This window comes from Muntiacus reevesi, chromosome 10 (assembly GCF_963930625.1).
Source record: "Muntiacus reevesi chromosome 10, mMunRee1.1, whole genome shotgun sequence".
NCBI lineage: Eukaryota > Metazoa > Chordata > Mammalia > Artiodactyla > Cervidae > Muntiacus > Muntiacus reevesi.
Window position 1 is genome coordinate 48,966,246 of NC_089258.1, and position 70,867 is coordinate 49,037,112.

General features: G+C 47.0%; 3 protein-coding genes and 1 pseudogene across 3 annotated transcripts; 1 reads left to right on the plus strand and 3 right to left on the minus strand.

The window, feature by feature from the left end:
* Positions 1-2,377: 2,377 nt before the first annotated feature.
* On the minus strand, positions 2,378-19,274 carry XKR5 (XK related 5). The gene is made up of 7 exons (XM_065946517.1): positions 19,217-19,274; positions 16,590-16,773; positions 10,925-11,109; positions 9,438-9,647; positions 8,617-8,786; positions 5,240-5,351; positions 2,378-3,423 (listed from the first exon to the last, which is right to left on the minus strand). Exons 1-7 carry the CDS (start codon positions 19,272-19,274, stop codon positions 2,378-2,380), a joined length of 1,965 nt encoding a protein of 654 aa, XP_065802589.1.
* Positions 19,275-24,029: 4,755 nt separating this feature from the next.
* LOC136176351 (zinc finger protein 596-like) lies at positions 24,030-27,040 on the minus strand. The gene is made up of 4 exons (XM_065946518.1): positions 27,029-27,040; positions 26,779-26,905; positions 25,991-26,083; positions 24,030-24,880 (listed from the first exon to the last, which is right to left on the minus strand). The coding sequence occupies exons 1-4, from the start codon at positions 27,038-27,040 to the stop codon at positions 24,030-24,032; spliced, it is 1,083 nt and encodes a 360-aa protein (XP_065802590.1).
* Positions 27,041-37,915: 10,875 nt separating this feature from the next.
* On the plus strand, positions 37,916-38,116 carry LOC136176352 (small EDRK-rich factor 2-like; annotated as a pseudogene).
* A 37-nt stretch (positions 38,117-38,153) lies between these two features.
* LOC136176353 (zinc finger protein 705A-like) lies at positions 38,154-47,412 on the minus strand. The gene is made up of 6 exons (XM_065946519.1): positions 47,401-47,412; positions 47,151-47,277; positions 46,348-46,443; positions 44,840-45,274; positions 44,584-44,773; positions 38,154-38,313 (listed from the first exon to the last, which is right to left on the minus strand). Exons 1-6 carry the CDS (start codon positions 47,410-47,412, stop codon positions 38,154-38,156), a joined length of 1,020 nt encoding a protein of 339 aa, XP_065802591.1.
* Positions 47,413-70,867: the final 23,455 nt, after the last annotated feature.

Here is a 70,867-nt window from a genome sequence, read left to right on the forward strand (position 1 = left end):
GAGGACCCTCCTGGGCTGGTGCAACCCCCTCCTCCTGCAAGCTAGGGTGCTCTGGTTCCCGGGACTCCAACTAGAATGCTGCACACCACCCCCTTATCAGACGGTCGGCCCCCCTGTGAACGTGACAGAGACCACCTGTGCTCCAGAAGAGCGGGGGCCTCAGCGATAAAGGCAGGCATGTGCAACCGCTTTCACCAAAACCCACTCCCCAAACGGTTATTCAGAGGCTTTGCTTATGACAGGCACAATCTCTAGTCCTTCAGAAAAATCTAGAATTTAATTCCACTCAAGGGTGTTCACTGCTTGCTGTAAGCTGTCCGCCAGCCAGACCTCACCAGGCAAACAGCTGAATAAAACAGCCTGTCGCAAGGAGCGGACGGCCATCAGAGAAACATTCATGGAGACCAAGCCTGAGTTCCTCAGCTTCTGGCGAGCCCACTTTCCCTCCTTTGGTGGGACGTGCAGGCAGTCGGTAGCAGGCGATACTGCAAGTCCTTGCGTTGCTTCCTACACAGCTTCAAGAGAGAAGGGAGTGAGGTAGGCTTAAAAGAAACAAGAAAAGCAGGTGGGACAGCAGATCCGAGATAAACGCCCTCAAGCAAATATCCAGGGGCAGCCCATACTTTCAAGTTTCTGGGTGACGGCCACTCACTGAAGCAGGAACATCAACAGAATATATCCAATACGTGAGACTTAGACTAACAAACAGTCGTGCTGCGACCACAGATATTCCCAGGGAGCAGACAGCAGCGTCCTGAATCTGGGAGCTCATCAGATGCTCCCAGCTGGGCCACGGGTTCTGTCATTCACAGGGTCTCACAAGTTATCAGCTTCAGAGAGGCCACCTGGAGACGGTGATAGAGAAAAAGCAACGTCACTGCATGTCCCGCAGGATCCACCCAAAGGGGCAATGGCTGGCCCGGTTTTCAAGCGCGGCGTCCTTCCCAGTCGGGTCTAGCCTCTGCAGGTGAGCGTGACGGAGGGGCCAGGTCACAGAACTGCACCCGAACCGGAGCAGCACCAGCTCCCCGAGGTCCTTCCAAATCCCTGCACCGCGACCCCAGCCTCGGTGCCTCAGACTCGTCCTCATTCCCCGTCACCATGAGGAGTCTGGAACCTGCCGGCTCAAGCTCAGCTGGCTCCCGGAGGTCCTCCCCTGAGGACACGTGCAGTGCCATCTCCAAACGTCACACTCGGGCTCTGCACGTCCCGCCCACGGAGATCCAGACGAGGAGGATCTCCCTCCAGTAACCGCTTTCTCAAGGTCACACAGAGCATCCAGTACTTGCTGAGCCTTCGATGTGGAGGGGAAAGGCCAGAGGTCCCGGTGGAGCCACTGATGCTGTTCTCCGCATCCTCCCGACAGATTCTCTTTGACCAAACTCTGCTCAGGCTCCCCCGAACTTTCCAGCCACGTCCTCTTCCGTGTTCCTCTCTGCATTGTCCCGTTTTAGCACAAATCCTGCTGAGTCAACTTAACCAGAAGCCCACACCCTCAATATCCGATCACCTTCCATACCCAATCGGGCTCCTCATTCACCAGATCCTCCGGCCCAGGGAGGATATCTGACCTCCCTGGCCTGCCTTCAGCACGCATCCCGTTACACTGGTTTAGCCAGAAGCCCCCTAAGCCCAATGTTTCCTCTTTACAATTTTCCACCCATGAAGCCCCACCTGCTGCTCGGCTGTAAACCCCACTTGTCCACACTGACTTCAGAGTTGAGCCAGTTTTACACGGAGGCCTCTTCCCCTATGACAACAGCTCCTGAATAAAATCTGCTTTCACCACTTCAACTCTGTCCAGCTCTGGTTTTTCTCTGACTCTCCGTCTACAGGACAGAGGCCTGAGGTGTCCTGAGGTTTACAAGGGATTTCATAAAATAATGCAGCTAAAATACATTTAAAAGAAGAGTGATTAATAACCACTTAAGTGTTATTAACAGAAGAATAAAATAGGACCCTGGGTTTTACCCTTGAGTTTACTGGGGAAGCCACAGGAAGGATCATAGAGTTTGCCAGGGGCTTCCCTGATGGCTCGGGGTAAGGAATCTGCCTGCAATGTAGGAGAGTCAGGTTGGATCTCTGGGTCAGGGAAGATCCCCTGGAGGAGGGAATGGCAACCCAGAATCAGGCGATTGTGAAGGAAGCTTTATCTTGCCTCCCTCTCCGCGTTAGAGGACTCCTATGCGAATGTGTGGCCTGTGGTCCTTGCAGGGGACCTTAGAAACCATGTAATCCGGTTCCCTCGTTTTCCGGCTGAGCGGACAGACGTTCAGAGGGGCTGTGAGTCAGGGGTGGCGGTGTCGGAACTCCCCCCGCAGTGACCAGCGTGGGTCACCCACTGGCCATGCCCAGCGGAGGAAACCCGCCTCGGCCGTCAGCCTCGCCCTGCGGCCGCAGTCCCCGGGGGCGTGCACTTGGGGGTGGACGTGAGGCAGGGCGCATCCGCGGGCCTCGGGCCCACCTCGGGCAGCAGCCTCTGGGTACCAGCCGCGACGGGGCGACGTGGGGATTCCCGCTGCCCCCGCAGCCCCGAGCCGCCCCGGGCCCGGCCTCCGGGCTGCCAGCGTCCTCCGGGGCCCAAGATGGGACTGATGTTGGCCACGCTGAGGGGAAAGCGCTCGGGGGTTGGCTGGGCCGGGCTGCCCGACCCCAGCCCCCTCCGGGAGAGGGGCGTCGGCTCCCCGGGAGAGGGGAGCACCCCTTCGGCGGTGGCGCTGAAATACAGCGTGGAGCCGGCCTGCCCGCCCCCGCCCCCCGGGGGCCCCCCTGCACCCCTCGCCCCCGGGGTGGCCCCGGCTCCCTCCTCCGAGCCGCCCTCCCGGCCTGGAGCTGATAGCTGCTGGGCTGGAGCTGGGTCAGGACTCTCGCTGGCAAAAGACAGGTAACTTGAGGTCTCATCAGCATCTGCCTTGGGGACCGCTGGAAACCCAGAGCCTTCCTCTGAGGTTAGAGGGTCCTCGGGTGATGAAGGGGGCTCCTGCAGCGGGGGTGGGGGCGTCCTCTGCCTGCTGTGGTATTGGCTCAACCCCCACTCAGGGGAGGAAAAGCGGGCCAGGCCGTCTTCTCCAAAGACTGCATTGATCTTTGACACGTTCCCCGTCTTCAGAGCCAGCTTCACCAGCAGCCAGTGGTGGTGGCTGAGGAAAGAGGCCTCCCCGGCTGTCTGGCTTTCCAGCCCAGCCTCTGGGGGCGCCCACTCTGGGCTGGGGGGCTTCCCCAAGCTTGGGAGCTCATCGCTTTCCTCTGGGCAGGTCCCCAGGCTGTCCGGTCCCTCCCCGGCTGGGCCTGGGGCTTGTGGAGAAGAGTCTTCTTCTGCTTTATCACCCTCTGTGGAGCCACAGGACGTGTGTACACAGCCCTGCCAGATGCCTGTGGATTTCGGATGCAGCAGGCTATAGTAAACGACCAGCGAGACAGTGCCTGCAAAACAAGAGGGGAAAAAAAAAACACAAGGTGACATTCTTTGAAGTCCTGCATCCTCCCTGTGGTTTGCAGAATTCCGGCTTCTCCAGTTTTGAATAGAGTAATATCATTTGGGATCCAAAACAGGACTCTTGTTGGAGCATCACAAGTGGATATTTGGGGGAATTAATGTATGTTCCAGCTCGGACAGGGCTTCCCAGGTGGCGCTAGCAGTAAAGGATCCGCCTGCCAATGCAGGAGCTGCAAGAGACGCAGGTTTGATCTTTGGGTTGGGAAGATCCCCTGGAGAAGGAAATGGCAACCCGCTATAGTATTCTTGCCTGGAGAATCCCATGGACAGAGGAGCCTGGTGGGCTAAAGTCCACAGCGTCGCAAAAGAGTCAGACACAACTGAGTGACTGAACGAGCATCCATACACGTACATACACACATACACAGTTCCGATAAGCTGCAAATGTTCCTACACTTAAAAAATGTAAGAACATAAAATCCTAGAGATTTTATGACTTCTTCCTTGAAGGAGGCTCCAACTGAGTCCTCTAGGTGTACGTGTGCATGTGTGTGAGACAGAGAGAGTGGTTTGGTGGAAAAGATAATCTCACTTTCAGAAAACCAGGTCAAATACTCAGAACACAACCATCCACATACTGATTGATGGATTCCAAAGTGAAGGGAGAGAGAGATAAGGAATCATTTCAAAAACAAGACCCAAGCAGAGGTTAAACATACCCATCAAAACCCCCATATCAAGGAATTTCCACGAGCAGCAACAAAACTTCCTTTGTGCACAAACATCTGAACCACATTGTTGTCAGCTTCATTTATTTTGATCAGAAGTGTTGACTGCGGCAATAATTTATTTAGCAGAGCATTCCAGTAATCCTCCCACGTTATTTCCAGTTTCCTGTTGTACTGGACCAAGTGCCGGGTTTCAGGGAGCTCGTAATAAACAGCATGAAGCCTGACATGGGGGTGGGGGGCATGGTGTGAGCTTCGGCAGGACCAGGAAACGCAGCAAGGGTGCAGCCAGAAGGAGCCTAGCAAACGTCCCCTCGCCTGCTCTCAGCATCCCTGGGGGAATGGAGTCAGAACTCCTAATGGAGGGTGACCCAGTGTTGTTTCTGCAGGGGGCATGTGCTCAGGCCATTTCCACCCAGTGTCCTGAGTTCTCTGATCAGCGGCCAGGAGGTATTGTCCCCCTTCTCCTATGAGGAGCCCCCCGAGACCAAGAAAGGGGAGCTGACCCCGTCCACAACCCATCCTGCCAGTTTCAGGGCTGTGTGTGTTCAGTGAAGACAGACTTCCCTCGAAAGCCTGCTGTTTAACTGGTTTCTTGGTGGCAGCCCCAGACTGGCATGCAGTAGGCACTCAATAAATGTTTATCCAGGCAGCTCAAGATGGAAGCCGGAGCTGCCGCGTTAAAGCCTGGGCTCCACCTCCCCACTGAAGACTCTAGTCCAGTGCGCTGGACAGTCAGGGGTTCTGCTGCCCCTGGAAGCTGGGGGCAAGGGCCAGCCGGCCTGGCTCTGCCTGAGCCCCTCCAGCCTCACCAGCAGGCCACCCCTGGGGTGGCCCCTGCTCTGCTTGCGGCTCTGGGTACGGCCGAGCGAAGGAGACAAAGGCTGATCCAGGCCCTCACGCCCGGGGGTGGGGGGGCGGCCTGGCCACCCTCAGCACAGGGCCCGGCCCTGGTCTCCACCCAGCCTCTTCCGAGCCCTGATTCCTACCCCTGGGGTGAGCTGACCGCAAAGAAGCAAGTTGCAGGAGGTGGGGTGGGGGACAGAGGGGCAGCGAAGGCGACCTTGGGGCTCACCGATCAGAAATCCAGACAAGACGCCTGCGACAGCCCCCAGGCTGGTCCACGAGGCTCCCTGGAGAAAGTCCGTCGCCAGCAGCACGAGGATGATATTTTCGAGCAGCATCACCTGTGAGAACAGGAGCGTCAGCACGCCCAGGCTGGGCATGCAGCCTGGGCACGCTCCCGCCCGTGATCTCCTGCGGCCCCCTTCAGGGCTGGGGGCCCCCACTGCTGACCGGGCCGAGGGAGCCTCTCCCGCTAAGGGCCCTCCTGTTCTCACTGCAGCTCGCTAAGTGTCTGCAGAGGCAGAAACGCACAGGAAACGGAAGGGCACAGCTCACAAGGCTGCAGGGGTCCCTTTGGTGAGTTGGGTGGGGCTGAGAGGGACTTCTATTTGCTACTTCATCTGTTGCACAGTCTCGTGTTAACTGTATACACATGTTAGTTTTACCATGCGATAATTAAAAGTGTCTGCAGAGCTCACAGTGACACTGGATTCCAGCAAGAGTCACAAACTTTCATAACAATTTTAGAATTTTTTTCCCCCAAATAATTTGCCCAAGACACCCATCTCCTCCCGTCCCTGGACACTGGAGCTCATGGTCTTTCGGGCCTGAACTGAATGATCGTCAGCTTCCTGGTTCTCCAGCTTGCGGAGGGCAGACTGTGGGACTTGGTGGCGCTGTAATTGCATGAGAGAATCCCTGTAACAAATCTTTTATGTGTCTAGACACATCTTACTGGTTCTGTTTCTAGTGGATACATTTGTCAGGGCCCTCCAGAGAAAGAGAACCAACAGGATGTGAATGCAACCACTTTCTACTGACAAAGATGCTCTTCTTGACCAAACCTGACTCAGACGGGCTCCTCTGAGTGCTCTTCTTGGCCTATAAAAACTATCTGAAGCAGAAATGACTGAAGCCAACACTCATAGTATTTCCTAATAGCTCAAGCCTGCATCCCTAGCGTGGTGACCCAGCCCCAAAGAAGTTCCTGCCTGAGAAAGCTTGGTGCTGCCTGGAGAACTTACTGTTTATTCCAGAATAAACCTGGTCATAAGGCAGAGAGATCCCTCCACGTAGAAGAGCTACTTTAGAAAGCCTGCAATTATACATAGTTTCTTTGCTTGACATTTTCTGAAATGTCAGTCTTTTACCACCCAAAGCTGTCTTCTCCAGGACCTGAGAACCAGCCCTCTGAAACGCAAACATCCCAGGAGACGACTTTTCCAGCTCTGCGTGTGTGTGTGTTGCTCAGTCGTGTCCAACTCTTTGCAACCCCATGGACTATAGCCTGCCAGGCTCCTCTGTCCATGGGATTTTCCAGGGAAGAATACTGGAGTGGGTTGCCAGTTCCTTCTCCAGGGGAGCTTCCCGACCCAAGGATTGAACCCGGTTGTCCCACGCTGCAGGCAAATTCTTTACCATCTGAGTCACCAGGGAAACCCAGCTCTAAAGTGTGTTAACACTGCCCCCCGTCATGAATACGTGGGAAGTGTGTGAACGACCCAGATGGTGTAAGGTCACTCTCCGACCTTGCTGGAGACCACAGTGTTCCCTGTCACCCGCTGTCCCTTTAAAATGTGCAGTCGCCTCCGCATGAATGGAGGTGAGGGGTCAGTCCACGCGGGACCCCGCTCCTTGTTGCAGTTGACTTACCGGGATCTGTGTCCTTCACCTTTCCTCCGTCTCAGCATGACCACAGCACTCTCCCCTGGGCGCCCCCCGGCTTCCACAGCCCTCATTGTGCTTCTGCCCATTCGAAACGTCCACAGTGTCTAATTTCTGCCTCTCCGGCTTGACCGCTCTGAGCTCAGTGGTCCAGTGACCAAGATGGCTGGAAAGAAGGAAGCATTTTCCCGCTTCCTCGTATGTGCGTGTGTGCTCGCTCACTTCAGCCATGGCCGGCTCTGGGCGACCCTGTGGACTGGAGCCTGCCAGGCCCTCTGTCCATGGGATTCTCCTGACAGGAACACTGGAGTGGGGAGCCATGCCCGCCTCCAGGGGATCTTTGGGACCCAGGGAATGAGTCCGAGTCTCTTGCTTCTTCTGCATGGCAGGCGGATTCTTTACCCACGGAGCCACCTGGGAAGTCCCCCTTCCTTGTACAATGGCCCCTAAAACTCCCGGGACGTGATCTGCTGACGAGGGTGTGAACGTGACAAAAGCAGCAAGTGTGAAACGCCTCCTCATTTAGTTCTGCTTCTCAGGGTGCCTCTGGACACCAGCACGTGAGTGTGATGCTCCCACAAACGGATGATGAAATTCACCCTCTTTTATTTACAGTGTGTGTGGGCTCCACCACACCCAGCCCTCAGCCCACATGGTGTGAGGGGCCTGGTTACTCCCAATTTCCAGGTGTGGAGACTGAGGCTTGGCGTGACTCACCCAGTATCATGGGTCCTCTGTGGGCCTGTGACCTCGGGGGTCAGCGAGCTCTACAGGGCTCCCCTAAACCTGGAGGTGAGCACGCTGTCACCTGCCCTGGACCGGAGCGGCCTCCCCGGCTCTTCCCTTCACTCCGGTCTCCGTCCTGGAGCACTGGCGCCTCTGAAAGTCTCAACTTCTATTTTTGGTAAAGGTCACTCTTGGTTGCTTATTTCAGCCCAAGTTTATTATTTTATTTGCTCTTCACAGGGACCCTGAAAAGTAGGTTGGTCTTAGTCATTGTCTCAGTGACACCAAGAGATGAGTTCCTGATGCGCTGATGAAAAAATAGGCCCAGAGAGTCTAAGTGCTCAGTCACAGTTGGTAACAGTTAAGGACAGAGCCAGGGTCCCATGGAAGCCGCCTGGTTCCTAAGCCTCAACTCTGAAGCACGTGGCTGATCCAGGCTCTTCTTTGCCTTCTGCAATACAGCTCAACCTCCTCCCTCTCATCAAAAGTGTCCCTGGTCATCTGAGCAGGAAGTGGTAATTCTATGAGATTCAGACACTGCTTTCTCTGCTGGCATTGGTCCACGTTCTGCCCCTTTATTATTTGGGTACAAGCTTATTTCCTCTAATGCACTAGAAGCTGCCTATAGATAAGCATTATGTCACCTTTGCGTTTTTCACACTACCTGTGACCACAGTTATAACTCAGCAATTGAGTTGATTGACAAGGATGTTACGTATATGACAAAGAATACAACCGTGATTATATTTATCAGATGGGTCGCTGAAAAGCATCACTAAATACACCACAATCCTCGCTATGGTAACTACGTGGAAACAGACATCAGGTTGCTACTTTCAGAGACCACCATCTCTGCTCAAGACTATAATTCTTTTTAGAGTTTTTCCTAAAATCAAGCTATTCCTTCTTAATAGATATGCGTGCACAAGTGCACACATGCACACACACACATGCACACCCATGTTCCATGTACACAGTTAAGTTAGGATCACTTGCCGTGTAGAACGCTGCCATCCTGTTTCTGGAGGGGCTGTCCCAGAGGTTGAGGTAGCAGAGGATGAACACGGCACCCACGAGTAGGTTGAAGAGCCTCCAGCGGCAGGTGCTGTCCACGATGTCACTCTGCTGAGCCACAAGCCAGAAGGTCATCACCAGCCAGTGGGCACCTGCAGAGAGCAGCCCCAGGAGTCAGGGCCCAGAGAGGGCAGGGCTGGGGGAAGCAGGAGGGGTGGGGCAGGGACTCAGAATCCGGGGCCCATAACCCTCCTTTCTGCTCTGCGTGTGACTCGGCATCCAAGGAGACGGACGAAGACCCAGGAGAGAGCCAAGGGACATAAAACATTCGCAGGTTTTATGTCACGTGAGCCTTTGTGCGTCCCTCTCTCTTGGGACACTCAGGGCATCCCTCCACATTCTTGAACCTGGGCTGGCCAAGTCCGCTTTGCCGGGCAAAATTCAGCAGAGGCCGTGCTGATCCAGGTCTGGGCCAGATTTAAGAGGACTGGCCGCTCCCACCCCCGTGCTCTTGGAATTCTCAGCTGCCGCGTCTGAAGCCAGCTGCCTCGCCTGCACGGAGAGGATGGAGGGGTCCCAGGAGCAGGATGTCTGAAAAGCCAGCCCAGGGGAGCCCCCCTGTGAGTCCAGATACCTGTGAGCCTACAGGGATGGCGTGAGGACCCTACAGGCAAGAACCCCCAGTGAACCCTGGTCGGCCCTCAGAGGCCGGGTCATTGCTCACAAATGGTTCTTTTTGGGCATTAAGTTCCGGGGTTGCTTGTCATGCAGCAGTAGACGGGCGGGACAGAAGCCCAGCTTACCTGCAACAACCAGCACCCAGACGCGGTAAGCCCAGAAGAAGAGAACCAAGCTGAGGACGCGAGCCCCGACCATGCCCATCCTCCAGAGCTGCTGGCAGCCGAGGGCCGTCCAGGGCGTGGAGGGGTGGTCCGGCTTCACGGAGCGCAGGGAATGGGCGTAGCACACCAGGGCCCAGGAGAGCGTGGTCCAGGAGCACAGGGCACTCACCCCTGGAAGGCAAGCGGGCGCTACCAGGACCCTAGGACCGCTAACCGACAGAACCTGCCTTCACAGAGGGCGCCGCCACCTCCATGCAAACACGCAGGCCTGTCTCCGTGCAGAAGAAACGAGGACCTGGGTACTCCTCCCCCCAGGAAGGCTGGGCTCTCCATGGGTTCACGCTTAAGGAAATAAAGCCCCAGGGGCTTCCCCAGTGGCTCTGTGGTAAAAAAGTCATCTGCCAATGCAGGAGATATGGGGTTGATCCCTGGTCTGGGAAGATGATCCCACGTGCTAGGGAGCAACTCAGCCCAAGCACCACGACTACTGAGTCTGTGCTCGAGAGGCCGGGAGCCGCACCTACCGAGCTCACCTGCCTGTCCAACTCTGCAATCCCTGGTGAGCCATAGCTCAAAAGGCTCATCTGTCCATGGGATTCTCCAGGCAAGGATACTGGAGCGGGTGGCCATGCTCTCCTCCAGGGGAATCTTCCTGACTCAGGGATCAAACTCACGTCTCTTCTATCTCCTGCACCTGCAGGTGGATTCTTTACCACTCGTGCCCCTTGGGAAGACCTCGGTCCATACAAAGGAGGTATAACCAGATAAACATGGACCAGAACATGAGGAGGTGCCAGGCCCAGAGGAGACACCCCGAGGCCTGGCCTGAGTGCCAGTGCCTCTGCTGGCACCTGACTTGTTGATCCCACTGCTCTCAAGGGGTGAGGCTCAGGCTGCATGGAGTTAGTCCCGGGAGAAACGGACACACTGATCTCCCAAGGGGCGCACAGGCCTCCCCAAGATGCTTTCAGGGTCCTCTCACCACCTGCAACTTCCCTCTCACGGACCAACCCCCACGAAGGAGGTCCACCCCCTGGGAACTATCGCCCCAAACAAAAGCCAGTTTTAACCGTCACCTTGGGCATCATAGGTAACACCCCTGGTGGTTCAGATGGTAAAAGAATCTGCCAGCAATATAGGAGACCTGGATTCAATCCCTGGGTTGGGAAGCTCCCCTGGAGAAAGAAATGGCAACCCACTCCAGTATTCTGGCCTGGAGAATCCCATGGACAGAGGGGCCTGGAGGGCTACAGTTCATGGGGTCACAAAGAGTTGGACATGACTGAGCGACTCACACTTTCACGTTTGTGCACCGTAGTGAGCTTGGGCTGCCCTAGCTCTCCCTAACAGGGGACATCTTAGGTTGCCAGGATTTGCTAAATAGGGCGTTCGCTTCTGTCTCCGATGAGAAGTCAGGCAGTCTATGGTCGGGGGTGGAAGTCACTCACCTGGCACAGAAGCAGTGAAGTCGGAGGCGAGGAAAACGTATGTTTGGACCAGCAGGTGGGGCCCGACCTGAAGCAGGGCTTCGAGGAGGCGCAGGGCCGCCAGGTCCGCCTCCTGCAGCAGCAGTTGGGCCTGGGGGGCGGCCTGCCCTTCCTTCCGGAGGCCGGCGGACACGGCATCCCAGTGCCTGGGGTGGAGGAGGGCCAGGACTCAGAACCGCACTGCGAGGACTCAGCTGGACCCCTCTCCTGTCATATCACCTCGAGACCAAGAGCCTTCTAGGGCCTAGCCCGCCACGTCCGCATCCCAGGCCCCTGAGCCGACTCCAGGCTGAGGGTGGTGCTTCTGGTCCCAGTGCAGGAATCCTGCCCAGCGGACCTCACTCTGCCCACACGTGGAAGGGCCGCTGGGTTGGGAGCTGGGAGCAGACAGGTGTGCTGGGGGCTCTCTCTGAGCCCTGGGAAATCCCGAGCTAAGCCTGAGCTGTCTCCCCAACCCCGGGGCCTCCGACGTCAGTCGCCCAGCCATGTCCGACTCTGTGTGACCCCCTGGACCATGGCCCGCCAGGCTCCTCTGTCCATGCGACTCCCCAGGCAAGAATACGGGAGAGGCCCTTCTGCAGAGCCTTTTGCAATGGGAATTAATTCAGTCCTGTTGGACGGCAGGGAGGGCAGGGGGCTACTGGCGGGTCTGCAAGACCAGGCTGGCCCGGGCACAGGGGCACACTGGCTCCTCCAGGTGTGGCCACCTTCCTCACGTCCAGGAAAAGGAGTCAACACAAGAGAAAAAAAAAATCAGTAAATGTTCCTGTTTCATTCTACTTCCGATAAATGCACCTTTGAAACCTTTCCAGATGCTTCAGTTTCATGCAAGCCGACCATAGGTGCCATGGACCACCGTCCTGTGCCACCTGGACGGTCGTGCATGCATGAAAATGTCACTGCAGGCTCTGAGGACTTCAGGTTTTCACTGCAATTTCCCCCTCACCCTCCCAGGAGCAGGAACAAGGTGATCTCTACACCTGCCTGCAGCAGGGACAGGCGTGCCTGCCAAGTCCACCAGCAATCGCAAACTTCAGTCCTATCCACCTTAAGAAAAACTGGAAATCATTTTAATTTACCGATTCCTGAACCAGAGCTGGGTGTGCCTTCCAAGTCACCCCAAACGCCCTCTCCCTCTGATCTCAGGCCAGCATTTCTTCGGCCAGAACAGGAGGGGGTCCTCTTTGAAATGTTCTTAACCAGGGTACCGAGAGCCCAGGAAAGAGGCTCAAGAGAAAACAGCTTTCCTTTTTCATGACTTGGATCCTGGAGTGAAGTGATTTCTCACTGAGTCTTTGAAGCTGTGATCTCTGACCCAAAAAGAATGTTAAGAGAAAGCAGATGAAGCCAAACCTGTAGCTCCCCTTTGGGTCCTGAATCCTCAGTTCTGGGGACACCCCAGCCCCGCTTCCTAGCCTCCCAGCTGCCCCCATTCATTCGGCAGGCATCTTTATGGGCTGGCCCCACCTGCTGGAGACTGTAGAGGCTGCAAACAAAACTGAAGACCTTCTCTAGAAGCCCAAGATTCAGTTATGGAAAGAAAGCCACATACACGTGCGAAGTTTTAAGCAGGAAGAGAGACGTGCTAAAATGAGAGGTGAGAGGGGTCCTGGGGAGAGTCCAGTGTGGGCATTAAACACCCAGAACAGCCAGTGGCACAGTCTTGGTCCCTTCTCCCCCAGGCCCTGGCACCCACCATTCTAACTTCTCTCTCTATGGTTTCGGCTACTCTAACCACCACATGAGTCTTATTGCATCAGGTCCTCAAGACTCATCCATGTTGTAGCATATTACAGAACGTGCTTCTGTTTTCCATTGCATGTACAGACCCCACTTTACTTATCCATTCATCCGTTAATAGACACTTGGGTTGCCTCATGTTTTGACTATCGTGAATGATGCTGCTAACGAACACAGGTGTACAAAGATCTCTTCAGGACACTGCTTTCAACTTGTTTGGATATTTACCCATTAGTGGAATTGCTGGATTATACAGTAATTCTGTGTTTAAGTAATTGAGGAATTACTATACTGTTTTCCACAGTGCCTACCCCATTTTACATGTCCACCAACAGTACACAAGCGTTCTAATTTCTCCACATCCTTTCCTTGCTAAAATTATTTTCTGTTTTTTTTTTTAGCAGTGAGGGGGATAGGATGCCCATATCCTAATGGGTATGAGGTAGTATCTCATTGATTTGCATTTCCCTAATGATTAGTAAAGTTGAGCATCTTTTCATGAGCTTATTGACAGGAATGTATATTATAAACTTTTAAATGTTAAATTTATACCCATCGATACTAAGCTTGCCTTACATATCCTTAAAGCTCATCTCAACTTTCTTTGTAATAATTTTTCCCTTCTACTACAGAAACATTTTTAACCCCAAACACAGGCTAAGGATGAGATGGATTAGGTATTCTTCTATCATCTCATGCTGAGTTAGTTTACAAATGCATTTACAGGCTTAAAATCATTTTTTACTCATTGGTAACATATAGAATCAGAGTAGAAATATAAAAACAAAACAGAAAAATGTAACTGACTTTGTTTAAACAAGTAGTTACTAATGTCAACTTCTTTTGAAAAGTCAGACTTGACATTATCAGTATTATTTGAAATTTTAAACAAACGCATGGAACTTCCCCGGCAGTCCAGTGGTTAAGACTCCACACCTCCAATGCAGGAGGCACAGATTCAATCCCTGTACCTGCTGGGGGAACTGAGACCCCACTTGTGGCCGGAAAAAAAAGGAAAACATTTATGTTTTAGTCCTTGCACTTTTTATAAGCTACTTTATGTCAGGAGGTTTTTGTTTAATTGGTTTCTCTGCATTATATAGAGCTGCCTGCGTGCTAGGTCATTCAGTCATGTCTGACTCTTTGTGACCCCATGGACTGTAGCCCATCCGGCTCCTCTGTCCATAGGATTCTCCAGGCACGAAATGGAGTGGGTTGCCATTTCCTCCAGCGGATCTTCCAGACCCAGTGATCGAACTGGGTCTCTTGTATTGCAAGTGGATTCTTTACCATCCGAGACAGGATCCCTTTTTAAAAAGGTCCGTCTAGTCAAAGCTATGGTTTTTCCAGTGGTCATATATGGATGTGAGAGTTGGACTACAAAGAAAGCTGAGGGCCAAAGAATTGATGCTTTTGAACTGTGGCATTGGAGAAGACTCTTGAGAGTCCCTTGGACTGCAAGGAGATCCACCCAGGCCATCCTAAAGGAAATCAGTCCTGAAGATTCATTGGAAGGACTGATGCTGAAGCTGAAACTCCAATACTTTGGCCACCTGATGTGAATGAAGAACTGACTCATTTGAGAAGACCCTGATGCTGGGAAAGATTGAAGGCAGGAGGAGAAGGGGACGACAGAGGATGAGATGGCTGGATGGCATCACTGACTCAATGGACATGAATTTGAGTAAACTTCGGGAGTTGGTGATGGACAGGGAGGCCTGGCGTGCTGTGGTCCATGGGGTCGCAGAGTCAGACACGACTGAGCGACTGAACTGAACTAACCCTATATAGGATTGCGCAAACAGAGTTGCTTTGGCTCCATCTACAGGCGCTTTTACTGAACTGCAGTTTGCTGAGAGGCTTCTTTATGGACCCTGATTGGGAGTCCATTACAAAATTTCGTGTGGATTTGCTTAAAGACAATTCAGTATTCAGTGTCTTCTTTGTGAAAGCCAGATATGCTGGCTGCAGGATGAGAAATAGATTTGTTTTCTACTTTAACTTTTAAAGCTTTCTTCTAAGGAAGTAGATTTCCATTTGTTTGTTTGTTTGTTTTAAACACAGAACTGCAAACCATGGAGCTTCTTATGTTAACAAAACTCAGATCCAAATTTGTGGTTCACCTCGAGTAACTGCATTTTGCCATTACCTTCTTTTCCAACACTCCCTTCCACTTCCTGAATGTTCTCACTTCTTTTCTTTCTTCTTGCCTTTTTTTTTTTGGTTCTTTTAAATTGTATATATGTATATATATACATATATATACATATATATGTATTTTTAAAGTCACCTTAACTGATTTTTTAAAATAAGAAGAGATATAGATGACAAGTTGTTTTTCCTAATTTCTAATCTTCATGTCTCTCTTCACTTATTTCCATTTTTTAAAATGTATTTAGTATTCATGACATCATTGGAGAGACTTGGGGAAGATGAGTAGGGGGTCAGCGTTGGACAGCAGCATGAAAGTGGACACGTGAGCCTGACCCTGTCCCACTTCTGAAAAAGGTACTGGATCAGATGGGCCGGAGGGTCCTCACAGGACCCCAGAAGGCAGACTTACTTGACAATTACTCAGGAAGCTTCTCTCAAGTGACTGGCACTGACTTCACTCTTCTTCTGAGCTATGACATGTTTGCTTAGGGGAAAGCTGATTCATTTTTTCAAGAGGTGGTCTGTCTTTGAAGTCATATGTTTTTTGGCTATAACGTTACCAGGTGGTCCCCGGAAGGACTCGAGCCCTTAATGGTTTTCAGACCAAGCTGGGCTGACAGAAGCATGTGCGCACGTGAGTAGTGCCCACGACAGGCTCCAATCCCCCCTGAGCCGGAAGGAAAAGCCACCTCTGCTCTTTCCCCACTGGTCAGAATCTCATCTTTTCAGAGAAACCACACAGCTTGAACACAACGGCCCACCATTAGGCTAAATTGGTGTGGCTGAAAATGCTTCTGGTGCCTTTAGAGATGGAGGGCTCCAGCTCAGAGAACCCCAGTGAAATTTGGCTGGCTGCATGATATCTTTATAAGAAGCACCCTCTGGGGTATTCCCTGGCAGTCCAACGGTTAGGACTCCAGGCTTTCACTGCAGAGAACCCAGAGTTCGATCCTTGGTCAGGGAACTAAGATCTCACATGCCTGGTGGCAAGGCCAAAAAAAAAACAGAAACACCCTCTGCCTCCAACTTGAGATTCACTCCCTCCTCAGAGTCTGCTGAGATACCATAAAACTCACTTCAGTTCCTCTACAGAAAGCCTTGGGCTACAGCTTGAGGGCCTAAAACGCCCAGCAGCACAGCCTGAGATCCAAGAGTAGACACCACTCCTGGGACGGCCTTCCACCCTCGGGCCTTCCTGTTCCCTGAGCGAAGCGGCGGCACTGGTCTGGTCTCCCACAGGCCAGCCCGCTGAGCACTCTCCAGGCTGCCTTTTATGGAAAACTTTGGCCCTGGCACTCAAATGGTTTCTTCTCGCAATAAAAACTTAATGCAAATGTCACCCTGCAGCCTACTGCACTGCTTCAATCTGTGCCGCCCTCCTGGGGTGAAGGGGTGGGGTTCACATGGACCGCCCCGAACCCACTCACTTTCTATGGCTCTGACGGTGAGACCGACTGAATTGAAACAAGAGCACATAGCATTCGGCCCAAGTCATGAAAAAGCTTTTGAAGAGTCAGAGGTCCTTCTGGAAGGAGCCCCCTGAGGATGTTCAAGGCAGTTTAGGCTGGGTGAGGGGAGTAGCATCAGAGCAAATGTTCAAAGAGATGGATGCGAAGCCTCTCCCAAGCCGGCACGTTTGTGACCCGAAAGATGGAACACCTATGTGTGGAACGACTCTCCTGTCTCAGGTGTGAAGTCACCCATCGGGGTGAGAGGGGCTGTCTGTTCTTACCGCTTCCACACGCCGAGCTGGAGGAGGTGCAGGACCAGCAGCAAGCAGCCACCTTGATGTCCATCTTCTCGGAACCAGAGATAGCTCAGGCCCTGGACCAAGAAGCCGGGCAGTAGCATCGACAGGACCAGCCAGGCCCAGAGGAGCCGGCCTGTGGTGAAGTAGTAAACCATAGCGCAGAGCCCTGGGGGCCAAAGGGGAAGGACCAGAGGGTTAGCAGGAGGCTGGGGGCATGGGTCGGGGGGCGCCTGGGCAATGCTGCATCCCCAGAGTTGGCCGGGCTGCCTGCTAGACCCAGCCCGGGAGCCGGCAGAGCCCACAAGCAGCCTAGATGGCAATGAGGTTGAATGGAAGGGCCAGAGCTACCCAAAGGGTCAGACACCATGGTCCGAGAAGGAGACTGCCGGATCGCATAGGGCAGTGTGCACAAAGCCCTGGGTACTTAGCACGTGCTGGAAAATGCAAACCCTTCCCTCTGGGGACAGAAGATCCTAGAAGGGTCAGGTTTCTCAGGTGGCTCAGTGGTAAAGAATCTGCCTACAATGCAGCAGACATGGCTTCGATCCCTGGGTTGGGAAGATCCCCTGGAGGAGGACATGGCAGCCCACTCCAATATTCTCGCCTGGGAAATCCCATGGACAGAGGGGCCTGGTGGAATCCAGTCCCTCAGGTGGAAGAAGGGTTGGACATGACTTAGCGACTAAACAGCAACATCAAGAAGACAGGGTCGGGTGGAGAGGGAGGTGGGAGCGGGGATCGGGATGGGGAATACATGTAACTCAATGGCTGATTCATGTCAATGTATGACAAAACCCACTGCAATGTTGTGAAGTAATTAGCCTCCAACTAATAAAAATAAATGGAAAAAAAAAAAGAAGAAGACAGGGTCAGGTGGTGGAAGGAGCTTGACCAATCTACTTCGGATCCGCCCTCACTGATGAATGACAGTAGAGATGGGTGCCCAGGACTAGTAGGTGCTCAGAACTCACAGGAATTGTTTGATATGACTATTGCTTGGGTTTCCCAATGTTAGAGTTTAACATGGAATTATGGGTGCACAGGGCTGTGAATTGCAGCAGCAAGTGGGTACCAGCCCCAGGTGCAGACGGGAGCCCTGCAGGTCTGGACTGAGAAGCCTGGGCTTGGGCAGCCCCTTCTTGGTCCACAGGCTCTGTGCTGTTGTTGAGTCGCTAAGTCCCGTCTGACTCTTTGAGGCCCCACGGACTGCAGCACACCAGGCTTCTCTGTCCTTCACTATCTCCCAGGGGTCTGCTCAAACTCATGTCCATTGAGTCAGGGATGCCATCCAACCATCTCATCCTCTGTCGCCCTCCTCTCCTCTCGCCTTCAATGTTTCCCAGCATCAGGGTCTATTTCAAAGAGTGAGCTGTTCACATCACATGGCTGAAGTATTGGAGCTTCCGCATCAGTCCTTCCAGTGAATACTCAGGGCTGATTTCCTTTAGGAAGTACAGGTTTGATCTTGGTTCTGATCCCTGCTCTAATCACCTGGCACACACAGCAAACCGGGGTCCCCCAGGCAAAAAGCCTCAGGTGGAGTCACAGCTTCCCCAATCTGAGGAATGCCCAAGCCCTGGCTGGGAGGGAAGGAGGAGCCTAGTCCGCGGAGCCCCCTGCAGTGGGTGCTGGGACTGGGGTCCTGTCTCACCATAGCCCCGCTCAGCGGGGGCGCTGGCCCCGGGCGGAAGTTTAGGGGCGGATCTCAGCCTGGCGCCTCCTCTGTGCACCTTAGAAACCTCAGGGAAACTGCACTGACCCGAGTTCATAAGGGCCCCGCTAACACAAGGGGCGGGTGGGGCGGACAACTGGATCCCACTGGTCAAGTTCAGGGCCCGGCACTCAAAAGTGGAGCGAGCTGGGGAGGGGCGAGGAACCCTGGGAGTCTCGAAGCTGGAGCCCCATCAAATCCACTCCGCACCCGCCGTCCGGGGGGACCCCGCGGAGGAAGAAGCGACTGCAGGGAGCGGCGGAGGCGTCAGCGCCGGCACCGAAGGAGTTACGCGTTCAAACTGGAAAGGCGCGAAACCGCTCCCCGCGCTCGCTCCGCCGCGGCTGGGGGACCGCGCTCAGCACTCGGCCTGGGGTTCCCAACCGGCCGCCTCCGGCCAGGAGGTGGACGGTCCTCCAGAGCTCCGCGGATGTCGAGCTCGGTCCCACCCCAACCCGGCCCCAAGCCGGCGAGGGAGCGGGCAGGGGCGAGCAGGGCGCGCCATGCCCGCGTGCAGCGCCCCGGCCCCGCAGCACCGAGAGGCCTTCTGGAGGGAAGCGGGGGTCAAACGTTCCCAGACTCCCAGCGAGGATCGCCCGTCCGCTGGGGACGAGGGGTGGGGGGTCGGGGGGAGGATTGTGCATCCGCAGGGGAGGGGTCTCAGGCACCGGGAGGACCATGCATGCAGCGGGGTGGGGGTCCATGCATCCTCCGGCCTCCCCGGGAGGGTCATGCGTTCTCAGGGATCCCCGAGGGGCTGGGCTGGGGTGCGGGGTGCCCAGGGCTAGCACTGGCGCGCAGTGCTGGGGTGCAGGCCGCCGCCGTGGCGGGGCGCGGGTGAGGGTCTCCGGGCGTCAGGGTGGGGCGGAGGGGCGAGCACGGTCTGCCCCGCACTCACGCGCGCTCTGCTCGGCAGCCAGCAGCAGGGCGGACAGGCCCAGGACCCCCGCGTGCATCCTCCGCGCCGCCCGCCCGCCTCCCGCGCCCCCGCCCCTTCCCCTCTGGCCGCCCCGGGACGGGGAGGTTTCCGGCCGGAGACCCCAGTGCAGGATGCGTTTGGATTGGGCTCTTCGGCTCAACGTTTTTTCCCGGGTTTCCCTCTGGTTTTTCCCGGGTAACTAGACGGGACGGAGGGAGGGAAGAGAGGCAGCTTGAGTGGTCTGGTTGCTAAGTCAGGTAAAGCACCGATTACGCCCGGCCTCTGGATGTGCGCAGCGGCGGTCCCCCAGCCCTGCGACCGGCCCCGGGCCTCGGGCCGCTGAGCGGCAGTTTGCTGAACCACTGGGCTGAGAGCACACGGGCGTCTGTGGGAGGAGCTGACTTGGAACCGTTAAGGAGTCTTTTGGAAATGCTGGAGGGCTTGAAAGCTGGCATCTTCCCCTTTTCTCACTCTTAAATCCATCACGATCTCTGGCCGCACAAGTTCCCCCCCTCCCCCCCACATGGACTTCACGGTTAATCAAGATTCCCACGTGCAAGAAGTAAAACTGCTCTTTGGAAACACCTTCCCCCACGTGGTGCGACCAGTCTTGGCCTTCCGCAATCTGCAGAAATTGAGTGGAGGGCAGAGGAGAGATTCAGGCAAGGCTTTACTGGGGCTCCTGCTCTGGCTGGAAGAGTGTGTGTGTGTGTGTGTGTGTGTGTGTGTGTGTGAAGCAATAGTTCCCTTTCTAGCTCCTAGAAGGATTAGGGTTGGAGCAGGGAGCATCTTCCTTATTTGGGGTGAGGGTAGGGGTGGGGTCAAGCTGGAGGCGTGGCATAGGCGGTTTGCCCCCCTTTCTGTGGTGCTGAGTGCAGAGGGCGCTCAGTACCCTACTTTTGCTTCTGCACTCAGATTTTGCTCCTGGCTCTTCAGAAATGACAGCTGAGTTTGTTTTTGTCTTTGTGTGTCTTTGGGAGTGAAGAATTCACCCCAACTGCACATGCACACGCACACAGTTATTTTTAGTCTCCTATAGTTTCTTTGTATTTTGTAGGGTGCAAGCATTCCAGCGTTGCAGCAAAGTGTCCCAGTCCCAAGCCTGTCCCACCAAGATATCTATCTATCTGTATGTCTGTCTTATCTCTCTATCTAATCTATCTATCTAACTGGGGTGTAGTTTAAAGAAGTGATGTTTAGGCATGGGGATGCTGATGATGCAGGTGGGCTGTTTAACTTTCAAAGTAGGCAGTTAGCCAAACTATTCCTCCTTTTTGGGCTTCCCTAGTAGCTCAGATGGTAAAGAATCTTCCTGCAGTGTGGGAGACCCGGGTTTGATCCCTGGGTCGGGAAGATGCCCTGGAGAAGGAAATGGCAACCCACTCCAGTATTCCTGCCTGGAGAATCCCATGGAAAGAGGAACCTGCATGCTACAATTCATGGGGTCGCAAAGAGTCGGACGTGACTGAGTGAGTAACAGACGCACACACACATTCCTCCTTTTTATTTGGGAGAGTTTTCCATGTGCATCCTTAAGTCAAGGATTTGCCACTTCCAAACGACCTTGCTGTGCTGACCCACTGGTTTAATGAGATAGAGTACCCGCTCCTTCTCTACAAAAGCCCTGCAGTAGAAAATGCCCAGCTGAACAACTTATATTTTGAGGAAAAAATAGAGGGGGGTGACCCAGGTGACCCTCTAAATCAAGTGAAGCTACAAAACATTATTATTTTTTCATTTACCAAAATAAAACTGCAGAGTCAGACATCTTTGATTCTTCCCTACAGTTTGGATGCCGCTCTTTAAAAAAAAGTTTATTTCATTGAAGGTAATGTATTTGGCTTCCCTGATGGCTCAGTGGTAAAGAATCTGCTTGCAGTGCAGGAGACACAGGAGACTCTGATTCAGTCCTGGATATAGAAGATCCCCTGGAGAAGGAAATGGTAACCCACTCCAGTATTCTTGCCTGAAAATCCCCAAGGACAGAGGAGCCTGGTGGGGTACAATCCAGGAGTGTGCAAACAGTTGGACATGACTTAGCAACTGAACAGCATTGTTTATTTATCCCAAGAGGCTTCCCTCCTAGTTTTCCACTCACTTTTCAACGCATTTCTGGATTTCTCATCAGAATTTTGAATTCTGATCTTCTAGGTCTGTCCCCATTTCAGAGTCTCAGTTCTGTGACACAGATGTTCAAATCCCCTGTAAACCTTTGGTGACGTTTCCCTCAGGGCATCCCTTGTGGCTCAGCTGGTAAAGAATCCGCCTGCAATGTGGGAGACCTGGGTTCAATCCCTGGGTTGGGAAGATCCCCTGGAGAAGGGAAAGTCTACCCACTCCGGTATTCTGGTCTGGAGAACTCCATGGACTGTTTGGTCCATGGGGTCACAAGAATCGGACACAACTGAGTGACCTTCACTTTCACTTTCCCTCTATATCAATACAAGGGAGCAGGTTTAACATCTGGGTTGCCAGATGTTTGGCTTCATTTTCACCAAAACTGCCTTGTTAAAAGGCCCACTCCCTTTGGCTGACTACTACCTCCCCTTTTATTAGCTTCCAGTCCCCAAAACCTCCTTTTCCTGGTTGTCCTGCAAAAGGAGTATGTCATAATGTGTCCACATTGGGAGCAGGACTCTCCTCCTCTAGAAAAGGGATAGAAAATTGAAGTCACTTACAGAATTTGGAATTGGGAGGAAAGGAATCATTGTGGTATTCCATACTTTCCTCAATGTTTCAAGTTTTGGAAAAAAAGAATGTTTCCCCGAATTTCTAAGTTTTATTGGAGGCATAAATATGTATCCCATATGTTAAAAAAGAATCCAATGATTTAAAGTTTTGGAGGAGGGTCTTACTCCTGGGGCAGTAGCAGTTTGAACAGGAGCTACAGTGATTGTCTTCAGTCCTGAAGCTATGGGAGGGATTTTGCGAGGAAAAGTATATGGATGTGTGTCAAAAGATAACTTTCAAGTCCTACAGACAAAGTGGGGAGATCTGCTTTGTGACAGCATTTTTGGGGAGGAAAAGTACATTGTGCTAATTATTTTAAAAACCTGCTTGTGTGATGGCTGGTAGTTTTACACATTTTATATTCCTGCAGATTTATTCCATGAGCTTATGTGGTGGTAACAAGGCTTGGTTCCTGTTTAGTGAGACAGCTGAGTGCCTAATTCAGGAATCAGCTGAGTAAGTTAGACAGTATGATCATGGAAGGAACTCTCCATCCACTTGGCTCAGTTCTAAGGTTTTGGGACAGAATAACAGAGATTTCTGAGGTCTAAGAGGGCAGAGATGTCTGTCTCTTGAGCCCCGGGTGGTTTCCATCTGCAGACACAGGTTGAAGGGTCTCAAATAATGTAGGACCAGATGTCTCTGAGGCTCCCCCAGAACCTTACCTGAGCAGGGTTGTGACATTCTGGGAAATCTGGTCAGTGGAGCTGAAGATCAGAGCTGTGTTACCCCCAGGGCCTGAAGGGGTAGATGGGGTGGGGGCACGTTGAAATGAGTGGAGCTGAGTTGTGAGGAAAGAGCTGTGGAGAAAGGGGGACTCAGAGAGTGGGGCTGAGTCTCTGCCCACTTTCTCAGAGTGCAGACCTGCACGCCTGTGTTTGTGTGTGCATGCTAAGTCTCTTGAGTCATGTCCGAATCTTTGCAACCCTGTGGATTGTAGCCCACCAGGTTCCTCTGTCCATGGGGATTCTGCAAGCAAGAATACTGGAGTGGGTTGTCATGCCCTCCTCCAGGGGATCTTCCCAACCCAGGTATCGAAGTAGTGTCTTTTACATCTACCTGCATTGGCAGCCGGGTTCTTTACCACTGGTGCCACCTGGGAAGCCCATCCCTGGGTTTACAGGGGCCCAAAGAAACCAGACAGCAACGCTAAACTCCTTTAGCCACAGACTTTATTGTTTGAATGTTTTCAACTATGACTTTTTTGGGGGCAGACTTTAATTTTACAAAACCCTACATTGCATGTTGCTGGGTCACTTCACTCTCCCTTTGATACCACGTTTCCATGAAGACGTATTTCTCCCAATCACAAACTGCCTGACTGTGTGTTATAGGATTCTTTTAGGGGTTCCCCCTCCCACACAGTGTCATTTTTTTTTTTCTGACATGAAATCTAGCTGTAGCTTCACTGTGATTTTAGGATTGCTGCATGCTCAGTGTGAGAATTTAATGTTGACTGAGAAATGAAAAGTGATCCCTGAAGTCTTCCCTTCTGTCATGACACTGAGTGTGTTCCATAGACTGAGCATGTGTGGACCGGAGGGATGCTATGGAGAAAGAATTTCTCATACCTTTTCATGAAATAACTTCTTTAGGATGACTTATTTAAAAGTATGCTTTGGTGTTTCTCAGCATACTTTGGTATCTTTCAAGAGTCTTCATCTTTGTTCTTGTATTTATTTTTTTCTCAAGGTTTCTTGTGCACATTAAGCCTGGTGACCAACTCAACGGTTGTCAACGGTTATCACAGTGATAGTGGTTCTCTTCATGGAGTTGGTTCACATTGATCAATAATTATCAAAGGAGTAGTAGGGGTTGCTTATCCTCTGCTAATGTCCTCTAAGCTTTAGAGTTGGGGGCTGTTGCTGGAAACACCCATATTGTGTTTGTAGAGTGAGTTCTGTTAAGTTACACTGGGTCAAGCTAATGACTAAAGTCACAGAGATAGCACACATGTGTATCCATATCCATAGGTAGTGCCTGTCTGGACTGCACAGCGCAATGCCTGAAGGAACCTCCATATTGATTATGTCACCTCAGGTCAGAATGTCTACTGAGGGTCCTACTGGTTTTCTCTCTTGTGCTGGGTTCCCTCGTGTCGTCTAAGGGAAGAGGCACGAGTAAAGTGTTCTCCACAGAGCTGACATTCATAGGGCTTCTCTCCACTGTGGGTTCTCTCATGTTCCCTCAGTTTAGCATATTTACTGAAGGCCTTCCTACACACAGAACATACATGTGGTTTCTCTCTAATGTGGATCCTTTTGTGCACATGAAGCCCTGAACTATGAGTAAAGGCCTTGCCACACTCAAGACATACATGTGGCTTCTCTCCAGTGTGGACTTTCTTATGCGAACTAAGGCCAGAGCTTTGAAGAAAGGCTTTGCCACACTGATGACATTCATATTTCTTCTCTCCTGTATGAGTTCTCTCATGTTGTTTCAAGGAGGAATTTTGATTGAAGACTTTCCCACACAGATGACATTTGAATGGTTTTTCTCCAGTGTGAATCATGCTGTGTCTCCTGAGGCTAGCACATCTACTAAAGGCTTTTCCACACTGATGACATTCATAGGGCTTCTCTCCTGTGTGAGTTTTCTCATGTAATTTCAGGGAGAATCTTTGATTGAAGACTTTCCCACACAGTTGACATTTGAATGGTTTCTCTCCAGTGTGAATTATCTTATGTCTGCTAAGGCTAGAGCATCTGTTAAAAACTTTCCCACACAGAGCACATTCACATGACTTACGTCTAGTGTGAATGTGACCCTGTCCATCGAGGAATGACCCTTGACTAAGTGATTTTTCATGCTGTTTCCTGACAGTATGTTTCCTTCTGAAGGGAACTATTGTATATTGAAGTGAAGATGTAGGAGTAATTTCCTCTCTCAAATCAGCACATCCAGCAGGATCCCCTTGTGGGTGAGAAACCTGCTTTGGGCGGAGGAGATATGAGCCTGTTACTGGTTTGCCCATGTCCAGGTAGACACTCAATGTCTACATATTCACCATAGAGCATCAGCTGATAATAGTTTCCTATTAAAGTGTCTCCAGTGTTGGTTGCAAACACATATTGTGTTACTCCCCTGCAGGTACAAACATTCTCTTTTTAGTTTCCTGACCCCAGATATCAGATTAATTTTGAAGATTTCTTTGTGTTTTACATACAGGAAATTGTGCTCAGTTACCAACTTATCTCATTACTAGGTCATTCAGTTGATGCCTGGGCTTCTCACCCGTGAAACTTACCATCATCCTGGTTGGGGATGTGTGCTTCCAGCAGACACTTTGCATTAATATCATTTCTTGTTGTCTAAAGACACTTTCACTGCCTACAGAAATGGAAAAAAATAAATAGATTTTATAATGGCATTAGAGAAATGAAAACATAGATAAATACCAAGGTCCATGTGCCTGTGTTTCAAAAATTGGTACTTAGATGGAGAAACTGTGTATAATAAAAAATACTGACATAGTAGAAATACTTTAAAGGTAATTGTCTAGGAGCTTTCATGGTGGTGCAGTGGTTAAGATTTCACCTTCCAGTTCAGGGAGTGTGGACTTGATCCCTGATAGGGGAGCTGACATCCCACATGTCTTGTGACCGAAAGACCAAATCATAAAACTGGAGAAATATTCTAACAAATTCAATAAAGACTTTAAAATGGTCCACATTAAAAAAAAAAATCTTTTTTTTTTTTTTTAGAGTCATTGCCTATTAGAAGAAAACCAGGATTAAATGTAGAAATGAAATGTGGTGAAGAGACACTGGGTCAACAAATGATGGAAAAAAACATTAAATGGGAGGATCAGGACAAGAATCACTATGTAGAAGTTTTAAGTTCAGAAAGTCCACAGCACTTTTTCCCTGGAAGAAGAAGAAGTGACTGGAAGGAAGTAATATGAATTGTGGTGGTAGATGCATAGAATGTAACAATGTGAGGAATATGCCCCAATGTTCTCACTTCCATTTTAGGGTATATCCCTCACTTCAGACTTTCACTGATATCTCCAAGGATGCTCACCTGGACTCTGACCTTGGAGGTCTGCTGCTTCACTCCACAACTCTTTCCCTTGTTCCAGCTGGAAAATCACATCTGATTTGCTGATCGGATAGCCTGTTTGATTAAAAAAAAAAAGCTGTGGATTTTTAGTCTAGGCTAATTACTCTGCTATGCTCAAAACATAGGTAAGGTAGTGAGGAAAATAAAGAGATAATTGAAGGTCAGTGCATGCAGCAACATCTTCAACAGACAGGACAGTGAAGGTCCTTCAGCAGCCCAGGAGGAAACCCAGAGCAGCAGCAAGAACAGTGAGGCTGTCTAGGGGCTGATGCCCGTGCACCAATTCAGAGAGAGGTCACAGATCCTCAGGCTTTTCCAAATGGGAAAGATCAAAAGACTCTATAGTGAGCTGAATATTTCTGTCAAACAGGATTCAGTAGTGATTCACCTCACAGGAAGAATCAAAATACATATATATGTATATGATATATACATGTACTCTGGTCTCAAGTCTTCGTGTAGCGACAGGAACAGAAGAATTATTTTTAAAAATATTTCATCCTTTATCCTATTATTTATGTATTAGAATATCCACTGAATCCTGAGTAGCAACAAAGATATGAAACCTGGCCAAGATAACCCTTCCGTGTGGTAACAAGTACCATGGAAAAGAACAGGTCCCTTTTGTGTAGTTAGGAGGACAAGCAGAGAATCAGGAAGCAGCTGGAGTGGGACTCAGGGAAGCTTGTTCAGTGAGTGAGTGAGCAGAATGGACACAGGTACCGGTATGTCCCTGTTGACAGACTCACCTACAGAGACCAGGTGGGTGACAGTTTCCACCATCACATTTCGGAACAGGTTTTTCTGAGACATGTCCAGCAGGCTCCACTCTTCCTGGGTGAAGTCGACGGCTACATCTTCAAACGTCACCGATTCCTAAAGCATCAGGGATGTTCTGGTTTAGACAGAGCAGCCCTACCACTGTCCAGAGTGGGCGGTTGGGCTGAGGAAGGATGGGGACTGGGTGCAGCTTCAGGAGAAGGAAGCATCACTACTCACCAGGGGCTCCATGCTCAGCAGCTCAGTCACCGGGAGCCTTTCTCGGGATCTCACTCACAGCCGATCCAAGCATTAGGCAGGCCAACCTGAGGATGGAGAAGCCATGAGACCCCAGTCCTGTGCTTCCAGACCCACCTGAATTCAAGCCCCCAACCTTCAGCTGGGTGTAGCCCCAGCCCAGCACTCGGAAACTAGTGGTGCGTCCAGGGAGTACTATGAAGCTTCTCTCCCAGATCCCGTGTAAGGAGCTAGAGCTGCGGTTGCTAACACAGAAAGTCAGAGTCCGTAAATAAGAACGTGCTTGGCGCTGACTGTGTTCATCAGCCCGCGGCACCCGGAGTCACTCAGTGTCCCCCCTGATCCCAGCCCTCGGGGACCCGGACTCTCGCCAGAGTAGGTGGTGGTTCACTGCTGTAGGTGAGCACTCCGGAAGCCCCCAGTCATCTCCTGCCTTATGCGCCCACAGTGCTTCTCCAACAGCCCTGGCAGTCCTCCGGAAACACACTGCCTTCCAGCTCTCCCTCAATCCTGAGGCTAGTTCTGTCCCCCATGCATATGAATATCAGTTACCCAAGGACCTATTTTAGATGGAGTTAAATCAAGGACTTATTCCATCTGGAGGAAACATAGCACCCACCCTGCCAGCCTCGTCCTTAACATCCCCCACACCAGAAAGTAGCAGGAGTCCAGGAGTCACAGGGTTACTGTCATAGACGATCTCAATCCTCCTGGTCAAGGATGGTCAGAAATATGGAATAGATGAGGTTTAGAAGGAAATTGCTTTATTTACCAATATACAATGGACACTCAGTTTCCAAAATCTTTAATAATGACAGGGTTACACTAGAGGAAGGAGCAGCTGTCATTTAATTTTGCTCAGTCTCTGTCCTGTGATCAAATACCTTTAGCCTAACAAAGATCAATAGATTTTACCTGTAATATGACTTCTAACAACAATAATCAGAAGAAACTCCTGTTATTTCTCTCTTTGTATTTATTGCTTAGTTTGAGGGGAACGTCTCCTTCCATATATCCAAAGTGAAGCCCCTCAGCACATCCCCTCTATCTTGAAACAGAAATCTCCCTGGAGATATTCGCTCTCAATCTTCTGCTCTCAGGTCCTCCCTCCAAAACCAAAGTGAAAGCCTAGGTGTCATTTTCTATCAGAAATGAATTCCTAGATCCATGCCTCTACTCACTGTGGAGAGGAATCTAGTGTCCAGGACAAAGCACAAATCCCAAAATCCACTTAAGAATAAGTGATTGGATTAGTGAATAGATTATGCAGAGCACCTGGGGAAACCCATGCTGGGAGGGTCTGTCCAGGAAAACCAATCAGGACTTGACCATGGATTGCCTTTGGTTTCGATTCGACTTCAGACAAATCCCAAAGTGAAGTGAAGTGTTCTTTTTCACTCAGACTATTTCTTCTACTGATAATAGGAATAGGTAAATTACTATGATATCCAGGGAAACCCCAGGCATATGTAACAGGCTGCCTACAATAGAAAGAAGATGGAACCTAGGCAACTTTGGCTATGTCCAGTTTAGATGTCGTAATCAAAGGAAGTTAATAATATATATAATAAAATAAGCATTTCAAGTGATTTATTCCATCTTGAGATAATTATTTCAACATAAAAATAGATCTCAAGACACATAAGAAATAAAGTGAGGAAAATCGCCTGATAAAATCCATTAAAGGAAATTAATTCAGAGAAGCAGAAAATGAAATACTTAGAAGAGAATTACCTAAATATTTAGAAACAAATATGTAAAAATATCAGATGTAGATCAATGACCAATAAAGTTTTTCAAGACAAAGGACATACTCTGTATCTGCATCGTGTGATACAGAAAGTGTCACAAACATGGGGTGATGGAATACTTGAAGTCTGGTTGGCAGTACCAATGACTGAAATTTAGCTATTTAATTGGATTAATTTAAATGTTCAAGCCACATGGTACTGTATTGGAAAGCCAAGATTAGGATCTTAGGTCAGGCATATAAATAGATTCAAGACAGAAATGTTGGAGCTGAAAAAAGGGATGTGAACAGTCAAAGGTTGGAATGAGAGTGGCAAAGAAAATGTTTGACACAGTATGATTCAGAGACCATGACATGTGTCTAGAGACAGATAAGACATAACATTTTAAGGAAGGAAGCACCCTCCTATCTCACAGTTCGGAGCACTCACCAAAATCCTAAATTGGAGGAGCGGGTGAAGCCAAATGGATTCTGAGGATTCCATAGCAAGCAGCTGGTTCCTCTTCCTCCAACCTCCTAAACGGTCCAGGTTCTTCTCTGAGTAAATGCCTCCCTCTGTCTGTTTGACTTCCTTTTAAACCTGAATAGCAGTTTATAGCCCCACCTGATCCACCCTATCAGGATCCTGAGCTTAATAGACTTTCAGTCTGTGAGACACGCCTCATCCGGTTTCAAAGTTTGGATTTTCCAGATTAATCGAAATTATAACCTACTCCCAGTGTTGGAGAGCAAAGATGTAATGACATTATTCAGGGACAGTGAGAAGATCCATCATTCTCTTCTTCATTCATAAATACTTTTGAGTGCATTCTCTGTACTGTCTTCAAATAACAGGGCATCAGATACACTGGGATTCTGTGGAAATGAAGCTGGGGTTCCCTGGGAGAAACTTGGAATTAAAAATAAAATGCAAGATGAAGAACTATGAACATTTGAAATATAAATAATGAGGTGACAACATAAAATCTATTGCTGGTCTGCAGAGCATGACTTTTAAAGTACTGACAACATAGTACCTTCAAGAACATGTTTAGAATCTATTAACTGTGTAAAGAAAATGGGAAGACAACTTTATACTTTGCTTCTTGGTTAGTAGGAAAATCCATACAAGTGTTCCTACACAGTAAACTATTATAAGTAATTTTACTTCCATATTATGCACAGCTGATTTAAATATTTAAGTGGAAATCTTATGGATGTGGAGATGGCTCTTTAAGCTTAAAATTCCTGGTTTCCAAGTGCAAAAAAATTAAGGGACACATTATTTCACTGTATCCGAGGACATTTTGCTTATACCTCATACAATGCCTGGTGATTCTATTATCTTGTGCATTTCAACTCCATCTCCCATATTCATTACAGAATATTTCACCTGAAACTAGTATATTAAGGTAAATCCACTATACTTCAATTTTTTAAAAAGAATATTTTAAACTTATGCCATTACCATTCAGTCTCAATGGACTCATCCTTTTGCTTTACATTCATCAGATTATGTACAGACTGTTTCCAAAATGAAATAGATAAGTTTGAGTGTGGACCCTTTCTGCCACAAGGTTTAGGGAACTCTTATAGGGTCATGTATTAATTATGCCATCTCCCCAATGTAATGAAAGGAATTGCCTGTCATCTAAACTTGGGAATTTATTTCTACACTTGTATTCTTTCCTATTTTCTCCTGGCACATCAGAATGTATGTTATGACTCAAAAATGTATACACTTTATTTTCATTTAATTTTTAAAGTATAGTTGATGAACAATATCATATTTGTTTCAGATATACACCTTAGTGATACAGTGTTTTTTATAGATCATACTCCTGTTGAGATTATTATAAAATGTTGTATCTATTTCCTGTGTTGTGCCATATATCCTCGTAGTGTATTTATTTTATTTATGGTGGTTTGTATCTCTTAATCCTTAACCCCTAACTTGCCCCTCCTACCTCCCCCTCCCAATGGTAACCACTAGTTTGTATTGTATACCTGTGAATCTGTTTCTGTTCTTTTATTTCATTTTTTTTAAGATTATACATATATGTGGTAATATACAGTGTTTGTCTTTCTCTGACATATTTCACCAAGCACTGTATGCCTAGGCTCATCCCTGTTGTTTCTAATGGCAAATTTCATTCTTTTCTTTATTGCTAAGTAGCATTCCATTCTATATATACCACATCTTCTTTATCCATTCATCTGTGGATGGACACTGAGGTTGTGTCCATGTCTTGGCTCTTATAAGTAATAATTTTGCGAATATGGGAAGTGCATTATATCTTTTGGTTTTAGTTCTTTTGTTTTCTTCAGATATGTACCCTGGAGTGGAATTACCTTTGTTCCTTGAGAGGTTTGACAGATGATTTTTCTCCTGAAAATATTATGTAGTTTAATATTTTCTGTCAAGTATGTATAATGAACTTTGTGTTGCCCCCCAAGTTCATATGTTGAAGCTGGAACATTCAGTGCATCAGAAGGTGACTTTACCTGGTGAGCCTGCAGTGAGATCCAGGATAAGATTAAAGTGATGGCCTTCTGGTGGGACCCTAATCCAATCTCATCTGTGCCCTTAGAAGCAGGAGAAGACACCAGGGTCTGAGCAAGAGGAAAGGCCGTGTGAGGACACGGTGAGTTGATTCTTGTCAGCTGTACATGGACACAGGCCTTGGGGACAAACAAACCCATCTAGGCCTTGATCTGGAAAGTTCTGGCTCCAGGAAACCTTGATGGCAACTAATGGGAAACTCCAGACTAGAGTAGGAGGGAATGTGCTATTTCACATTGAAGACTTCAGAACACATTTTCCATGTCTTTTGTCCATTCCCTCAGGAGGCAGAGACTCCACATAGAGCTCTGCTCAGGGATTTCATGAGACCAGAATATGTCCTTCACATTCGTAAGTCCTTCATCAGTGAGGATGAAAGACTTAAGAATTCCTTGAAAAGAACTTCAGGATGCTGTATGCATCTAATGTCTATATAATATCAACCTATGTACATTCTGTCTCAATCTTCATTTGTCATGAGTTCTACTTCACACATCTTGAAATGATGTATAAATTCAAATACGTTTTTTAAAAACATGGATGTTATCTCACACTTTTTCAATTTTTCGAAATATGTTGTCATTACACATTTTTTGTTATCTTTCTTCCCTGGGCTATTTAAATGATTATTTTTGTTTTGAAAGTAGGAGATTGTTGAACCCTTCTTTGCTTATTCTGTCTGAATATTTTGGGCCAAGTGTGGCTAAAGAGCTGTGTGCCATCACCTGGGTGGATGGAGGACCACCATCTTCTCACAGCTGACAGCATGTGTTCTGATGGAGCCCAGATTTGTGCCATCTCTCTAAAATTGTCCCATGTCCTGAAGCCCTGCCCCCTGGATGTGCAAGTCCAAGAATATCAGCCCATCCCTAATAATTCCAATCCCACTTGGCTTCTCTGACAGACGCCTCCTTTCTACTCCTGTGATGCTCAGAGGATCCCATAAAATAGAGCATTTCTCAGGCCCATTCAGAGCCTTTGAAATGACAAAGTTGAAGATCAGACAATATTTTGTTTTGTGAGAATCTAAGAATGTACTGAGGAGGATTTAGATCCTGAGACAAGGGAGTAAAAGAAATAGGCTGTGACCCAGGTCACAGAGAAAGACCCAGGTCTCAGAAGTTTTGGGAGGTCTGGGCACAGTCCCAACGTGCCGTCTCCCTGATAGTTTCATCCCCTTGTGCCTTCAGCCAGCAGCTCCCTGCCTTGAGGTGCAGGGCTCTGCAGAATGAAGACATTCCCCCAACCGTTGCTCTGTAGGAAGGAAGGAGCACAGTTTGCTCTTCCTAGGAAGTCTTCTCTACGTGGCTCAGTGGCTGTTCTTGGACCCACTCAGGTCTTTTCCTGCTGGAGAAGAGAGGCCTGTGTGGTGGGTGATCTCTGCCCACCACCTCCGGTGCTTCTCAAACTCTGCCGCTCGTTTGATGACCTCAGAGAAGCAGCAAGCCCAGTGCCCAGGTCTCAGAACAGACAACCAGCTCTACTTGTAAGGAGGATCCGGGCGTATGTACACATTGCAACTCACCAGCTGAGTCCAGTGTGGCCAGAGTGAGAATAAACCAGTACAATTGCTTATCATATTCTCTACGCAGGGGACTCACATGGTGCATTGTTAACGTGCGTATGTGGGGTCTGGGAGGGCCTGATTCTGTGTTTTTAATAAGGTCCTCTGAAGCTCCTCTTTCCCTCAATTACAAAATCTATCTTGAGTAAAAATAACATTCCAATGATCTTCAAGGCTTAGAGATAAAAATCACATACAACGTGTCTTTATATGGTAGAACTTTATTAAAATTGAAAGAATTTTTTTATTGGTAAATTTTATAAAATTTGTGGGAGAAATTATATCAATCCTACCAAAATTATCATTAAAAAGGAAGCAGGAACTTATTCCAACTATTTTATCATATCAACTAATTTTTCATACCAGTATTACATGACAAAAGCAAGTAATACATTATAAGAAAATCATAGATGAATTTCCTCATGAACATAGATAAGAAAAATTCTTAATAAATTATTGGCATATTAAATCCAACAGTATATAATATTATATATACATATACACATACACGTAATGGATCTTGACCTAAGAATGATTCTGCAAATTTGATTTAGGGTAGAGGCAGGCGCTGCTGGGGCTGGGTTCAGAGCCTGCCTGCCACAAAATGCTCTTTCTACATCTCTTGATATGATTGTATAGTTTTTCTTGTTTATTCTATAAATATAGAAAGAAAACTTTTATGTAAAGCTTTATAGTAACACCCTGGTGGCTCAGACGGTAAAGAATCTTCCTGCTACAGGAGATTCAGGTTTGATACCTCGGTCAGGAAGATCCCCTGGAGGAGGGCATGGCAACCCACTCCATTCTTCCCTGGAGAATCCCACAGACAGTGGAGTCTGGTGGGCTACAGTTCATGGGGTTGCAAAGAGTCACACATGACTGAGCAACTAACACTAACTAATAAAACATAATAAGCACAGCCATGGGAAAGCCCCCCACCATGATTTACAGTGAAAGAGTCCACAGAGTCCGTGAGTCTCATCTCAGGACAGGGCACAGCTGACCTTCTGCAGAGCAGAGTCAGGCCCTTTAGGCAGGCTCCAAACGTTCAGATTCAGATACTACCATCAGATACAGATACTACCATCAACTACAGATACCACCATCAACTACAGGTACTACCATCAACTACAGATACTGTCATCACTTGCTATTTACACAACAGTTAAAAGTTACTCCTAGAATTTGCCTCAATTGCTTATAACAGATTTAGGCTGACAGCTTGACACTCAGTTTGCTAAGTGCCCTGTGACAGACTCGGATTCCATGAGCAGACAGTGCAGTGTGGGCAGCTGTGTCCCCAGGGTGCTCCGGTCCCCCTGCTGTTTCGCCCACCAGGGTGGGGAGTCCTGCTTCACCGGGAACCGCCGCTCCCTGTAACACCCACCCCACCCGCCAGAGTCACAGTCACATCAGGGCATCTGGGGCTGGAGGACGAGTCTCAGTTGCCCCTGGTGTCTTCGTCCCAGTCGCTCTCTTCAGAGGAAGAAGACACCTGGAGGCCATCGTAGAGGATGCTCCGGGGCCCGGGGACAGCGTGTCCTTTGGGCTTCTGGTCGATGGACGGGCTCTGAGCAGGAGGGGCTGGCCGCTCCGCAGGCCATGGAGAGGGGGGCGCCGTGTACCGGCAGCTCCACCGGCCTTCACTCTCTCTCAGGAAGAGCATCCTGAGAGGTTGGCCCGGGACGCGGATGATGGGCGGGGGGTGGGCTGCGGCGACGGCGCGGACGCTCCTGGAGGGAGATCTGTCCGGTGGAGGCTGGAGGTCAAAGCCTTGCCCCTGGGCAGGTGTCTTCTTGGATACACGGGCTGCCACTCTCGGTCCACGTCCAGCTGTGCTGGGTGGAGGAGGGAGATTCAGGAAGGCCCCCAGATCTGCTGTCGGAGTGCTCTCTGGGGGGGTTCTGGACGGGGCTGAGTCTAGGTTTCTTTGGGGAGTTCACACATGTCGGGGTGGGGGTCTGGGCATATCTCTTGCCTGGAGTCTCGATGCTGCCCTTGGAGGCCTGGGCCAAATTCCTGCTGATGAGAGGCACTGCGGGGCGGGTGGATCTCACATCATCTTTCCTGGTCGGTGACCCTCTTGGGTGACCTGGATTCTGAAGGGATTTCCTCTTGGATGTGTGGATAAGCACGGGCATGTTTGGATGCTGTAGGAGAAGACCACAGAGAGAGGCCAGGTGTGAGAATCTCCTCTCCATCCAGTAAAACACCTCATAGGAATTAATTTTATATGATAAGATACTCAACATCAGGTTTGCTCATAAAAAAATTACAGTATGACCTTGATACATTTATGGATCAAATAGGTAAATGGAAATGTTATAATAATAGATCTTATTAAGTAAGAGGAAACAAGCTTTTGGTACACCCTCTTCTTAGGACTGTACGCAGCTTGGTGTTTTGCAGGCACTATGATTTCAAAATGAGTTTTCATGGTCATGGAGGATGAATCACAACTCACAGATTCCTGTTCTGACTTCTACTATGGAAGCTACTGATAAAATCACTTCCATGTCCCTGCCAGCTTATTCCCAGACATGCAAGTAAGAATGCAAAATCAAAGGCACCATGAAAAATGGTATCTGAAGAATAAATGATCACATTGATCAGGAAAGAATGTGAATGGTTTCCTCCCACAGAAAGGACTGAGGCCAGTCGATTAAAGAGGGGGCCCAGCAGAGACTGACCCTCAGGCAGTGGCTGGGCTCCAGCTCCTCCTTCCAGCTCTGCGGATGCCGACCGTGGGGCCCCCTGGGAAATCGCTGCAGGAGCTTCCTCTGCTGCTCCTCTTTCCTGAAACACAAGCACGTCAAGTGTCAGAAACCCAGTGTCCTTGGCACAGTTGGGACAACGGTGCTGTGGCCCAGCCCCTTTCCTAGTTTGGGGGTGACACCAGACCTGAACCCCTCTGCCTTTGTGCAGACCCCCACGTCCTTCCCCGACTCCTGAGACCCCTCCAGGGTCTCCCAAGAAGTCCCGTCTCTTCATCTCTATGGCTTTGGGGCCGGTCAGGTGCAAAGTTGTGTGTGTTCCCCACACTCCTTAGTGACTTCAGGCATAGCGTGAGCCCGAGTGTGGCCCCTGAGGACGAGGCCCCTGTCTCTGTCTCCCCAGCTTCCCTGTCCTTTCTAGAGATGGCCCAGCACAGTGTCGACAAGGAGAGGAACTGCCTCCAGATTTCAGCCCAGACCTTGGGTCTCACCTCCCCGTCACTCACCTCTGCCTTTCCTCCTCCTTTCTCTCAGCCGTGTTAGGGGGTCCCTGGGGTCGGTGGGTCCTGCAGCTTCCGTGCTTCCAGGTTCTCCTTACCGAGTCTGGACCCCAAGGGCAGGGGGGCCAGCGCCCCTTGCCAGCGCTTCATGGGGCACCTGAGGCTCCTTGCTGTGTGTCCAAAGGCTCCACAGTCCTTACACTTCACCTGTGGGTGGAGGAGAACCAGGTCAGCGAGTCAGCAGAAACCACAGGCACGAGCCCAAAGTTAGTCCCAGGACAGATAGAGAGGGCTGAGTGCTGGTTCTGGAGAAAGGACATGGTCCCTCAGGGAATGGGATATTTACAATACTGTGGTCCCCAAAGACTTCATCAGGACCATCAGAAGAGGAGGGGCTGGCAATCTAAGATGAACAGTAAGAGCCCCGTTGAAAGATCTGGATGAAGCCAGGCCAGACATAACCCCAAGGAGTCCAGGTGGTTCCTCCCAGCCTCTGAATGGCCCGATCTGCTGGGGAATGAGGTCCCATGGCAGTTATCTTTGGATGGGAATGCACCAGTTAGTTATGGACCCAGAATATTCCAGGTCTAAACCCTGTCTCCGCAGTCCATGCCACCCACAGATTCCCTGCAGTCCAAGCCCCCACTCACCGTGGAGTCCTTCTCCTGCAGTGGGAGAGCCATCTGCCTCCCAGGTCCTGGGTTTTGCTTCCTCACTTTCTGGTCTTGAAAGAGTCGGCAGGCTCTCAGCCATCCATAATGACCAGCCATCTTCCACACCTACTGGAGATTCTCCTCAATCTTAATTTTTGGATTTCCTGTGTGAAAAGAAAGAAAAAAAACTGTCATATTGATGCAGAGACACAGAGACATCTCTGCCCTATCGATCTCCTAAATGGGGATCATGACATCATGACCAGGTTTCTGACAATTTGACTTCTTCTGCCCAGATATTTCTCTTCACAGAAAGTGAAGAAGAACTAAAGAGCCTCTTGATAAAAGTGAAAGAGGAGAGTGAAAAAGTTGGCTTAAAACTCAACATTCAGAGAACTAAGATCATGGCAAATAGATGGGGAAACAGTGACAGACTTTATTTTTTGGGGCTCCAAAATCACTGCAGACAGTGACTGCAGCCATGAAATTAAAAGAAGCTTGCTCCTTGTAAGAAAAGCTATGACCAATCTAGACAGCATATTAAAAAGCAGAGACATTACTTTGCTGATAAAGGTCCATCTAGTCGAAGCTATGGTTTTTCCAGTGGTCATGTATGAATGTGAGAGTTGGACTCTAAAGAAAGCTGAGCACTGAAGAATTGATGCTTTTGAACTGTGGTGCTGGAAAAGACTCTTAAGAGTCCCTTGGACAGCAAGGAGATCCAACTAGTCCATCCTAAAGGAAATCAGTCCTGAATATTCACTGTAAGGACTGATGCTGAAGTTGAAACTCCAGTACTTTGGCCACCTGATGTTAAGAGCTAACTCATAGGAAAAGACTTGATGCTGGGAAAGATTGATGTCAGGAGAAAAAGGGGACGACAGAGGATGAGATGGTTGGATGGCATCACTGACTCAATGGACATGAGTTTGAGTAAACTCCAGGAGTTGGTGATGGACAGAAAAGCCTGGTGTGCTGCAGTCCATGGGGTCGCAAAGAGTCGGACATGACTGAGTGCAACTGAACTGAACTGAACTGAGGGAGGAAGCTTCAGGGGAGAAAGCAGGATAGTAACGGTGGTCAAATGTGAGAGAGGAAAATCTGGGTGGTGAGCAGGAAAAAGGTTCAAAAAGCTGAAATGTAATAATGTGCAAAAGGGCAGTCGCTGCAGTCATCATCACGCGAGGTAAGCAGCAGGAGCTTGCCCGCCAGAAGAACATGAAAAAGCAGAGCAACTCGGGTAAGGGAAAGCACTGAACTGATGGGGCGATTGTCCCCCAAACAGAGGACATGCAGATCATGCAGCAGAAGCTGAGAAAGGCAAAAGGGAAGCAGGAACCCAGGTAGCTTTGTGGCCATGTTGTGCAAGCCTCTTGCCCTCTGCCTATGTGCCTGAAGCCAGCGCCCCCACGCTGGCGATTCCTGCTGCAGTGCTCCCAGGACTGCAGGCGTGCTCACAGGCCCCAGGACCAACGGTGATCCCCTTGCCCTGCATCTGCAGCGGGTCCCTTTTGCGCTTCCTTCCCCTCAGGTAACCTCTCTCCCTTTGGGCCACTCCCAGAGGGTGAGGGGTTATCCTTTCCCAGTCTTTTTTATTCCTGTGGGGTTCACCCCGAAGTTTTAAAATTAGCTTTGTAATTGCAAAAAAAAAAAAAAAAGTACAGATAAAACATCTAATATTAACATCAACGTTAACTCAATTTAGAAAATAAAATTATAAAGTTAAAGACACCTTACCCTATTGCCAGGCCAAATCACTACATAAGTTTACTATGGACTTTTTTTCTAAGTGACATGCTGAACACCAGATTTAAAAAGCAAACCATCCTAAAATCCAGCTGTGCTCCTCCTCTCTGTAGGGGATGATCAGAGAGGTGGGGGAGTAATGCCCTCATTGAGGGAGATACAGCTTTGAAGGTGGCTGAGGACCAGTCAAGGAGGAATTTCCCTTTCCCAGCTGACCTGAGGCTGCTCCAAGATCGCATGACCTTGTTGAGAGTTTCTTAGCCAAGTGACATCATCTATTACCTTTGGTCTAATCACATCTGAAGACATGTTAAGAGAAAGAAATAATTCACAATTTCACTCATGTGTGGAACACAAAAGACAAACAAAAAGGAAACAGGTAAAAAGAATTTTAAAGAAGACAAAGTTGACATGATAGCAAATACAAAGATACACAGACATGAGTAGAGGAAACCAGAAGAGAAGCCTCAAACAAAATGGGGCAGCAAATAGTAACAGAGGAAAACTGCGTCCTTTGGTGTGAGGAGGTGTGTGGTTCACAGAAGCTGAAATGTATGACTATGCACCTAAAACTTCACTAAAATTATAATGGGATAATACGAAAATTAGAAAAAATTCAAACTAAGTTCAAAAGAAATTAGAGAATTGATCCCCAGCTGCCTAAAGCCACATCACTATAAGATTTTACTCTTGTCCCATTTCCCTGAGGGGCTAGCCGAAAACCAAATTTAAACCACACCAACCTGAAATTCAGCTGTGAGCCTCTAGTCTCTCAGAAGATGCTCAGAATCAGGAGTGCTGGACGCTCCAGCTGAGGAGATGCAGCTTCCAGGGTGGTCGAGGAGGGTCAGTGGGGAAATTTCCCTATCCCGCTGACTTTATACTACCCTAAGGTCACATGACCTTGATGAGGTTTTCTCTCCTTTTTTTTTTTTTTTTTGATGAGGTTTTCTTAACCAATCAATGTTATGTAGGTTACAGTTCAGGGGGTCACAAAGAATCAGACACAACTTTAGCAACGAAACAACAAAAATCACCCTGTATCTATCAGTGTCTTGAAGACCCATTTAGAAAAGAGAAATACCTTGTGAATTCGCTTCGCTGTGGAACACTAAACACAAATTTCAAAAGTAAATAAATAAAAACAAAAAGAGGAAAGCAAACGACACAAAAGCAAACATTCTCACAGAACAGAGCAGGGCATGTCAGAGGACAGTGGCAAGCGGATGGCTGATGAGTAAAACGGATCCACAGGATGGTAACAAAAACCCTAAGTTGCTGGTGCTAACCAATTTTAAGGTATACTGGAATTGAAAAATATTTTTGTACATGTAAAACTTATCTAACGTCTTGACTGAATGCTACCCTACAAAAATCATTAAATTAAAAAAATATTCATGCCCATGGCCTAGACTACCTTGGTACCTATTTTGTCTACTGTCCCATTTCTCTGATGGACAAACTGAACGTCAAATTTAAATCAACCTGAACCTCAGTCACATGCCTCTTACCTGTTGGTAGATGCCCAGAATGCTGGATGCTGGGCACTCTGCACCTTTGAAGGTAACTGAAGACCAGTGGGGTAACTTCCCTTTCCTGCTGCCTTTGATTCGTCCCCAAGGTTACCTGACCTTGATGAGGTTTTTTATAATCCAATCAAGTCTATGAATCACCTTTGACCTAATAATGTCTTATAGACACCTTTAGAACACAGAAATACCTGATGAATTCACTCACATATGGAACACTAAATACAAGGAAAAAGAGCAAATAAGTAAAAAAAAAATTAAGACAGCAAATGACATGCAAATAAACACATATTCACAGAACAGAGCCGTGGATGTCAGAGGGTATCAACAGGGGGATGGCTGATGAGTGAAAAAGGTCCACAGAATGGTAAAAGAAAAAAACATCGAAGTTTTTGGTGCAGGTCAATTTTATGGCAGACTGAAATTGAAATATATTTTTATATAAATAAAACATATAATATTGTAACCAAATGAATGATACTCTAGAAAAATAATTAAGGGCTTCCGTAGTAGCTCAGACAGTAAAGCATCTGTCTGCAATGCGGGACACCCGGGTTCAATCCCTGGATTAGGAAGATCCCCTGGAAAAGGAAATGACAACCCACCCCAGTACTCTTGCCTGGAAAATTCCATGGGCGGGAAAATAATTACATGAAAAATTATCCATGCCTCAGTGCATAAAGCCACATTTGTACATATTTTGTGTCTGTCTTGTTTCTCTGGGGGATACACTGAACACCAAATAAAACCAGACAACCTGAAATCCAGCTTGGTACCTCCCATCTGTCAGTAGATACTCAGAATGTTGGATGCTGGACACCCTTCACTGGAGGAGATGCAGCCTCGGAGGTGGCTGAGGGTCTGTGGTGGAATTTCCCTTTCTTAGCTGACTTGTTACTGCTCCAAGGTCATGTGACCTTGTTAAGATTTTCCTGACCAGTCCAAGTCATATATCAACTTTGTTCCCTCCATGTCTGAAGACAGATTAAGAGAAGAGAAACACCTATTGACTCTACTCATGTGTGAAGTAGGAAGAAACCAAGAAACAAAAAGAAAACAAGTGAAAAAAAAAATTAAGGGACTAAACAAATGACACAAGAACACACACACAGACACACAGAAGTGAGTGGCGGATACAGGGGGGAATTGGCAGGTGGGAGGGCCCAAGGGTAAACAGTCACGGCAGAGTAAAGATGGGAAAATAACATGTTGGTGCTGAGCAGGTGTACGGTATGCAGGAACTGAAATCCACTTGTAAACGTAAAACTCATCTAATATTATAACTGAATGATAGCTCAGTATAACATAGAGATGAAATTTAAAAAAATTAAATAACCTTTACTCCCCTATCTAAAGCCACGACACTGCATATTTTGACTGTTGTCCTATTTCTCTGGGGGTTTAGCTAACACCACATTTATCTCAAACCAACCTGAAATCCAGCTGCCCTCCTCCTATCTGTAACTAGAATCACAGAAAAGTGGGTGCTGGACAAACTCCACTGGATGAGATGAAGCTTTCAAGGAGGCTGAGGAAGTGTCCACGTGGAAAGTTGTCTTTGCAAACTGACCTTCATGCTGCTCCAAGGTCACATGACCTTGTTGAGCCATTTGTACCCAAGGAACGATACGTGTCACAATAGACAGACAATAGAATTGGTTGCTCATCACCTTCACCCAGGACTTGCTTTCCCATCTTGACTGCCCCCAGAATTCCTTGTGGAAATTTTGAAAACCAGTGATGGAGTTTCTCTGGTAGGTCAATGGAGAAGAATCTCCCTGCCAAGGTGGGAGACACAGGTTTGATATCTGCTCTGGGAAGATCTCACGAGCAACTAAGCCACTGTACCCACCGCTGAGACCCAGGAGCCCCAACTACTGAGTCCAGGAGCCCAGGAGCCCGAACTCTGCAGCAAGAGAAGCCGCTGCAATGAGAAACCCACACACTGCAATTTAGAGGCAAGTTCCTGTTTGCCACAAGTGGAGAAAAAGCCTTCCCAGAGGTGAAGACCCAGCAGAGCCAAAGTTAAATAAAATTTTTTTTAATTTAAAAAAAAAGTCATTATGGATCAGTACCATCCTGTTTGTGTTTCTGTGAGTGGACTCAGACCTTGGTTGGGGAATTGTACTGCTTTGGCAGGAATACACCTCATCCGAGTGGATATCCAGGAAGACTCTCCCTGGAGATATGGGTTCAATATGGATGTGTGTTAAAGGATAATTTTCCAAGTCCTGCAGACAAGAGGGGAGATTTGCTCTGTGACGACATTTCATTTGGAAAAAGGCATTGTGCTAATTATTTAAAAAACCTGCTTGTGTGATGACTGATAGTTTTAGGCATTTTATATTCTTGCAGATTTATTTCATGAGCTTATGTGGTGGTAACAAGGCTGGGTTCCTGTTTAGTGAGACTGCTGGGTCCAAAATTCAGGAATCAGCTGAGTAAGATAGAGAGTATGCTCATGGAAGGAACTCTTCATCCACTTGGCTCAGTTCAGAGGTTTTGGTACAAAATTAAAAAGAGATTTCTGAGGTCTGGGAGGGCAGAGATGTCTGTCTCTTGAGCCCCAGCTGGTTTCCATCTGCAGACATAGGTTGTGCATACCAGTGTGCTAAGTCGCTTCAGTTGTCTCCAACTCTTTATGACCCCGTGGACTGTAGCCCACTAGATTCCTTTATCTGTGGGATTTTCCAGACAAAAATACTGAAATGGGCTGCCATGCCCTCCTCCAAGGGATCTTCCTGACCCAGGGATGGAACCTGAGTCTCTTATGTCTCCTGCATTGGCAGTCAGGTTCTTTACCACTATCACCACATGGGAAGCCTGCAGACATAGGTTGAGCGGCTCAAATAATGTAGGACCAGATGTCTCTGAGACTCCCCCAGGACCTTGCCTGAGCAGGATCATGACATTTTGGAAACCTGGCCAGTGGAGCTGAAGATCAGAGCTGTGTCACCATCAGGGCCTGAAGGGGTGGATGGGGTGGGGGGACGTTGGAATGAGTGGAGCTGAGTTGTGCAGAAAGAGCAGTGGAGAAAGGGGGACTCAGAGAGTGGGGCTGAGTCTCTGCCCACTTTCCCAGAGTGCAGACCTGCATCCCTGTGTTTACAGGGTCCCAGAGAAACCAGACAGCAACATTGAGCTCCTTTAACCATGGACTTTATTGTTTGAATATTAACAACTATTATTCTATACTCACATTTTAATTTCTTACAAAACTCTACATTCCACATTGCTAGGTCTCTTCATTCTCCATTTTATGCCACAATTTCATGAAAAGGTATTTCGCTGAATCATAATCTGCCTGATTGTGTGTTTGTTGTTACGGTTGTTGTGGTGTAGTCACTAAGTTGTGACCCCATGGATCATAGACCCCCAGGCCCTTTTGGCCATGGGGTTCTCTAGGCAAGAATACTGGAGTGGGTTGCCATTTCCTTCTCCAGGGGAATTTTCCAGATCAGGGGTTGAATTCATCTCTTGCATTGCAGGCGGATTCTTCACCACTCAGCCACCTGGGAAGTCTGATTGTGTGTTACAGATTTCTTTTGCAGGCTCCCCCTCCTACACAGGGTCATTTTTTCTGATATGAAATCTGTAGCTCCACTGTGACTTTAGGATTGCTGCATCCTTAGTGTGATAATTTCGTGTTGACTGAGAAGTAAGTCTCCAAAGACTTCCCTTCCTTCACAACAGCGAGGGTGTGTCATACAGACCGAGCACTTGTGGAGCAGAGTGCTTGATCTACAGAAAAAGAATTTCTCAGAACCTTCCGTGAAATCACTTTGCTAGGATAAATTATTTAGAAGTGTGCCCTGGTATTGCTCAATATACTTTAGTATTTCTCGAGAGTCTTCATCTTTGTTCTTGTTTTAGTGTTTATTTTTTTCATTGAGTTTCTTGAGCACACCAAGCCTGGGGCTCCGCTGAACATTAACAGTGATTACAATCTTACTGGTTCTCTTCATGGAGTTGGCTCATGTTGAACAATTAATTATGAAAGAAGAACTAGGCGTTGCTTATCCTCTGCTCATGACCTCTAGGTACTCAGGGGCTTTAGAGTTGGGAGCTATTGCTGCAAACACCCATATTGTATTTACAGAGAGAGTTCTGCTAAGTTACCTGAGGTCAGGCCAATGACTAAAGGCTTTGCCACAGAGTTAGTGCACATGTGGCTCCACGTCCACAGGTGATGCCTGTCTGGACCGGGGAATGCGATGCCTGAAGGAGCCTCCATATTGATTACAGACAGTTACTTTAGTGAGTGTGAACTCCGTGAATTTAAATACTAACGCTATGGCTGCTGTTCCTCCCACATTCCTCATGTGTGGAAGGTGGAAGGAACAGCGTGTAATGTCAGGTGAGAAAGTCTACTGAGGGCCTTCCTGATTTTCTCTCTGGTGCTGGGTTCCCTCGTGTCGCCTAAGGGAAGAGCCATGACTAAAGCACTTCCCACAGAGCTGACACTCATAGGGCTGCTCTCTGGTGTGTGTTCTCTCATGCCTTCTCAGGTTGGCATGTTGACTGAAGGCATTCCCACACCGCTGACATTTATAGGGTTTCTCTCCTGTGTGGGTCCTTTTGTGCCGAGTTAATTCAGAACTCTGACTGAAGGCCTTCCCACACACAAGACACACGTGTGGTTTTTCTCCAGTGTGGATTCTCTTGTGCTGACTAAGGCCAGAGTTTTGGCTAAACGTTTTCCCACACTGATGACATTCATAGTGCTTTTCTTTGGGGTGGATTTTCTCATGTTTTCTAAGGTAAGAGAGTTGATTAAAATTTTTCTCACACAGACGACATTTGTAGGGCTTCCCTCCTGTGTGAGTTTTCTCATGTTGTTTCAGATAGGAACTTTGACTAAAGAGTTTCTCACACACATGACATTTAAATGGTTTCTCTCCAGTGTGGACCCGACTGTGCTTTCTAAGGTCAGAACTTTGAAAAAAGCCACTTCCACAGAGACCACATTTGTATGGTTTCTCTCCAGTGTGAATCATCTTGTGTCGTCTGAGGCTAAAGCAGTTGCTAAATACTTTCCTACACAGAGGACATTCACACAATTTGCCTCTACTGTGAATATGACCCTGTGCATTAAGGAATGACCCTTGACTAAGGGACTTTCCACACCGTTCGCTGATATTACGTTTCCTTCTTAAGTGAATTGATGAACGTTGAGGGGAATATCTAGAAGGAACTTCATCTCTCAAGTCCGTGCATCCACCAGGATCCCCTTGTGTGTGAGAAACCTTTTTGAGGAAAGGAGATATGAGGCTGTTACTGGTTTGCCCATGTTCACCCTAGAACGTCATTCATCTACATGTTCACCCTAGAACGTCAGCTCATAATAGTCTCCGGTTAAAATGTCTCCAGTGTTAGTTGCAAACACATGTTGTGTTACTCCCCTGCAAGCACGAACGTTCTCTTTTATAGTTTCCCAACCCCAGATATCAGATTAATTTTGAAGATTTCAGTGTGTTCTAGAGACTAGGAGATGAAAAAAGTTTGTGCAACTTATCTTTTTCCCCCTTATATTATGGTTTTGAGCTCATATTAACTTCTTAACCAATTTCAGAGTATCTAAAATTTTGCTCAGGAAGAACTCAGTCTCAATTTACAGGCAATTGTGCTCAATTACCAACTTATCTCACTGTAGGTCTTTCATTTGGATGACTGGGGTTCCCACCCATGAAACTTACCATTGCCTTGGTAGGGGATATGTGCTTCCTGTAGACACTTGGCATGACTATCATTTCTTGTCGTCTAAAGGGTCTTTCACTGCCTAAAGAAATGTGAAAAGTATAGACTTTAGAGAAAATATATACTATAGGGAAATAAAATGTAGGCAAACACCAACGTCCATGTGAGTATATTTCAAAAGTTGGTACTCGGAGAAACTGTATATAACAAAGAAATACTCTATGTAGTAGAAATGCTTTAAAAGTCTTCTCTGTTAGAAAAAAGCCCAGGCTTAAAATATAAAAACATAATGTGGTGATGAGATATTGGGTCAGAAAATAAAAAAAAAAAAATTAAGTGGCAGGATCAGGATAGGAATCACTATGTGAAAGTTGAAGTGTGGTATAGTCCACAAGCACCTTTATCCCATAGGAGAGAAATTATCAGGAATATGAATTGTGATGATAGGGGCCCAGAATGATAACAACACGAGGAATATGCCCCAATGTCCTCATTTCCACTTTGGAATATATCCCTGCCTTCATCAGACTTTCATTTGGTGTCTCCACGGACTTAATACACCGGCTGAAACTGTTTTGCCCTGAAGCTCAGGGCCCTGACACTCACCTGGACTCTGACCTTGGAGGCCTCCTGTTGCTTCAGTCCACAGCTCTTTTCCTTGTTCCAGCTGGGAAATCACATCTGATTTGCTGATCTGATAGCCTGTTTGATTTAAAAAAAGAAAGGTGTGGATTTTGAGTCTAGGCTAATTACTCTTTGCTGTGCTCAAAACATGGGTAAGGTACTGGGGAAAATAGAGAGACAACTGAAGGTCGGTGCAGGTAACAACATCCCGAACAGACAGGACAGTGAAGGTCCTTCATCAGACCAGGAGGAAACCCAGAGCAGCAGCAAGAACAGTGAGGCTGTTCTTCACTAGGGGCTGATGCCCATTCACCAGCTCAGAGAGCAGTCACAGAATCCTCAGTCTTCTCCAAATGGGAAAGATCAGAAGACTCTGCAGTGGGCTGAATATTTCTACCAAACAGGATCCAGTAATAACTCACCTTACAGGAAGAATCAAAATTATGTCATATATAGGACTCTGCTCTCAAGCCTTCATGGAGTGATTGGAACAGAAGAATTAGTTTAAAATATTTGATCTTTTTATTTATGTATTAAAATGTCCATTGAATCCCCAGTCCAGTTCTGAATGTTGAGACTGAGTAGCAACAAAGATATGAAACCTGGCCAAGATAACCCTTCCGTGTGGTAACAAGTACCATGGAAAGGAACAGCTTCCTTTTGTGTAGTTAGGAGGACAAGCAGAGAATCAGGAAGCAGCTGGAGTGGGACTCAGGGAAGCTTGTTCAGTGAGTGAGTGAGCAGAATGGACACAGGTGCCGGTACGTCCCTGTTGACAGACTCACCTACAGAGACCAGGTGGGTGATAGTTTCCACCATCACATTTCGGAACAGGTTTTTCTGGGACTTGTCCAGCAGGCTCCACTCTTCCTGGGTGAAGTCGACGGCTACATCTTCAAACGTCACCGATTCCTAAAGCATCAGGGATGTTCTGGTTTAGACAGAGCAGCCCTACCACTGTCCAGAATGGGCGGCTGGGCTGAGGAAGGATGGGGACTGGGTGCAACTTCAGGAGAAGGAAGCATCACTACTCACCAGGGGCTCCATGCTCAACAGCTCAGTCACCGGGAGCCTTTCTCGGGATCTCACTCACAGTCGATCCAAGCACTAGGCAGGCCAACCTGAGGATGGAGAAGCCACGAGACCCCAGTCCTGTGCTTCCAGACCCACCTGAATTCAAGTCCCCAGCCTTCACCTGGGTGTAGCCCCAGCCCAGCACTTGGAAACCAGTGGTGCATCTAGGGAATACTGTGCAGCTTCCCAGACCCCATGTGAAGAGCTAGAGCTGCGGTTGCTAACACACAGAGTTCAGAGAGTCCACAAATAAGAACGTGCTCAGCGCTGACTGTGTTTATCAGCCCTCGGCACCCGGAGTCACTCAGTGTCCTCCCTGACCCCAGCCCTCGGGGACCCCGACTCTCGCAGAGTAGGTGGTGGTTCACTGCTGTAGGTGAGCACTCCGGAAGCCCCCAGGTCACCTCCTGCCTTATGCGCCCACAGTGCTTCACCAACAGCCCTGGCAGTCCTCCGGAAACACACTGCCTTCCAGCTCTCCCTCAACCCTGAGGCTAGTTCTGTCTGCCATGGACGTGGATATCAATTGTCCTAGGACCTCTTTTAGGATGGAGTTAAATTGAGGACTTATTCCATTTGGAGGAGCCATAGCACCCACCCTGCCAGCCTCGTCCTTAACATCCCCCACACCAGAAAGTAGCAGGAGTCCAGGAGTCACAGTGTTACTGTCATAGACTATCTCAAGCCTCCTGGTCAAGGTTGGTCAGAAATATGGAATAGATGAGGTTTAGAAGGAAATTGCTTTATTTACCAATTTACAATGGACACCCAGAGGTTTCAAAATTTTTAGTATATGACACAGTTACACTAGAGGGAAGAACAACTGTCATTTAATTTTTGCTCAGTCTGTGTCTTGTGTTACCCTAAACACCTTTAGGGTAACAAAGATCACCCAGAAGCAGCTCCTTGTTATGTGTCTCTTCGTGATTTATTGCCCAGTTTGGGGGGAACCTCTTTATATATCCAGTCGATCCCCTCATCACATCTTGCCTATCTTGAAACAGAAACCTTCCTGAAGATATTTGCTCTTGGGTTTCTGCTCTCCAGTTCTTCTTTCACCATCAAAGTGAAAGCCTAGGGATCATTCCCTATCAGAAATGAATTCCTGGATCCATGCCTCTGCTCACTGTGGAGAGGAATCTAGTGTCTAGGACAATGAACAAACCCCAAGATCCACTCAAGAAAGTCATTGGATTAGCGATTAGATTAACCAGAACTGTTGAAACTCAAGTTGAGAGGCACTGTCCAGGAAGACCAATCAAGACTGGGCATAGATTGCCTTTGGTTTAGACTTCAATTTCTGCATGTAGTGAAATGTTCTTTTTCACTCTTAAATTTCTTCTTCTATTGATAATAGGAATATGTAAATTCCTATGATATCCAGGGAAACCCCAGGCATATGCGAAAGGGCATTCCTATTATAGAAAGAAGATAGAACCTCAGTAACCCTGGTGATGTCCAGCTTAGAGGTCATAGGAATCAAAGGAGGTTAATAAATATTAAATTTTTGGAAGAATTAAAATAAATATTTGAAAATATTTATTTTATCTTGAGATAATTATTTTGACGCAAAAATCCATCAAAAGACACAAAGAAATAAAATGAAGAAAAAAATAAAATGAAGAAAATCACTTGATGAAATCCATAAAAGAAAATTCAGCAAAGCCGAAAATGAAGTATTTAAAAACAAATTAGTAAAAGCATAGTTGTAGATCAATGGTAAGCAGAACTTTTCAAGATGAAGGACATCCTCTGTATCTGTATTGTGTGAACAGAAACTGCCCCACACAGAATACCTGAAATCTGGCTGGCACTACTAAGGATGTGAAGTTTATCTGTTTAACTGCAATAATTTAACTGTGTGACTGTATTGGAGATCCCAAGATCTAGGTATATAAAATAGATTCAAGACAAGAATGTTGGAGCTGAAAAAAATCATGAACAGTCAAAAGGTGGAAGTGAGAGTAGCAAAGAGAATGTTGACACGGTATGATTCAGAGGCCATAAAAGGATGCTTTGACTCCAGTGTCTAGAGACAGATAAGACTTATAACATTTAAGAAAAAGAAACACTCCTATCTCAGTTTGGAGGACTCACCAATACCCCAAATTGGAGGAGCCGGTGAAGCCAAGTGGATTCTGAGGACTCCACAGTAAGCAGCTGATTTCTTTCTTCAAGGTCCCAAAAAGTCCAGCTTCTTCTCTGAACAAATGCATCCCTCTGTCTGTTTGACTTCTTTTTATACCTGAATAACAGTTTATAACACAATCTGGGCTATAATCCACCCTATTGGATCTTGAGCTTAATAGGGTTGCAGTCTGTGAGCCACACCCTGTTCAATTTGATTGGATTTTCTAAACTAATTTGAAGTTATAACCCACACCCAGTGTTGAAGAGCAAAGATGTAATGACAATGAGAAGATCCATCATTTCCTTCTTCATCCATAAATATTTCTGATGGATGTATTACTGTATTGGAGAATACAATATAGTACTGTACTGAGAACCATTCAATGTCTTCAAATAACAGGGCATCAGATACCCTGGGATCCTGGGGAAATGAAGCTGGGACTCTCTGGGAGAAACATGGAATTAAAAATAAAATGCAAGATGAAGAACTATGAACATTTGAGATATAAGTAAGTGTGTGACAACACAAGATCTTTTGCTGGTCTGCTGAGCATGACTCTTAAAGCACTGGCTACACAGTACTTTCAAGAACATGTTAAGAATCTATTAACTGTGCAAAGAAAATGAGAAGACAGTTTTACACTCCAATATTAATTAGTGAGGAAATGAACACAAATGTTCCTACGTAGTGAACTACTGTAAATTATTTTACCTCCATGTGTCGTGTACAGTTGATTTAAATATTCGAGTGGAAATCTTACGGGTGTGGTGATGGCTCTTTAAGCTTAAAATTCCTGGTTCCTGAATGGAAAAAAATTAACCAGAGGACACAGTGAGTATTTCATTGTTTCTGAGGACATTTTGCGTATACCTCATACAATGCCTAGTGATCCTATTGTCTCATGCATTTCAGTTCCATCTTCCATATTCATTAAAGAGTAGTTCACCTGAAACTAGTATATTAAGTTAAATCCACTATACTTCAGTTTTGAAAAAAGAGTATTTTGAACTTTTATCATTGTCATTCAATCTCCATGGAATCATCCTTTTCCCTTAAATTCATCAGATTATGTGTAAACTATTTCCTAAATGAAACAGATCATTTTGGATATAGGCACTTTCCACCACAAGATATAAAGAACTCCTGTAGGGTTCTTATGCCATCTCCTACATAGCAGGGAAGGAATTACATTCATCTCAGCTCAGGAATTTATTTGTTTTTTTCCATTCTCTCCTGGCACATCAGAATATATGTTATGATTTAAAACATATGCACTCTCTTTTCATCTAATCTTTATTTATTTTTTTTCACATTTATTTTTATTAGTTGGAGGCTAATTACTTTACAATATTGTAGTGGTTTCTGCCATACATTGATATGAATCAGCCATGAATTTACATGTGTTCCCCTTCCCGATCCCCCCTCCTGCCTCCCTCTCCATCCCATCCCTCTGGGTCTTCCCAGTGCACCAGCCCTGAGCACTTGTCTCATGCATCCAACCTGGGCTGGTGATCTGTTTCATCCTTGATAGTATACTTGTTTCAATGCTATTCTCTCAGAACATCCCACCCTTGCCTTCTCCCACCGAGTCTAAAAGTCTGTTCTGTACATCTGTGTCTCTTTTTCTGTTTTGCATATAGGGTTATCATTACCATCTTTTTACATTCCATATATATGCGTTAGTATACTGTATTGGTATTTATCTTTCTGGCTTACGGCTTACTTCACTCTGTATAACGGGGTCCAGTTTCATCCATCTCATTAAAACTGATTCAAATGAATTCTTTTTAATGGCTGAGTAATATTCCATGGTGTATATGTACCACAGCTTCCTTATCCATTTGTCTGCTGATGGGCATCTAGGTTGCTTCCATGTCCTGGCTATTATAAACAGTGCTGCGATGAACATTGGGGTGCACGTGTCTCTTTCAGATCTGGTTTCCTCAGTGTGTATGCCCAGAAGTGGGATTGCTCGGTCATATGGTAGTTCTATTTCCAGTTTTTAAAGGATTCTCCACACTGTTCTCCATAGTGGCTGTACTAGTTTGCATTCCCACCAACAGTGTGAGAGGGTTTCCTTTTCTCCCCACCCTCTCCAGCATTTATTGCTTGTAGACTTTTGGATAGCAGCCATCCTGACTGGCGTGTAATGGTACCTCATTGTGGTTTTGATTTGCATTTCTCTGATAATGAGTGATGTTGAGCATCTTTTCATCTGTTTGTTAGCCATCTGCATGTCTTCTTTGGGGAAATGTCTGTTTATCATCTAATTTTTAAAAATACAGTTGATGTACAATATTTTATTTGCTTCAGATGTAGAACATTGAAACAGTATTTTATAGATTATGCTCCACTAAAGTTATTGTAAAATATTGTCTGTATTCCTTGTGTTTTGCAATATGTTGTTTTTGTCATTGAGTTGCTAAGTCATGTCCAACTCTTTGAGACCCTATAGACTGTAGCATGCAGGCTCCTCTGTCCTCCACTATTTTCCAAAATTTGCTCAAATTCATGTCCATTGAGTCAGTGATACTATCTAACCATCTTATCCTCTGTTGTCCCCTTCTCCTGCTCTCAGTCTTTCCTTCAATTGGAAAAGCATCAGGATCTTTTCCAGTGAGTCAGCTCTTTGCATTTGTGACCAAAGTATTGGAGCAGCTTCAGTATCAGTCCTTCCAATGAATATTCAGTTTTGATTTTCTGTAGGTTTGACTGGTTTGATCTCCTTGCTGTCCAAGGGACTCTCAAGAGTCTTCTCTAGCACCACAATTCAAAAGTATAATTTATTCAGCAGTCAGCCTTCTTTAAGGTCCAACTCTCACATCCACAATGTATACTGGTAGCTTATTTATTTTATGCATGTAGATTTGTTCTTCTTAATCCTCAACCCCTATCTTGTCCCCCTTACCTCCTCCTCTCAAATGGCAACCACTAGTTTGTATTCTGTATCTGTCTTTTTCTGTGTGATGTTGTTTATTTGTATTTGTTTAGATTCACACATATAAGTGATAACACATAATATTTGTATTTCTCTGTTTGAATTATTTCACTTGGCATAATATACAATTCAATATTACTCAGTCATAAAAATGAAAGCAATTTACCATTTGCAAAAACAAGGATGGACCTGGAGGGTATTATCTCTTTATCTGTGGATGGACACTTAGATGCTTCCATATCTGGGCTGTTGTAAATAATACTAGTGTGAAATGAGAGGTGCATTTATCTATTTGAATTTGTGTTTTCCTTTCCCCAGATTTTACCCAGGAAAGGACTTTTGGATCATAAAGTAGGTCTGTTTTCAGAAACCTCCATACTGTTTTCCACAGTGGCTACACCAATTTGCATTCCCACCAACAGTGTAGGAGGGTTCCCTTCTCTCCATATTCTAGCTGACACCCGCTAGCCGTACAATTCTGATGATAATGGTGACAGGTGTGAGGTGAAATCTCATTGTGAATTGGACTTCCATTTCTTTGATTAGCATTGTTGAGCATCTTTTCAAGTGCCTATGGTATATTTCTTCTTTGTAAAAATGTCTGTTCAGACCTCTGCACAACTATTTATTGCTTTTTTTTAATATTGAGTTGTTTGAGTTGCAAACCAACCATATTCACTTTAAACTGCTTCTTCTCTCTGAACCCTCCTCTTAGCATTTAAATATGTTATGACATCACCCAACCTGAAATTGGAAATGAAACATAAAAAGATAAGCAAACAATTTGGATTCCTTTCATTTCTAATGGTTTCCCTCTCATCCCCTCTTTAATCCAGGTTGAGGGCAGAGCTTATTAGCATTTCTCCCCACCTCAAACAATCTTGTGTTTTGTCCCCGTTAATTCATAGATATGATTCTTGCCAGCAAAGCTAATGTCTGATTAAAACACAAGTCTCATGAGATGACATCAGTCTTCATGTTATTTCCATCCTGAGCAGAAAGTTGATTTCTTCTGTTGTGAGCCTGATTTTCCCTGGAATCTTATCACTTTTGTCACAGTTTTGGATACCAGAGGGCAGAGGAAATGGAGCTTCGTGTGCTGGGTATTTATTAGGGAGTGATCTCAAGATAAACATATAGTGAAAAGATGAGGAAGAAATCCATGCACTTGGGAAACCTGGCTTCACCTCAACCACCAGCAAGCGCTGGCCAAGCACACACGCGAGCTTGACCAGGGTGGATGGCAGGAGTGTGGCCGGCCGAAAGAGGAGAGGAAAAGAGCTGGCTTAAAGCTCAACATGCAGAAAACCAAGATCATGGCATCCGATCCCATCACTTCATGGCAAATAGATGGGGAAACAGTGGCAAATGTTGTTTTTTGGGGCTCCAAAATCACTGCAAATGGTGACTGCAGCCATGAAATTAAGACGCTTACTCCTTGGCAGGAAAGTTTTGACCAACCTAGATAGCATATTAAAAAGCAGAGACATTACTTTGCCAACAAAGGTCCATCTAGTCAAGGCTATGGTTTATCAAGTAGTCATGTATGGATGTGAAAGTTGGACCGTGAAGAAAGCTGAGCACCGAAGAATTGATGCTTTTGAACTATGGTGTTGGAGAAGACTCTTGAGAGTCCCTTGGACTGCAAGGAGATCCAACCAGTCCATCCTAAAGGAGATCAGTCCTGGGTATTCATTGAAAGGACTGATGCTGAAGCTGAAACTCTGATACTTTGGCCACCTGATGTGAAGAACTGACTCATTAGAAAAGACCCTGATGCTGGGAAAGATTGAAGGCAGGAGGAGAAGGGGATGACAGAGGATGAGATGGTTGGATGGCATCACTGACTCAATGGGTTACCAAACTCAATGAGTTTGGGTAAACTCCAGGAGTTGGTGAGGGACAGGGTGGCCTGGCGTGCTGCGGTCCATGGGGTTCCGAAGAGTCGGACACGACTGAGCGACTGAACTGAACTGGACTGAGGGGGAGTGGCACTGGGAGCTGACAGTACCGAGTGGTGCTGCTGGGCAGGTGTGGATCAGGACCCTGCCTCCCAGGAGGTAGCCACCCTGCCAGCCAGCTGTCCTCACTCTAGAGAGCTGGTGGTGTCCTGTGGGGGTCCTGGACCAGGTCTCTCTGTGCCCAGAAACCCCTCCATATAAGACTGGCAATGGGGTTAAGTGCCCTCTCCTCACGTATACGTGGATTCCTTTCTCTTCCTGCTCCTAGGCTGTGCCTCCAGATGTATTTCCCTGTTAAATCTAGAGCTCTGCTGCCCCTGAGAACTGATGTCATGGCCCTGTCACTCACTCGGTAAAAACCTCTTATCTCCGATCGCTATAGGTTTATTACCATCATTAATATAATGAGTACATCTCCCTTTCCATGTTCATTGTTGCCTTCATTGTTATTGTTGTGAATCCTCTCTATTCCCATTACTGTATATTATAGTACATTGTCAGTCAGTTAGTTCAGTTGCTTATTTGTGTCTGACTCTTTGCGACCCCATGGACTGCAGTACACCAGGCTTCCCTGTCCATCACCAACTCCCAGAGCTTGCTCAAACTCATGTCCACTGAAGTGGTGATGCCATCCAACCATCTCATCGCCTGTCATCCCCTCTCCTCCTGCCTTCAATCTTTTCCAGCATCAGGGTCTTTTCCAAGGAGTCAGTTCTTTGCATCAGGTGGCCAAAGTATTGGCACTTCAGCTTCAGCATCTGTTCTTCCAATGAATATTCAGGACTGATTTCCTTTAGGATGGACTGGTTGGATCTCCTTGCAGTCCAAGGGACTCTCAAGAGTCTTCTCCAACACCACAGTTGAGAAGCATCAATTCTTTGGCACTCAGCATTCTTTATGGTCCAACTCTCACATCCATACATGACTACTGGAAAAACCATAGCTTTGACTAGGTGGACCTTTGTTGGTAAAGTAATGTCTCTGCCTTTTAATATGCTGCCTAGGTTTGTCATAGCTAGTACATTGTGGTTATTGATATACAACACTGAGAGGAGATGCTCTTCGGGAAAGTGGTTCCAGCTGTACCACGAGATATCTTTTTCTCCTGAGGAGCTTTCTGAAATATTCCAATTCTTGATTCTACCAGATGTGAAATAGATAACTAACAGGGATATGATGCACAAGCATAGGGAATATGGCCAATATTTTATAATTATTTTATATGGAGTATGATCCATTAAAAATATTGAAGTACTAAATGCTGCACCTGAAAGTAATATCATCCTGTAAATCAATGGTACTTCAACTAAAAAAAAATCAATAAAAAGTAAGCCAGTTTTTAAAACATAAAAAAACACAAAAAGAATGAGCTTTTAGAAGCCAGATTGTATCTCCTACCAAATTCATATGTTCAGCTCTTCACATTGAAGAGACCAGAATGGGGGAGGTCCCTCGTGGTCCAGAGGTTAAGACATTGCCTTCCAAGGCAAGAAGTGCAGGTTCCATTCTTGGTTGGGGATCTAAGATACCACATGCTGCAAAATGTGGCCCCGAATTAAAAATAAATCAATAAACCTTGAAGAGACCCTAATGGGGCTGTCTATGGAGACTCTTTGTGATCCCATGGATTGCAGCCCCCTCAAGCTCTCAGTCCATGGAATTTTCCAGGCAAGAACACTGGAGTGGATTGCCATTTCCTTCATGTCTATGGAGAAGGGGCAGATAAAGCAGTGTTTAGGTTAAAAGTCATGCCCTCAGGGTGAGTCTCTCATCTCAGCAGACTGGTGCTCTTAGAAGAAAAGCAAGAGACCCCAGAGTCTGAGGAGGGGCAGGCCACCGGAGGATGCTGTGGGTGGATGGTGGTCACACTCTAAAAACAGAGGCTTCAGGAGAAAACGAAGCAACTACACCTTGATCTGGAAACTTCATGCCTCCAGGACTGAGCCTCTGCTTGCAGTTGGAAGTCTTTATTTAGACAGAAACTGGACTGTGGACCTCCGGACTTAGGCTGAGGGGAGGTGCGGATTCACATCAAACCCCTCAGAGCATGTTTTCCATTTCTATAACCCAGTCACTCGGGAGGCAGAGACCAAGCCTTGGGCTCAGATATGGGGACTCCCAGGACCAGACCTGGGGTTTTGAGGTTCAAGGACTGAAGAAGTGCTTTAAAAGAACAAATGTTACTAGAACTCCTACCGTCAAATATCTATCATCTGTCCAACTTCTTTCTCATACCTTTCATTTCAGGTGTTCTTTTCCACACATCTTGAGTTGACTTCTAATTTCAAATACTTGGGATGAATGTGGATGATTTCCAATAAGTTTTCATCTTTCTAAATAAATTACAGTTTCACCATTTAAAAAACTGTCTTTGGGGAATTCCTTGGCAGCCCAGTGGTCAGACACATACAGTTGTGCATCAAGGCACCCAGGATATCTCATTTTCTTGTACATATTGTCACCTGTGAAATCTGGGACCCACTGCCAAGCTGAAAGAGACATGAACTGGGAGCTGGGCTTCGAACATGGGGAACACCTGCTATATGAATGCAGTGCTGTAGTGCCTGACTGACACACGAGCCCTGGGCAGCTCATGCTGTTCCAGCAGCATGGACCATATGTCCCAACCAGATCTGTGTGCTGTGTGCTATGCAAACTCACATCACCCAAGCCCTCCTTCATTCTGGAGAGGTGATCTGGCCCCGGAAGGACCTGGTTGCTAGCTTCCACAGATATAAGCAGGAAGATGCCCACAAGTTTCTGGTGTTCACTCTGGACATCATGCAGCAAGCATGCCTGAGTGCCCATGAGCTGTTAGACCATCCCTCTGAGGACAGCACCCTCATCCGTCAGATCTTTGGAGGGTCCTGGAGATCTCAGATCCAGTGTCTCCACTGCCTTGGTGTCTCAGACACTTTTGACCCATGTCTGGACATCCACTGGATATCATGGCAACTCAAGTGTGAACCAAGCTTTGAGAGAGTTGGTGAAGCCCAAGAAGCTAGATGGTAGCAATGCCTATCATTGTAGCATATGTCTCCAGAAGGTGCCAACCACCAAGAGGTTGACTCTGCACCGTGTTCCCCAAGGTCCTGAAATTCGTGCTAAAGCGGCTCTCAGATTTCACAGGTGACAAAATGCACAAGCAAGTGAGATATCCTGGGTGCCTTGATGCGCCACTGTATATGTCTGAGTGGAAGATAGGACCCCTGGATTATGTGCTCTATACCGTGCTGGTCCACTCTGGGTGGAGCTGTCACCAAGGACATTACTTTTGTTGCAAGAGAGCTGGAAATGGCTAGTGGTACAAGATGGACAATTCTAAGGTCACCCCCTGTGCCGTGGCCTCTGCCCAGAGTGCCTATGTTCTCTTGACATTCAGAAGAGTGAAGGAGGCAATGGAGGTAGCGCCAGGAGATCCCTGGGGGCTGACCCTACAGGCGTGGATGCAGTCCACGGCAAGCCTGCAGGAGATGCCAGCCCTGGAGCTCCTGGGTCGGAGGAGCCCCTGGAGGAAACCGAGGTTCAAGAAATCAGCTTAGGGGAGTGGAGGCGCCTCCAAGAACACTGTTGACCTTGGATTGAGTTCCACCTCCGGAAGGTCAAGTTGGCCCCACCTGCGGCGGCAGTCCTGATCCACCTGTCGAAATATGGAGACAGGAGGAAAACAAAACTTCCTGAACAGGAAAACGACCGGCTCAACAATTCAACCAGGGACCCCCGACCTCAGGGGCCAATAAATGTCGGCAATAACCCTTGTCTCCGAGGGGGAGGCCAAAACCAAGAAAAGTAGCAAGAAGAAGCAGAGGCCTCTGGATGCACTGCAGTAAGTGCTGTTGTACAAGTCTGCATGCACACTCACAGAGATACACACACACACTCACATAGACACACACTCACAGACACACACACACACACTCACATAGACATACACTCACATAGACACACACACTCACATAGACACACACTCACAGACACACATAGTCACACACTCACATAGGCATACATTCACATAGACACACACACTCACACACTCACACAGACACACTCATACACTCACATAGACACACACACAGACACACACACTCACATGGACATACTCATACACTCACATAGACACACACACACTCACATAGACATACACACACTCAAATAGACACACACTCACAGACACACATACTCACACACTCACATAGACATACACTCATATAGACATACACACATTCACATAGACACACATACTCACACACTCACACAGACACACACAATCACACAGACACACTCATACACTCACATAGACACACACACACAGACACACACTCACATGGACACACTCATACACTCACATAGACACACACATACTCACATAGACACACTCATACACTCACATACACATACACACTCACATAGACACACACACACTCAAATAGACACACACTCACATGGACACACACTCACATAGACACACACACTCACATGGACACACACACACTCACATAGACATACACACTCACACTCACATAGACATAAACACACTCACAGACACACAGACACAGTCACACACATAGACACACACTCTCATAGATACCACACATGCACACACTCGTTCACTTACACACACATAGACACACACAGAGTCATGTATAGGAGCTAGTTGGTGTTCTGGGTGTGAATAGTGAAAGGACTGTGTCTGGACAGTTCACGGGACACAGAATTCAGTATGAACTTTCCCTCCTGAGATTTAGGGTGGGAGATCAACTGTGAAGTTGTTGGAGGGGATGGCATTGATGACTTATTTTCTTTTCCTCACTGAGTTGGGCTTTCTTTTCATATTAACCTGACCACTTGTAATAATTTTACTGTTAAGTGTATGTCTGTATGCTCTGTGCCTTTTCCATCTGATTGGTTTCCCGTTTGCTTCAGAGGAAACACTAATGCCCATTGCATTTGTGGTGTGTCTTTTCTCACAGCGTGTGCAGCCCGGGGGCCCTCCAGACACCACGGACACATCTGTCCGAGGCCCTGTTCTCACATGGACGCTGCCCTGTGAGCATCGCGTTGGGGACATCACTGGGTCCCCTGCCTACCATCCTGCACTCTGCCCAGGACCCTCCGTCCCTGCCCTGCTCACAGAAGCAGGCCTCCTTGGCCTCAGCCCTGCCCTCACATCGCAGGTTCAAGCCACGCATCCTGATGTGACCACCAAGCCATGCCCCCTGCCCTGCCCCCCAAAGACTGAGCCAGGACTCCAATCTCTGCATCCCGGCCGCAGATGAGGGGGTCTGCCTGGGTCCCCATTCAGGACGCAGGGTCCCTCAACAGGTAGAGACTCCCAGCAACTTCCAGACCCACAGAAAAGCACTCAGCAGCTGCACGGGGAGGCTGACCAGACTGTCCGTCTCCGCTCAGCACAGACGGATGTGGACAGAGAGACACGTGCTCAGGTGACCAGCCCTGACCTCAGCCTCCCCACAAGAGGACTGCCCTGACCGCTGCCAGATCTGCTGGCTGCCCGTTCCCCATCCAGCTGCTCCAGGCTGGCCCCTAGAATGGTCTTTACCAGACTGACCGATGGATGGTGGGGCTCCAGGTTCAGAAGAACGTCCTTCCTCCAGCCTCTGGAGACGCCACCCTTTCCTGTCAAAGCCCTCATACCCTCGGTGAACCTGGAGGGCATGCTCCCTGGGTCCCGTGGCCTTTCTTCTGTGATGACTCTCTGCTCTGGTTCTCCTTTGAGCAAAGTGACTGGAGTGAGAAACTCCCGTATAAACTGAGACGTGGTTTTCTGCCCCAAATGGCTGAGGAGGGGCAGGCACAGGGCATTCACCGCTCCCTGTGTGTGAGTGGAGGAAGGAGCCTGGAGTGACATGGGAGGTAGACACGCAACACAGCCTCTTCTAACTGTGGATGTTTCAGGAGAAAATAATGTGAAACTTATAAAACTGGCATATGAAAGGTCTTTTTAACTTTTTAAAATTTTATCATGAGGTAATCTGAGTAAACTAATTGAATAGGAATTTAATTGGAAATAAAGAGCTTTGAAATTAGTCTGAATTTGGGGAAACTCTGGTTAAAGGACTGAGCTATGGGCTCTGTGTCTTTTAAGAGTTGCCCTGTTTTATAAAAATGATTGTAATATCTAGTGGAACTATATGTAAGTTTGTTCTGTATTTTCCAAGTCTCCTGTAAATGTGTTATCATACTTTCATCATTTAAAAAATTAAAAAGAAAGAAGGGAAAAAGTTTTGTTTTATAGAAGATGAGAGTTCTGTCTCTCTGGAGGTGTTTTATAGAAACCAGTGCATTTTGTTATTCAACAGCACTGTTTTAAAATGTCTTTCAATGTTACTAAATCCACAAAATATGATATACTGTGCAGGTATTTTGATTTCTAAGTTGTCACCAGTCGACTTTATGGTTTATTTATTAAGTTTAGACTAATGATATGCTCATGTGCTTGGTCATGTCCAACAGTTTTGCAACCCCATGGACTGTAGCTCACCGCGCTCCTCTGTCCATGAAAAATTTCCAGGCAAGAATACTGGAGTGGGTTGCCACTTCTTCCTCCAGGGGATCTTCCTGACCTAGGGATCAAACCCACATCTCTTGTGTCTCCTGTATTGGCAGAAGGATTCATTACCACTTTGCCACTTGGGAAACCCATATTCCTGATTGTAGGGTAAGGGAGTTAGAGAAGGCGAGGTTCGGAAAAAGAACAAGACTGGCACTTTACAGGAACCTTTAATGAGGCGAGAAGGGGCAGCAGTCAGATTAGTGAGCTGCTGCACTAACCCAAGAAAAGAGTAAGTGTATGTAGGCATATACGTGGAGATCTACTGTCTTAAGGGGGCCTGTTCTTCTCCAAGGTTGTTTGGAGTAGTTATTTCTTAAACGGCTGGGGCACGGAAGTCTGCAGATCAGCCAGAGGCTGGGGCCAGCTGGGAGCCTTAATCAACCTTAATGTCCATTTTTTTTTCCCTTCGGGTGAGAGAATTCTTTGTTTAGCATAGGATGGTGGGGAGGACCTGAAGGGGAGTTTTAACTCCAGGCTATTTTGAGCCATGTAACTTTCCTTCACTGATAACCTGTGGTTTAACAGAAATGCAGTCCTTTGGGTATTCAGGACTCAACTCTAAGAAAATGAGATTCCACAAAGTGGATGGACCCAGGAATTTGCATTTCTAGCGAGGCTCTTAGGGATGCTGAACACGGTCCCCAGACCTCCCTCCAGCAGCACAGCACCGCCAGTCCCTGAGACCCACTGAGTACATCTTAACACAGGACCTCTTGTTCTTAGCGAGACCACCATCACTTCTCAGATAGATTACAGCTTGCACTGAGCTAACAAGCAAAGACTGGAGGGGAGAAGGGGGTAGGTTCTGAGCAAGGCGACCTCTGAGCAACACCCAACCTTCATTTCAGTAACACTAACTGCACTGAGCAGCTATTCTGCTCTCCTGGGTGGGCTGGGGGCCCTCTATCCTGGGCCCTGTGCTGAGAACCACAGTTCATGATATGAGTGCAGGGTCATGCACTGCAGGTGGTCACAGTCCATTTACACACTGGAGTGGAAACCTTCGGATATGCAGATGGCCCATTCATCTTAAAGTTCCTGGTTCCAAGCGGAAATAATTAAACCAGGGGACACAGCGTTTCACTGTATCTGGACACTTTGCTTGTTCTTTCTCATAAAAGGCCTGGAAATCTTATGACAGCAAGCATTTCAGTTTCATCTCCCATGCTCAGTAAAGAGCGCTTCTCCTGAAACTAAGATAAATCAACACACTACTTCAGTTTTTTAAAAAAGATTATTTGAAACCTTCACCATTACCACACAATCTCCACAAACTCATCCTGCTCTCTTACATTCATCAGATTATGTGTAAACTATGTCACAAGTGAAATAATTAATTTTGGATGCAGGCACTTTCCATCCTAAGATTTAAAGGACTCCTGTAGGATCATTATTTATACCATCTCCCACATAACAGGAACAGAACTGTCTTTCATCTCAGCTCAAGAATTTATTTCTACATTTGTGTTCTTTTCCTATTCTTTCCTGCCAGGTCAGAATGTATGTTATGATTTAAATTGAATTCGCTTTTTATTTTTTTAAGCATGGTTGATTTACAATATTATAGTAGTTTCAGGTGTACAACATACTGACTTAATTATTTAAAACATTATACTCTGCTTAAAGTTATAATAAAATATTCCCTGTGCAGGACAATTTATCTTTGTAGCTAAATTAAAAACATTTTATACATAGTAGTTAGTATTCCTTGGTCTCATGTTTTCCATTTGCCCCTCCCCTCTTCCCTCTTCCCTTTGGTAAGCACAGCTTTCTTCTCTGTGAGTCTATTTCTTATTCCATTTGTTTCTTTTTTCTTTTAGGTTTCACATATAAGTGATAGCATACAGTATTTGTCTTTTTGTGTTTGACATTTCTCTAATCATAAGACCCTGCAAGTCTGTCCATATTGTTGTAAATGGCAAGATTTCTTTTTTACAGCAAAGTGATATTCCATTGTGTATATACATCATTTATTTACTCTGTTGATGGAGATGTAGATAGCTTCCATATCTTGACTTTTGTAAACAAAGTACTTATGGACATTGGGGTGCATGTATCTTTTCAAGATAGCATTTTTATTTTCTTGAGCTGCACACCCAGGAGTGGGGTTGTTGGATCATACAGTAGTTTTATTTTTCACTTTTAGGACCCTCAATACTCTTTTCCATAGTGGCTGCACCAAATTGCATTCCCACCAACAGTGTGCTAGGGTTCCCTTTTCTCCATATGCTGGACAACCTTTGCCAGTTGTAGAACTTTTTGTGAGGGCACTGAGACAAGTGCGAGGTCACAGTTCATTGTGGATTTGATTTGCATTTCTCTGTTGATTAGAGGTGTTGAGTATCTTTTTATGTGGCCATGTGTATTTCCTCTTTATGAAAATGTCTCTTCAGATCTTCTGCCCATTAAAAAAAACCATTCACTTATTTATTTATTTTTCACTGTGCCGGGTCTTGGTGCTACCCTGCCTTTTCTCTAGTTGTGGCGAGTGGGGGCTACTCTCGTCACGGTGCCACCGCTACTCCTCCCGGTGGTGGCTTCCCGTGTTGCAGAGCATAGGCTCTAGGTGCTCGGCTTGGTATCTGCAGCTCCTGGGCTCTCCGGGATGGGCTAAGCAGTCGCGGTGCACAGGCTTAGTTGCTCCTTGGCATGTCGGAATTCCCGGACCAGAGGCTGAATCCCCGGGTTGCCTCCAGGGAAAGTGACTCACCTCCAGCCCCAGCGGGACTCAGCTTCGCACCCACATCAATGCTGGGACACAGCTCTAAGAAAATCGTGGGCTCCAACTGCCTAAGGCTGCGAGCCTCAGGCCTTGTTGCTTCCCCTACAGCATCTCACCACTCCTCCCTGCGACCGGCTGCCAAGGGTCGGCGGGAGAGGGGCTTCCCACACCGCCACCCAGGGTACCGCGTTTCTGCTGGTCTGTCTAATCTCTGCGCTCAGCTCCGTCCAGAGAGGCAGGCGGTCCCGCCCGGAGCAGCCCCAGCTCTCGGCCCTTGTTCCAGGGGACCGGTCCCTGCGGGGCCACCACGAGGGGAGGCTCGGATCTCCTCTTGTTCAATAGAAACGCACCCCACGACCACACCCCCCGGAGACCTCCCTGACGGCGGAACCGCGGTCCAGACAAGTCTGTGGCCGTTAGATCTGACCTCTGGGAATCCATCAAGTCCCTCAGTCGTCTGAAATGTTTCCTCGAGGTCCTGAACTACAAGAGGCGAGGAAGAGGTTTTGGCAAGTTGGAATACGGAGACTCACAGTCAAAGCGCCGGCTTTGCCGGCGGCCCTGGAGCCCGCCTTGCCGTGCGCGCCACGAGGCGGCGCCGGAGAAGGTGCCGGGCGGGTCCACGTTCCGGGCGTCAGGTGGGACCGGACTCCTCTTGAACGCGAGTCTGCGAAAAGCCTGGACAGACGGACTGTTAACTGTGAGACGCAGGTGCTCACTGACAGGGCGGAGTGAGCGCCAAGCGGAACGTGAGACCTGCGGTCCTCCTAAGAAAAGTGCGAGAGGCGGGCGCTGTACACGGAGGGCCGGGAGGGGTGCGCGCGGAGCCGCAGACACACCGCGCGCTTCCCCGCAGCGCTGAGCTCCTGCTCCTCTTCTTGGTCCAGTGGAGCCGGGCTGTTCACTGGGAAGAGCAGAGAGCAGGAGAGGACTCGGAGACTCACACCCAAACCCACAGGAACGACTTGGTTCCCGGGAGCAGGCTCCGAGAGCAGATCTGCGCTCGCTCCTGTGAGACGGGCGCGCCGGGACCTGTTCCCGGACGGACCGGGGGCGGGGGGGCGGAGCCTGGGGCTCGGGGCGTCCTCCTCACACGACGGCGCCTGAGGGACCGGGCTGGGGCGGGGGTGGGGGCGTCCTCCTCACACGACGGCGCCTGAGGGACAGGGCTGGGGGGCGGAGGTGACCCTGCGGCTGAAGGGGCTTGTAAAGCCCTCTGTGGCTGCTTCCTTTCTTATGGTGAATGCCCAGTCGTGGTGTTACTTAAAGACAAAAGAGTAACCTTTGTAGCATCACTAAAACTCATGACTTTTCTCTTTCTCTCCCTCCTCTCGTTTCTCCTTTCTTTCCTTTTCTTCTTCTCTTTTTAAACTCTCACATCTGACAAATGTCAAATACATACAAACGTATAATGAATCATCATATTCGTATTTCCTTGCTTCTTGGTATTTCTCAATATTTTGCAAATCTTTTTTCAGCTCTGTACTTTTCATGTCTTTATTTCACTCTTTTCTTTCTTTTTTTGACTGAAATGGGAAGTGTTTACTCTTGAATTTTTATTTCTGTATTCATTTAATTTTTAATTGGACTGTAGTGGCTTTACAACGTTGTGTTAGTCTCTGCTGGACAGCAAAGTGAGTCAGCTGCATGAATACATGTATCCCTTCTTTCTTGGATTTCCTTCCTCCTGAGGTCACCACAGAGCATTTTCCCTTTCTTTTTCTTTTTGCTAGAGTGTTTTGAAGCAAATCCAGGGTACCGTGTCATTTCACTGCTCAGCCCTTCAGTGAGCTTCTTTAGCTGATGAGGCCCTTTCTCTTCCAGCATAACTGCCACATTGCTGGCACCCTAATCAAGTCAATAAGAAGCCTCTGATATTACCCAGTCCATATTCAAACTTATCTGGCCCTCTCAAAAAGTTTCCTTGCAATTGGTCTCTTTGATACAGAATCCAAAAAAGGCCCACCCGTTGGTTGTTTTGCCTCTTTTCTCTCTATAATCATAATCCTTCTTTCTCCTCAGGCCACTGGGTTGGTAAAAAAACTAGTTTTTCCTACCTAGTATCTCATGTCCTGAGTTTGACTCGTTGCTTCCTTGAGCAGTTGTTTTACTTATTTCTCTAACTTTTGCATTTCCTGTAAATTGTTAGTTAGCTGTAGAAACTTCATTAGTTTCAGGTTCAATTGCTGGTGAGCCCTGAGGGAACTCAGGGAAGGAAACAAGAAATACCCACTATCTAGTAGCCATCAGACTTCACCCACCCCCGATGGTGCAGCTTGAGGAAACTCAGGATGAGAAAACTGGGGATCCTGGCCCCAGAGAGCCTAGGAAAGATTTCAGTGAACCCAAACTCTTGCATCTTCCCGTACATAGAAAAGTGCTAAATTCCTTAACTGGGGGTATCTGTTTTTCTTTTATTAACAATAACCTTTTGTTCTGAGTACATGTTATTGCAAAATCTCCTATCTATCCTGGCATATATGCTGGGTTCCCCATTTCCTCTTCCAAGCAGTTTTATATGAGAGGCTCTCTCCCTAAAAATGCCCGCTGAATAAACATAACTCTCAACTTTTAGGTTGCGCATTTTTTTTCAGCGAACAAGCTTTTGGCCAGAATATTTCTTGGGTGGTGGTGTGCCCTCTTCTGAATCACAATAGGAGGTCCATGAACCTCTGGTCCTGTCGCTTACAATGAGGACAAGGTTGATCATTGAGTTTAGTTGGTCTCAGCCTTAATTCTCTATCATCAAGTTCCCTGCCAAACTTTCCAACAGATATTTTAAAGCCATCCTTTGACATTGTTTTAGTTCTATGGTTTCATTGAGGGGTGCAAAATGGTGATTTTCCAAATTTATTATCCATTCTTCATTAATTAGCTGGAAATTTTCTATAAATATTTCACTCATATAATGGCTAAATACAGTTTCTACAAAAAGGACAGAATAAATGCTTGATCTTTTCTCCTATATACCGATTTCCAGAGTGATAAGTTGGAACCTTAACAAACTCCAAGTATAAGTAATATTGTTTTTTAAGTATCAGTATGACCTAATGGATTTTTCTATATTTGGTGTTTAAAATATAATTTACTGTTCTATTTCTGTGTATTTAATGTGTTTATATATTTTATATATTTAACCAGTTGTAGTCATAATTCTCTGCCAGGATGGAAAATGCTCCATCCTAGCCTAGGGAGTCCCCCTCAGGTTGGAGCCAGTGTTCTCTGGACATTCACCAGCCTTTGGTAGCTTCTCTACTATCTAGCACAACGAGATACCCCAGACTCATCTTGTCCATCTCATGCTCCATACTTGGAAACTGCTGTTTCTATAAGACATCTGGTTCTTTCTAGTGGGAAAGGTAATGACCCATGGCCTGTATGCTAGGGGTGCTCATTGCTACTTCATTGTCTCTATACAATTCAAATTTAAGACTATAGGATTTTCATATAACCTTTTAATTTTATATGAATCTTCTCTTACGTCAAAATTCTTGGTTCTGATGATGTTTTTCATCCTCCTCCCAACCTGACTTTCGTCTTGAGAAGCTTCAGATGGACACACAGGGAAGATTAGTACAGTGCGTACCGTACACCCTCCCTCTGGGTCCCCCAGTTGTAATCGCTTTGCAAGTTTAATTTGCTTTGAGCGATTACAGAAGAAGTTCCCAGCTTTGTGACATTTCAGCCAGCCCTAAGTACTTCAGCTCCTGACTCCTAGGAACAGGCTATTCTTCCGCAAAATGTCAATGCAGGAAACAACACAGACAAAATGTCAATGCAGGAGACAACACAGATGCAAATCTCGTAGATACTGCTCTGAGGAGGGGAACTGGTCATGGTGTGTTTAGATGACTTTGGCTTTTCCGTTGGACAACAATCATGTCTTGCATCTTCAAAATATATGTTCTGTACTCTGCATACATTTTACACAAATATAGATGTATTTTGTGAAAATGAAATTCTTCAAAAGTACTTATAACCGGAAGCCACTGCCTTTCACTGTTTTTCACATTCAGCTCTGCTCCTTCTCTGAATGACATGCTTACCCCTCTTATTTTCACTTATCAACTTTAAACACCATCTGTTGTCTCATAAACCACAAGGACTTAGCTGATACTACCCACTCCCCTAACCATTGGACCACCAGGGAATTCCCCCACGTTTTTATACTGCTTGATTTTTATGTGTGCTTGTGATTGATCGAAGTAGAATGTGGACTTGCTCTTGCCAGATGAAGGAGAGGACAGCGTGTGTATCATCAGGAGTTGTAAGAAATTTATGGAAAAAAAGGGAAGGCAACCCTCTCTCCTATCAGTGGGTGTCTACAGGCCTCATGGTGCAGAAATGACAAAAGGGACAGTGGTCCTGGAGAATGCTTCTGTAAGTGATGTGTAAGTAGATCATGTGACTGTGCTGGAGTTAGAAATGGTCCTCCAGGAACCAGCTATTAGGCCTCCTTACTCGGGATAGTTTTATGGTCTTTATGAAAGTTCTAAAATACTAAGGTTAACCAACCCACAACCCACTGTCCCAGCCCAGGGAGGAGAAGGGGCAGCAGTTCTGGGCTCAGCAGATGGACAGGCTGCTGAGATTGCTGGGTCTGGGATGAGCTTCTGCTATGAATGAAGGGGGCCTGAGGCTGTGTCATTTATCATGTTCTCTCGGTCTCACCTGGACCCCTTGCATCGCTCACCTGTAGATCTGGTGATAAATCAGAGTGGAGGTGGCATGGCTCACGGCCTCGTCAGCATCCGCTAGTCCCGTACTCAGTGGGCTTTGCGGCCTGGCCTGTCTGCCCTTTCAAACTTCAAACTTTCTTGACCTCTTCCGAAAGGAGACACAAGACTCATTCTGGGCTCAAGGACGTATGCCTCACAAAATCCTTCTTTTATTAAAACAATGGTTACAAATGCTTCACATGGCTCCTCATCCCCTCTGCCATCGCTCCCCGCTCAGAGTCAACGGATGCAGCACTTGGCCTTGCCCTTGTAGCAGGTGCCCTCGATCCTGTTGTAGAGTGGGCAGGGCGACAGGTTGCAGAGCTGTCAGTCCGCTGGCCGAGAATCGTCAGATGGCAGGCCCCTGTGAGAAGGGAAAAGCAAGAGTGTCAGACTCCTGGCTTGTGGCCACAGGGATTTCCGGGGAAAGCAGGACAGACAGACCTTTGCAAAGCATGTCACAGGGGTTTCCCTTGCAAGAGCTTCCCACCGAGATGTGTGTGCTCATGAAACACGGCATCTGAAGAGCTCCCCCTCAATACTGGTGGGTTATGGTGTCTCTACCCTTAGCGAGCCCTCATTTTTTGGCATTATCTTTGAAGATCTACTACATGATAGGGCTCAAAAGGAATAGCAACATATGTCATCAGAGTGCTTTGGTTATGTTTCTTGCTCTAGAATGAGCTTGTGTGATTTTTAGCAAAGCACTCAAACATTCTGAACCTCAGTTCTCAGGTTTAAAATTGAGGAGACTAGATTATATGATCTCATTCATTTTCAAGATTCTGAGGCTGGTCATCTTTCCTTTGGTGGGAAACTAACACATTTATGATTGTATTTTTTAAAATCTAAACTTTTAATTTTATATTGGAGTACAGATGATTAACAATGTTGTGAAAGTTTCGCGTGGACAGCAAAGGGACTCAGTCATACATAGACATGTATCATTCTCCTCCACATTCCCCTCCCATCAGGCTGCCACATAACACTGAGCCAAATTCCATGTGCTATTCAGTAGGTCCTTGTTGGTTATGCATTTTAAATACAGCAGTGTGTACAAGTCCATCCCATTATGGTTGCATTTAATCCTTCAGGAAATGTATCACTTTTCCCTGACTTATAGACAGGGAAATTGAGGGCCAGAGAGATCAAATGTTGTTATTATCTAATTCAGTTCAGTTCAGTTCAGTTCAGTCACTCAGTCGTGTTCAACTCTTTGCAATCCCATGGACTGCAGCACACTAGGCTTCCCTGTCCATCATCAGCTCCTGGAGCTTGTTCAAACGCATGTCCAACAAGTCGGTGATGCCATCTAACCATCTCATCCTCTTTTGTCCCCTTCTTCTCCTGCCTTCAGTCTTTGCCAGCATCAGTGGCTTGTCCAATGAGTCAGTTATTTGCATCAGGTGGCCAAAATATTAGAACGTCAGTTTCAGCATCAGTCCTTCCAATGAATATTCAGGACTGATTTCCTTTAGGATTGACTGGTTTGATCTCCTTGCAGTCCAACGGACTCTCAAGAGTCTTCTCCAACACCACAGTTCAAAAGCATCAATTCTTAATTGCTCAGCTTTCTTTATGGTCCAACTCGCACATCCATACATGACCACTGGAAAAACCACAGCTTTAACTAGATGGACATTTGTCATTAAAGTAATGTCTTTTTTTGTTTGTTTGTTTTGAAATATGCTGTCTAGGTTGGTCATAGCTTTTCTTCCTAGGAGAAAGCATCTTTTAATTTCATGGCTGCAGTCACCATCTGCAGTGATTTTGGAGCCCCCCAAAATAAAGTCAACCACTGTTTCCACTGTTTCCCCATCTATTTGCCATGAAAGTGGTGGGACTGGATGCCATGATCTTTGTTTTTTGAATGTTGAGTTTTAAGCCAGCTTTTTCACTCTCCTGTTTCACTTTCATCAAGAGACTCTTTAGTTCCTCTTTGCTTTCTGCCATAAGGGTGGTGTTGTCTACATATCTGAGGCTATTGATACTTCTCGAAATCTTGGTTCCAGCTTGTGCTAATTATCTAATTAGTCAGTGATTATATCAACAGATGCAGAAAAATATTGAAAAAAATTCAACATTAATTCATGATTAAAAAAAAAAAAGAACTCCTAGCAAATAAAGAAATGGAGGAAATTACCTTAATCTGATAAAGAGTACTTACAGAAGCCTACACCACAGTGTACACTTAATGGTCCAGCACTGAAAACATTCCATGAAATTGGCAATCAGACAAGCATAACTGCTATTATCATTATCATTCCACATTGTACTTGAGGTACTAGCCAGGGGAATAAGATAAGAAAGAAATAAACAAAAGGTACAAGAGTTGGAAAGAAAGAAATTAAATTATCTCTATTTGCAGATATTATGATTATATG

What these genes read in the sequence shown, in the direction of transcription:
- LOC136176353 (XM_065946519.1), bottom strand. An exon ending in CCTCCAAGGTCAGAGTCCAG is followed by an intron (nt 45,275 to 46,347) that starts GTGAGTGTCAGG and finishes CTCACACACAAG; the next exon opens with GGGATCCTGGTGGATGCACG. An exon ending in AGGGAAGCCCTACAAATGTC is followed by an intron (nt 44,774 to 44,839) that starts GTCTGTGTGAGA and finishes TCCACCCCAAAG; the next exon opens with AAAAGCACTATGAATGTCAT.
- XKR5 (XM_065946517.1), bottom strand. Translation starts at nt 19,274, where the DNA reads ATGCACGCGGGGGTCCTGGGCCTGTCCGCCCTGCTGCTGGCTGCCGAG. An exon ending in CTGGGTGCTGGTTGTTGCAG is followed by an intron (nt 8,787 to 9,437) that starts GTAAGCTGGGCT and finishes TGCTCTCTGCAG; the next exon opens with GTGCCCACTGGCTGGTGATG. An exon ending in GGATGGCAGCGTTCTACACG is followed by an intron (nt 5,352 to 8,616) that starts GCAAGTGATCCT and finishes CTGTTCTCACAG; the next exon opens with GTGATGCTGCTCGAAAATAT.
- LOC136176351 (XM_065946518.1), bottom strand. An exon ending in CACCCACCTGGTCTCTGTAG is followed by an intron (nt 26,084 to 26,778) that starts GTGAGTCTGTCA and finishes TTAATCAAACAG; the next exon opens with GCTATCCGATCAGCAAATCA. An exon ending in CCTCCAAGGTCAGAGTCCAG is followed by an intron (nt 24,881 to 25,990) that starts GTGAGCATCCTT and finishes CTCACCCACAAG; the next exon opens with GGGATCCTGCTGGATGTGCT.